Raw genomic sequence first — 72,089 nt, forward strand, 5'->3', positions numbered from 1 at the left:
TCCATTCTGTTTGCTTATATAGCAAATGGTAGCTTCCCGATCTTAGAGATTACGTGTTTTCACATAGCAATATTCTTGAGTCACTCATCTGACCCCCCCAAAACAAATACATTTAGTTAGCAAATTGACATAATACAATACTTATCATATACTCGAATGAGTGAATCCATAACACTGAATTCTGACTTTTTCCATACACTGTCCTTGTTCTGGAAACTTCAATAACCTCTGCTGAGCCCTCACCCCACCCCAACCCACTTTAACTTTTTCCATGCAACTGAATCCACCCCTACTATTTTGTTTAAAGCTTCCTACAGCCCTAGTTATGTGATTCAGCAGGTCTCTGGTCCCAGCATGATTCAGGTGGAACCCATCCCATCGAAACAGCTCCTTCTTTCCCCAATACTGATGCCAATGTCCCATAATCTTTGAGCCACACATTTATCTCTTTTAATCTTATTAACCTGTTGCGAATTTGCTCTTGGTTTAATGTGATGGTTCACAGATTATTGCACTTTTATTTCTGCTTTTAACCCCTAGCTGCTCATATTCCCTCAGTAGAACCTCTACCTATATTACTGGTACCCACGTGGATCACAACAATTGGATCTTTCCCCTCTCTCTCCAAGTTCTTCTGCAACCCAGATGAAATATCCTGAACCTGAGCACTCTTTGTGCTGGACTCCTGATCCTAGACGTCAATTTATTCTTTTGAACAAATTCTTGTAAATGAGCCCAAAAAAAAGCAAAAAAGCACCTCTTCTCCTCTGCACCAACTTCCCACACTGCCTCCAAATTCCCTGAAATATGTCCTCACTTGGGCTGTAACCCTCCTTCCTGACCATGCAAAGCTTACTCCCACCCCCATTTAAATGGAGCCGACTCATGCTAGTTAAGCTTCAATAGTAATAAACACCTATTAAGATGCTATTTCAGTCCCCATATTGACCAAAACTACTGGCTTTCAATTGAGAATTTATTGACTCATATGTTGGAGCCCTCAGGGCACATTGGTAAGGTCCCTACTGCAACAGTAGGCCACCTGCTTTAAAACAGGAAAAACAATTAAGGCCATTTCAGGCTTCGAGTGACTGCCACCCTCCCAACAAGATGCAGGAGTCAATTTGTGTTTGACATTATAGCTGACAGTCCATTCAAAATTTAGAAAAGTTTTGATGAAAGAAAACAAAGACAAAAGTAACAAGACAAAACAAAATTTTAAATATGATGATTTATTCACAATGTGTTCAAGCAATTCTAAATACTACAGATGCAGCCTCAGAAGGTGATGTAATCATGTAGACATTTCATATAATCCAATGTTATTTGACGAGTATTAGTATTTTAGGACAGAAATCTGACATTGTGCAGGAATAATTAACCAATTAAATAAACTTGTAGATCATATTTATTAAGCTTTTCTTGAGCATCTAACTACATGTGTAAAAACTCTTCCCATGAAATAGGTTTGAAATTTTAAAAATACAATAAATGATTAAACTTCAGAATATCATGATCCCAATACAATTCATATTTAGTTTAAAAAAAATTAACGGCAGCCAACAAATGCCTCATTATATCTACTCAGCGGAAATGGCTTTTCCCCAGATTTGCGGATACACGCATTGTTCTTTCGTTGTTTGAATATTGGTGAATTCAAAAATTGTGTGTCAGTATACCGGTCTCCTCTTCGTAATTTCCTGTTGATTAGAACAAATCTTTCATTAACATTTAAAGTTGGGATTAGGGAAATGGATTAAGACAAAACAGGAAGTTAAATAACAGAAGGTATCCCTAGTTAGTATTTGGAATATTTATCACTACTGTGTTTCAAGGAAATTCAAAGAAGGTTTAGGACAGAGGAAGAGGTTTTTGGAATGAATTTCACCTTCTGTGCCATATCTTGGGCACCAGTTTGATCAGTTTTGAGCCAAAATTACAAAATCTAAGAATTGGATTTCGAACATAGTTGCGCCAATCCATGGAACCAGTCTGAAGCTTATCTATCCTACATTATTTCATTTTCATCCATATGTTTATCCAATGACCATCTAAACACCCTTAAAGTTGGCAGGTCAACTACAACTTCCACGCTCCTACTACTCTGAATAAAGAAACTACCTTTAACATCTGTCCTATATCTATCACCCCTCAATTTAAAGCTATGTCCCCTCATGCTAGTCATCAACATCCGAGGAAAAAGGCTGTCAGTGTCCAACCTATCTAACTCTCTGATTATCGTGTGTCTCAATTAAGTCACCTCTCAACCTTCTCTCTAATGAAAACAGCCTTAAGACCCTCAGCCTTTCCTCATAAGACCTTCCCTCCATACCAGATAAATTGCCCCTGAACCCTTTCCAAAACTTACACATCCTTCCGACAATGCGGGGTACAAAACTATGCAATACTCCAAATGCAGCCGCACCAGAGTTTTGTACAGCTCCAGCATGACCTCATAACTCCGAAACTCAATTCCTCTACTAATAAAAGCTAACACACCATATGACCTCTTATCGACCCTATCAACCTGGGTGGCAACTTTCAGGGATCTATACACATGGACACCAAGATCTCTCTGCTCATCAACACTGTCCAGAATCTTACAATTAACCCAGTGCTCTTTATTCCTCTTGCTCCTTCCAAAGTGAATCACCTCATACTTTTCCACATTAAACTCCATTTCCCACCTCTCAGCCCAGCTCTGCAGCTTATTTATGTCCCTCTGTAACCTGAAACATCCTTCAGCACTATCTACAACTCCACCAAACTTAGTGTCATCCGCAAATTTACTAACCCATCCTTCTATGCCCTCATCCAGGTCATTTATAAAAATAACAAACAGCAGTGGACCCAAAACAGATCCTTGCGGTACACCATTATTAACTGAACTCCAGGATGAACATTTCCCTCAATTACCACAGTTTGTCATCTTGCAGCCAGCTAATTTCTGTTCCAAACCATTAAATCACCCTCAATCCCATGCCTCCATATTTTGGGCAATAACCTACCATGGGGAACCTTATCAAATGCTTTACTAAATCCACATACACCACATCAACCACTTTACCCTCATCCACCTGTTTCGTCACCTTCTCAAAGAACTGAGAAAGATGTGTGAGACATGACCTACCCTTCACAAAACCGTGTTGACTATCCCTAATCAACTTATTTCTTTCTAAATGATTATAAATTCTATTCCTGAAGGGCTTATGCCCGAAACGTCGATTCTCCTTTTCCCTGGATGCTGTCTGACCTGCTGCACTGTTCCAGCAACACATTTTCAGCTCTGATCTCCAGCATCTGCAGACCTCACTTTCTCCTATAAATCCTATCCCTTACCCAAAACCGAATCATGGCTCACTAGCCTATAATTGCCAGGATTGTCTCTATTCCCTTCTTGAACAAGGGAATGACATTTGCTATCCTCTAGAATTCTGGCACAATGACAACAAAGATCAAAGCCAAAGGATCTGCATTCTCCTCCCTGGCTTCCTAGGGAATTCTACGATAAATCCCATCTGGCCCTGGAGACTTATCTATTTTTATATTTTCCAGAATTGCTAACACCTTCATGTGAACCTTAATCCCGTCTAGTCTAGTTGCCTGTATCTCAGTATTTTCCTAGACAACACTGTCTTTTTCCAGTGTGAATATGGACGAAAAATATTTATTTAGCACTTCTCCCATTTCCTCGGACTCCACGCACATCTTCCCACTACTGTCCTTGATTGGCCCTAATCTTACTCTAGTCATTCTTTTATTCCTGACATACCTATAGAAAGCTTTAAAGTTTTCGTTGATCCTATCTGCCAACGATTTCTCATGTCCCTTCCTGGTTCTTCTTAACTCTCTCTTTAGGCCTTCACTGGCTAACTCGTAACTCTCAAGTATCCTAACTCAGCTTTCACATCTCATCCTAACATAAGCCGTCCTCTTCCTCTTGTCAAGATATTCAACTTCTTTAGTGAGCCATGGCTCCCTCGCTCGACCACTTCCTCCCCTGCCTGACTGGTACATACTTACCAAGGACACGCAGTAGCTGTTCCTTGAATAAGCTCCACATTTCAATTGTGCCCATCCCCTGCAGTTCCCTTCTCCATGATATGCATCCTAAATCTTGCCTAATCGCATGATAACTACCTTTCCCCCAGCTATAACTCTTGCCCTGCGATATATACCTATCTCTTCCCATCGCTAAAGTGAACAGAACAGAATTGTGGTCAGTATCACCAAAGTGCTCACCTACCTTCAAATCCAACACCTGGCCAGGTTCATTACCCAATCCAATGTTGCCTCACCCCTTGTTGGCCTGTCTACATACTGTGTCAGGAAATCCTCCTGCACACATTGGATAAAAACTGACTCATCTAAAGTACTCGAACTATAGCATTTCCAGTCAATATTTGGAAAGTTAAAAATCCCCCATAACTACCCTGTTACTCTCACTCCTATCAAGAATATCTTTGCTATCCTTTCCTCTACTCTCTAGAACTAACTGGAGGTGCATAGAAAACTCCAAATAGGGTGACCTCGCCTCTCCTGTTTCTACCTGAGCCCATACTATCTCAGGAGACAAGTCCTCAAACGTCCTTTCTGCCATCATAATACTGTCCTTGACTAACAATGCCACACCTCCCCCTCTTTTACCATCTTCTCTGTTCTTACTGAAATATCTAAATCCCGGAACCTGCAACAACCGTTCCTGTCCCTGCTGTATCCATGTCTTTGAAATCGATACAACATCGAAGTCCCAGGTACCAATCCATGCTGCAAGTTCACCCACCTTATTCCAGATGTTCCTGGCGTTGAAATAGACACACTTCAAACCACCTTTTAGCTTGCCGGTGCACTCTTGCAACCATATTTCTGACCCCACTACTCTCAACCTCCTGGATACTGGAACTCCCAACCCCCTGCTTAATTAGTTTAAACCCTCCCGAAAAGCATTAGCAAATATCCCCCCCCCCACCTCCCCCAGGATATTGTTACCCCTCTGGTTCAGGTGAAGACCATCCTGTTTGTAGAAGTCCCACCCGCCCCAGAATAAGCCCCAATTATCCAGGAATCCAAAACCCGCCCTCCTGCTCCATCTGTTGCCATATATTCAACTCCTCTCTCTCCCTATTCCTTGCTCGCACATGCACGGGTAACAAACTGGAGATAACAAATTTTGTTTGTTCTAGCTCTAAGCTTCCACACTAGCTCCCTGAATTTCTGCCTTAAATCCCCATCCCTTTTCCTACCTATGTCATGAGTGCTATGTGGACTATAACTTGGGGCTGCTCCTCCTCCCCCTCAGGGATCCCGAAAACATGATTTACCTTACACAGTAATGTATCCTCACACAAGGGCAATTTTACTGTTGCAGCATTGACAGAGATAAAAATGTGATAAGTGCTCAGAAAGGAAGAATGTTAAGTGTGTATGAGGAAAAGGATGGTAAAATGTGAAATAAAGTAGATAATTCCAACTGAAAAGCCTAAGACAGGTAAAATGATTTCTTAATGCTGTATTTTCTATAATGTATACGAACAAGTTCAACTCACACTGAGAGACTGGGTTCCTTGTAATTTACAGTCATGGTGCATCTCCGTTTACGAACTATTGGCGAAATTGTATTCATTCTTTCTAACAAAGCAGGACAGGACATCTTCTTTTCCTTTTTTTCAGAAGGTAGTTTTGAAAAATTGGTGACATCACAGAGACTGAAGCGAGGTTTAAAGTTCTTTCCTGTTTCAATAATATGAAAAATTAAATGGTATATCTGAGATACAATTCCTTTCTTACAAAAGAGGGAACAGTTATTGTATAGAACTACAAATAAATTGGTTGATATGTTCCCTGACTTCACACAGCTTTCTAATGGATATTTATAATTTAGCCAAACATCTTATAAAGTAAGCTGTCTTAGAATATTACTGACAATATTTTCTATTTTGTCTTAACTTGAAATTTATATTTACTAGCCTATGTATAGCAGTAAGGAGAAAATTAATAGACTTGAAATAATTTAATGCTCCAAGATCTGCTCTGAATTTTTAAAACATATTCACTTAGAGAAGTTCTACCATATAATGCACAATTACATTAGAGAATGAACATGTCCATAAACAATATCCATCAGAATTTTTTTTTTAAATCAAAGTTTAGAAGTGCAAATACTGCATTTAGCAGAAAATGCCAAAAATCAGCACCATTTGAAAGGACAGATCAATACCACCAAAAGGAATTATATTGGAAATGTTAAAATATATATATACTGATAGACATGTTCAGTTCAAGGAATTAGATTACTATGTGGGCAAATTTTAAATCTTTTATATTCAAAAGTGATCTTAATGATAAATGAAACCATATTAACCATGTCCAAAATAAATCTTAAGTGATGCTTATTGTTGGTAGAAATTATTTTTGCGCAAACTAATATGTAGCAGCTTCTGAAAATATCCATACTTGGTGTTTTAAACTTGTCTTTATTCTTCATTGTTGCATTCTTTCCTGCATTTACTTCTTGCTGTAGGAGCATACATTTCTTCAGTACTGGTTTGAGATATTCAACAGTGCTGCTTTCTTCAGAATTTTGAAAATTCTCTACGTTTTTATGTTTGATAGAAGGGCTTTCTGGTTCATTATCTGACTCAGTTTGGAACTGGAAATGCTGTGCAGCTGTTTGAGAATGTTCCAATAAATTTATTTTATCTAATGAGCAAATAAGACGTATTAACACATTAAGCATTAGAAACTAAAAAATATCTTGAGTTTGTCTTAAAAGATGTTGGGCCAAAGGGCCTGTTTCCACACTTTAAGTAATCTAATCTAATCTGAAAACTTGACATTCAGCATGCCAACAGATCACTCATTTTCTTTCTATGTTGGAAATAAAAACTTAAACAAACATTTGACTTTGACCAAAGTGTTAAATTGAACCCCTGAGAAATGAGCCACCTTTAAATATGCATTAATTTTCCAGAATCAAAGCTCACCATTTATGACCTTATTTGTAGAATGCCACCAACAGAGGTTGTGCTACAGAACTAACAAGAAGAAAGTTTGGACTAATAATCCAGAAAATCTTTTTTAAAATTGTTATGATGCAGGTGGACATTTAACACATCATGCCTGCAGAATTCTGAATGAATATGATTTATTGCCATTGTCCTGCATTTTCCTGATAACCATGTATATTATTTCCATTTAAATAGTTATCAAAGGCCCTCTTAAATTCTTCAATTGGAGTGGTCTCCATCATACTTCCAGGCAGTGCATTCCAGATTCTAACTACTCACATTCATATCTTTTACAAATTACCTTACATCTGTGTCCTTTTGTTCTCAATGCTTTAAATAAGGGGGCACAGTTTCTCCCAAGCTCCTTCATTTTGAAAGCTTTGATCAAACATCCTCTTAGCCTTTTCCTTTTCAACAAGAATCGTCCCAACTTTTCCAATATAACTTCATACGGAAGGGTCTCCACCCTGGAACCATTTGTGAAAATCTCTTGAGTTCTCTCCAATGCATTCACATTCTTCCTAAATGTATGGCATGCAGAATTATACACTTCAGCCAAGGTCTAACTAATGTCTTCTATAACTTATTCATAAACTTCTTACTCCCATACTCCATGCCCCTATTAAGAATGCTTAGGATACTGCTTGATTTATTCATTTCTTGCTCTACATGCCTTGCTAAATTTAGTGACCTATGCACACATACATCCAGGTCTTCACTACCTTTCATGACAGTGACCTTGATTTTTTATTCTGTAACTCAATGCTCTATCAAAATATATTCACCTGACATTTCTCTGCATTGCACATCGTCTGTCACTTATCTGTTAATGTTAATGTTCTTTTGTATATTAGGAAGAACAAGGGACCCAAAATTGATTCCTGGAGAATTCCACTAAAAAAAAAATCTTCCTCCAGCGTTAGAAATATCACTCAGCCAATTCTGTATTCATGTTGCTACTATGCTTCTTATTCCACGAGCTGAACTTTTCCTCACAGGTCTGTTGTGTGGCACTGTTAAAAGTCAAAAGCATTATCCTTGAACTCTGATGCATTTTCAGAAAAAAAAACACAAGTTGGTTAAACATTTTCCCATAATTAGGCTCTTCCTAATTAACCGCAAGACTTAATTCTATCCCAAAAAAAGTTTCCTGATCCCTGAAGTTGAACCAACTGATGAAATTGTTGGGCTCATCTTTACAACCTTTTTCGAACATGTCCAATTCTACAGTCCTCTGGCATAAACCAATTCTAAGGAAGATTGAAGCATTGTCAGTGCCTCTGCAATTTCCATTCACTTTCTTCAATATCCTTGAACATATTTCAAGTCCTAGTGCCTTACCAACATTCAGAAACAACTATGACGATGTCGCTCCTTTAATAAGGTTATTCTGTTTTTTTATTTTGGGAGGGGTCGTAAAGGCAGAGTTGCCAAAATGTCTCAACTGGCTATTTTAATAATGGCTAACAGATACTACCAAATCAATAATCAAAAAAGGCTTTCAGGTTTTTGTTTAGAAAATACTTGAACAATGAAAGGGGAGTGGCCAGTTCTCCCAGTTCTGGGTTTTTTCTAGTTTAGGTTAGTTTTAGCTGGGGACCCAGAACAAAAACTCCATGCTGATCCTCTCTCTGACATCTCTCTCCTGTAAGAACCTGTGTTTGAATTCACTTTTTCGCCAGGGGTTTGGTTTATGAGAAGTTGCAGGAAATTGGAACAGCTCTTTGTTAAGTTGCACTTTCACATTGGTTGGGTTTTCAAATAGTTATGTTATTCTAAATTCGGTTTTATTTTGTTTGTGTGTATTTTAAATTAAACCAGAATTTATTTAGAGTGGTTTGACCAGCTGTGTCACTCTTAGAATATTAATCTTACAGCCGCTTAAAACAACTGGAAAAGTTAGGTCCTAGGCTGCCTTCTTAAAATGAGGGTTCTGGCCTGGTCCATAATACAACCACTAATACAACCTCAAATTTTTTTTTGAATTTAACCCTGTCACCGTGGCCCAAGTAGCATCGCTTTCCTTAGTAAGGAGAGTATTCATTTAACATGTTTAAAAGTACGAGGGGGTGCACTTTGGAAGAAGTAACAAGACGAGGGAGAATACAAGGAATAGCAGGACACTAGGAAGCTGAGAAGTGAGCGATCTTCAAACCCTTTTTATTGTGAGAATGGTGGGAATGTGGAATGCACCGCCTGGTGGGAAAAAAACAAAGGAGAGTACTTGGATGAGCACTTGACATGTCATAAGCAAAAGTGAGGACTGCAGATGCTGGAAACCAGAGTTTAGATCGGAGTAATGCTGGAAAAGCACAGCAGGTCAGGCAGCATCCGAGGAGCAGGAAAATCAACGATTTGGGCAAAAGATTAGGATGAAGGGCTTTTGCCCGAAACTTTGATTTTCCTGCTCCTCAGATACTGCCTGACCTGCTGCGCTTGTCCAGCACCACTCTGATCTAAACTTGACATGTCATGACATTCAAGTCTCTGTGCCAAGTGCCAGAAAGTGGGATGAGTATAAATAAGTCAGTATAGACTCAATGGACCAAAAGGCCTCTCCTGTGCTGTACAAACTCTATAACATTAGCCACACTCCCTGCCTTCATATACCAATTCCTTTTTTTTAAAAAAGCAACCACACTCCTTTTATCCACCTTTTTACTGTTTATCCCCCAACTGTGCTCAAACCATCTCCTCTGTAGAATTAGATTTTCTTGCCAACCTTCAGTTTCAGTCCGTTTGGCCCAGTTTGGTTCTTTCCCCTTTGAACTGAACTCTCCATCAGTTAATTATTCTCTCTCGAAATTACTTTATTCCAACACACCTTTTGATACAATGATTACTGTCCCCTAAATGCTTCCTCACTGATAATTGCTTTACTTAGCCATGCTTGTTTCTAAAAAAATAGAAACATCCTGAATTTGATTTGATTTATTATTGTCACATGTACCTAGGTCTGGTGTAGTTTGGTTTTGCATGCAGTACAGGCAGATCCATACCGTACAAAGTGCATAAGGGTATTACAACAGGAATACAATGTTACAGCCTCTTTTTTGGACTGTCAGATACCAATACAGAAATTTCTGCAGAATACAAATCTAGAAAGGCTTGTCCCTCCGCTACCACGATGTCAGCAAACATTCGGGTAGTTACAATCCCCATTATAACTAACGATGATGTACGCACCTCTCTGTCATTTCATTGCAGATTGACTCTTTAAATCTTCCTATCAGTTGGTAATCTATAGGCTACATTAAGTGATTTAATTGCACCCGTTATGTTCCATATTTCTAGCCAAATCTATTCTGTTCTTCTGGGACATTCACTTTCTGAAACATTAAAATGCTTTCCTCAACTGTATAAAAGGGAGGCGATGACCCAGTTGTATTATCTATTGACTGTTAATTTAGAGACACATTTAACGTGTTGGGGACCGGGCTTCGAATCCCACCATAGCAGATTGTTGAATTTGAATTCAATAATATTTGTATTTCATCATTCATTGTCAGAAAAACCAATCTGGAAACAACCATCCATACCTGGTCTGGCCTACATGTGACTCCAGATGCAGAGCAATGTGGATGACTCTTAACTACCCTTATCCAACAAATGAATAAATTAAAATAATTTGTTTAAACTAACAATTGTTACCACCCTTCCTCCTCTTTCTTTCCCCCACCCTTTTCTGAACAAAGTTCCTTTGTGACCATAAATATTTAATACCCAGTCCTGCCCTTCCTTGAGGGATGTCTCACTTATAGTCACATCATCTACAGGTCGTACTGCTATAACACATTTAGTTGGCACGATTGACAACTGGGAACACTGTTTCTAAAGCGTGAACTATTATAACGTGTGTTATTACATTGCCAACACCAAGTTGTTTCTAAAGGATTATTTTTCTCTAATGCAAAATTGCATTAGAACATAACCATAACGTTACAGAAGAACTACCTGTACATGGCAATCTGCACTTTAATTCATGGATCTTACCAACCATACTCCATGCATTGACATGCATGCAGTGTAAGCCTGATTTAGACAGCATTTCTTTCTTCCTTTTACAAATCTACCTTGTATTTTAATGCTATCTGTTTCTCCCAGTGTTTTGAGAACCTTGGTATTACTCTCTAATAGTCTCTTGGTTTTTCACTGCATTGCAAAGTTATATGAAAGATTCCCACCATGCCCCTAAATGGAAAAAGCAGTATTAGCAAAATGCTCACAGGAACTCATTTCTGATTTTGTTCAGGTACAACTATCCTGTTTGTACAGGTGCCATCTCCCCCAAAGCCAGTCCCAATGTCTCAGGAATTCAACATCATCCTTCAAGCCATGAGTTGATCTGCCTTATCCTATTTTTGTGATCTCCACACCACTTTTGCAGGGCTAGCTTGCAAAGAAACAAGATCAGATGACAAAGACTAGTTTCCTAATACTGACATACTCTCCCTTTCCAACAGCCACAGTCTGCTACAGCACACTCAGCTAGGATGGGCAGCACATATTTTGAAGAATACTTGATGATCATGTCCAAAACAAGTTGTGCTATGGCAAGTTAATTGAAGAGAAACATTCACATGGAAGCTATAAAAGAAGTTCTTGGAAAATTGCACACAAGAGTTGCACTGTCAAACTGAGACATGAGAAAACCTCACTTCATATGGCTGAGTCTCAAAGGTATTATCTCCTCTGAACAAACTGGTGAAACTCATGTTTCCTGTTGGCAAGTCCAGACCCACGACTGCGTCCCCTGGTTTATGTTGGATGTGTTCATGCAAATCTTTTTGTGCTCAAATCAGAATGAGCATTGATCTCTGAATACATCACACTTGAAATTTAAAATTCTAACTAATGTCGTGACAGAAACTTGTGAGCAAACATTCTTTTCAAATCAGAAGGTGCACAGGTTCAAGATCCATTCCAGAAACAGTAAATATAGATCAGAGTTCTACTATTCAGCCTGACAATCAATCAGTTGGATATTTGCAGTAGTAGCGTGGATGCCTCAGTCCTAATATATTAGCTGTGGAAGCCCATAGGGTGATTATACCAGAACAATGGAAAAGTCCTATGAGCTGGAAGAAAGATTGTTATAACACAAAAGGACTAATCACATTAATTTGTAACAGTCTGCTGCTCAAATTTTAAGATCTTATTTTTCATGTTTATATCTTTAGGTGGATAAAATTATATTGAACTTGATGCTACGGCTGAAATCTCAGCATTGTTATGGTGCAGACATGAAATGACAGCTGAAAGAAAACTAGATTTGAAGAGCTCAGACAAGTTTGGAGATTTAAATCAAAAGGGAAGTCCTACTGCATTGCTAGTATGACATATTCACAACTAGGGTTATAGCAATCTCTCCAAATACTGCCCAAGGAAATGGTCTGACAATGAGGCATTTGCCATTTCTCAAGACCATAGAAGGTTCTGAAAGCAGCTAGTAAACAAGAGACAGCTTTAAATTATCATTATACTTTACTCAAAGGAAATTTTTAACATCAAGATAATTGATGTGCCTTTATCTGAAAATAACTGATGCATCCCACTATCACAAAAATGGGTTTACAGCAGAATGTTTCTTTATTTCATATATCTCTGCTGTTTATAGTCTGAGAGATGGTAGGCTGTGGCTGCAACAGCTTGAAAATAGTGAATCTGCCAGAACCAACAATAGGAACAGTAGATTTGAGGAATTATTTCTATGGGACAAAATGCCAAGATGCATGTGAAGCCTGTGCTCAGAATAAAAAGTCCAGTTTAAGAGAAATTATACATTGCCACATCTCTTTCTCTAGTTTTACTAGGGAAATCAGCAATGTAAGCCTCACAGAGAGGATGGGTCTTGAAGTCAAAGTTTCAGACTGGGAAATAAAGGAGAATCAGAATAAACACGAGATCAGAGATGTACATTACTTTGGTTCCAGAAGGATTGAAAAAATGGACAATAAACTGTGACGTAAAGATGAGTTCTTAGTTGAAGTTGAAAGTAGAATGGAGACAATTATGTTCAAAGATATAATGTTAATAGTGCTTTAAAAAAAACAGAAGTTTAAACTTTTAAAATGTAAAATCTTATTGCATGGCCTTTTCAGTTATGAAATCACACCCCATCTTATTTCCATATTAATTTTAACATTCATGCCTTTTGTAGAAGCAGCTATTCCATACTCTCAACCTATGAAAATTCATGTCTAATACAAAGGAGGAAGATGCCTAGCATCATTGAGCTCCACCCCTTTTGCATATATGTTGCATCCACGAAATTAACATTTCTAAAAGACAAAGGAGAAAATTGAATCTTAGCTTTCAATGCACTAGATTAAATGATCAGTTGATAGAAACAGAATAAATGAACATATACTGACCATACTCTGATGTTTTCAATAAGTTAGACTGTGCTATTTCATTTTGTGTGATTTCCACTCCAGGTTCTTTTTTGAGTGTTGAGTCTTTTCGGAGAATTACTGTTCTTTGGCTTGGCCTGGTTATTACAGCTGTTGGTGTTTCACTTTTAGCTTTACACGCACTCCATGATTTCTTAAGTCTTTTATCAGCAGGAGGTAGATAAAGACTATCATCCAAATCATCATCTGAATTACTCTCTGAACCAATACTGCTTTTAGTAGAGTTTATATTCTCACATGAACTTGGCTCAGGTTTTCTACGGAAAGGTGTAAGATGAATACTTTCTTCATAATCAAAATTATACGTATCACTACAATCAAGAATCATTTTTCTCTCCTTGCCAGCACTTCCGTTGCTTTGACTTCCATCTCTACTTTTTGATCTGGCTCTAGTTCTTACTGGTTTCACGTGTTTATTTAAAGACGTACTTTTATTTCTTTCCATTACCTTTCTTCTTCTTCCCCTTTGCTCCACTTCCTGTTCTAATTCTGAAATGCTCTCTGGATTTTTTGAATTAACAATTTCAATGTTCCTCACACTGCTTGCAAACTTGGTTTCAACTTTCTCAGAATCCCAGTTGTCCGACATTTGCACCTGATTTGGTTCAGTGCTTTCTATTTCAGTTCCTTGACTACAATTGAGAGAATTGGGCACATTTTCAAAAGGTTTGACATTTGTATCAAACTTGTGTTCTTCACTTGTGGAAGGTACCTCTGTACAGTTTTCAAAAGTGGTGAATAAATTGAAGGCACTAATTTGAGCATGGAAAGATGAGCTTCTCCTTCCAGATCGTCGCCTAATGGAAACCCCAGCTGGCACTGTATCCATTCTCTCAAACAATGCATCATCCAGTGGAGCAACTAAATGGGCTGAGTCTTGACTTCTCCCTTTTGAAATAGAATACAAATAAAACTTCAATGGCCATCAGCTTTTTACACCAAAAAGCTTTAAAGGCAGATCAATGCCTTATTTAAACTGTTGGAAAAAGCTATATTCCACTTATTAGAAGGCTCATAGTTCCTTGAAAATGGAATTGCAAGTAGATAGCATAGTGAAGGTGGTGTTTGGTAAGCTTGCTTTTATTAGTCAGTGAACTGAGTATAAGCATTGGGAGATCATGTTGCTGCTGTACAAGACATTGATTAGGCTACTTTTGGAATACTGCATGCAATTCTGGTCTCCTACTATAGGAAGGATGTTGTGAAACTTGAAAGGGTTCAGAAAAGACTTACAAGGATATTGCCAGGATTGGAAGATTTGAGCTATAGGAAGAGGTTGGATAGGCTGAGCCTATTTTCCCTGGAGTGTCAGAGGCTGAGGGGTGACCGTATAGAGGTTTACAAAATTTGAGGGACATGGATAGGGTAAAGAGACAAGGTCTTTCCCCTGGGCGGGAGTCCAAAACTAGAGGGCATAGGTTTAAGGTGAGAGGGGCAACGTTTTCACACAGTAGTGCATGTATGGAACAAGCTGCCCAAGGAAGTGATGGAGGCTAGTACAATTACAACATTTAAAAGATGTGTATATTAATAGGAAGGGTTTAGAGGAATATGGGCCAAATGCTGGCAAATGGAACTAGATTTATTTAGGTTATTTGGTCAGCATTGACAAATTGGATGCTGTACATCTCTAGGACTCTATAACTTTCATGCTAAGATCGATTATATAGGATGTAAGAGCTGAGCATTTAGACATAAAATGTCAAGCAGAGTCAGCATGGTTTCATGATAAAGAAATCATGCCTGACAAACTTACTATAGGAGGGAACATTCAAGATAGATAAAGAAGAAGCAGAATATGTAATACATTTGGAATTCTAAAAGGTATTTGATAAGGTACTGCACACAAGGCTATTTATTGAGGTAAGAGTCCACGGTGTTGGGTTAGTATGTCAGCATGGACAGAGTAATGACTAACTAAGACAGCTCAGAGAAAGGGGACATTTTCAAGATGGCAACCTGTACTTAGTGGAGTACCATAGGAATTAGTACTGGGGCCACAAATATACTATATAACATATTCAGATGGAAAAGTTAAGTGAATGTACTATAATCACGTGTGCAGACGCCAAACATAGGTGGGAAGACAAATAGTGAGGATGATACAAAATCTACACTTACATTAATTCACTTAATGTTTCAATTAAAGTCATACTTTTCAGGAATGCAACTACAAAGTTGAAAAAGAAATCTTCTGACCTTAAACTGGTCATTTTCTACAGACTTCCCTTTGAAACTTCCCCTCAAAATAATATTACATTTTTCATTAACAAGATGGAATAGTATTTTTTAAATTGTCTGCTTTTACAAAGGTAGAAATGGGTATGTGGTTCAAAATCAGAAAGTGTCAGAAAAACTGAGCAGTCAGGCAGCATCCAAGGAACAGGAGAATCGACGTTTCACGCATGAGCCCTTCTTCAGGAATCCTGAAGAAGGTCTCATGCCCGAAACGTCGATTCTCCTGTTCCTTGAATGCTGCTTGACCTGCTGTGCTTTTCCAGCAACACATTTTCAGCTCTGATCTCCAGCATCTGCAGTCCTCACTTTCTCCCAGAAAAACTGAGCAGGTCTGGCAACATCTAAGGAGAGCGAGCGAGAGAGAAGAGTTAACATTTCAGATCCAGTGACTTTTTTCAGAACTGAACCTGAAATGTTAACTTTGCTTTCTCTCCACAGATGTTGCCAGGTCTACTGAGTTTTTGCAACAATTTCTGATTTTGTTTCTGATTTCCAGCATCTGCAGTTCTTTGGTTATTTGTTGGATATATGGGTGGTTGAAAGCACTTATTACTTACAAGCAAAACTTAAATAAATGGTCTTACCTCTGGATATGCTTTTTAATGAAGGCTGGGACTCCACCATATTGGATAACAGTGTTCTACTCGCTTCAGCTGTAGTGATCTCAGTATTTTCAGGAGAATGAATTCTGGAGTTTTCCAAGGAAGCTTGCATCTCAGCATCCCTAAGAAAGGCAATTTTGTTTAACACAGATGTTTAATATATAATGTAATTTTGCAGCTATTTTAAATTTAGCAAAGTAACTGTAACAAAAATATTGCAGAAATCAAAGATATTTACAAAATTTCAGTTACACTTCTGCTATTATTTTTCATACAAATTATCTTATGTACAACAGAAGCCTGTATAATTCAATTGACTGGATGGCTGGTTTGCAATACTGTGATGCCACCAACAGTCATCTCTCTCTAATGAGACTGCAGCCTGGTAATTGGCAATTTTACCTTTTACTGTTGTATAGAACCTCTCAAGTGCTTTCCCAATCTTATTTGGTTCTTGTTTCTGTTTATTTAATATATTTTCCTATACTGCAACAGTGAATACTCTTGAGAAGTATGTCAAAGTCATGAAAAGTTCTATATAAATGCAATTTGAGTTTATTTCATTTTCCTAAATAAGAGTCAAAGTCAAATATTTCACTCAATTTATATGCTTGATAGATTGTTCTATGCCTTACATTTTTGCTTGAAGCTTGTGACCACAAGGATAATTTCTCAGTTTACCTTCACTAGTTTGTTCCTTGTAAGAAAAGTCTTGAATCTTATACAGTATTTTTATTCTTTGCTTTGGCTCATTATCAAAATATAAATTCTAATGAAAGTGATGACAAATAAACAAGTCTCTGTATAAAACAAAATCTTGGTCTTAAGTGGATTTCCCCATATTTCCCAACTATGGAAAACATTAAGCATTTTATGTGTTTCAATTAAATCACCTCTCAATTCTGCAAAATTATTGAGAACAGGCCCAGTTTCCTCTCTTCATAGGACAGTTCTGCGATGGTATCCCATCGATCCTGTTACATCTATCCTCAAACACTCCATCATACTGGCAGTATTAACATTATACAATCTTTTTCACAATACTGATTGATACAAATGTCACAAAGATGACCAAAAATCCAAGTTAATTACTTGGAAGGGGCAAGAGATTTCTTTAATGCTTCAAATACTAGAAATGGGGAAAAATTCTTTTGCTATGTTCACAAAAACTGCACTAGCTTAATCAGCATCTGGTGTCATTTAGTAACTTTACAACAGAAACCAAATTTTGTGCATTACTGTTTTAAAAAATTCTCAAGGTCAAGGACCAGGCTCGCAGGAAAGTAGTCTGACACAGAACAAACAGCCAAGAGGCGAGTCTGCTAGAATATAAGTGTTTTATTCCCCGCAGTGTCCCCACAACCAGTCTCGTACTTACAACGGGTCTGGCTTATACTCACTCTACATGTTACCAAAACTGGGAGCCGTCAGTTCTCGTAGAGCGGTTGCCAACAACCCACGCTCGGCGGTTAAACGTAACCCCGGAGCAGACTCTACCGAACTGGAGACTTCTCCAGCTGATATACCCTTTTCCAGATATAAACATTCATGTGAACAGCAGAGCAAGGCTAAAAAACACATTCCATTCTGGTTACATACAGATAAGAAGATTCACACGGGAAGGTGTATAACAAGATTCACACGGGACCAAGCGACACCTTCCATTTTCGGTTAGATTCACACATGTATTGGGACACAATTTTAACCCTTTCACCACATTCCACTGCTTGGCCCAATACATGTGTTGCATAATGATTCACACATGTATTGGGACATAATTTTACACCACATTCCACTGCTTGACCCAATACATGTGTTACATTATGCCCATATGTATTCTTTCTAACAAGCGCCTACGTACACGCCAAATATACAAGCAAGTCAGGACATTACAGCATGTTAAAATCACCAGGACCGCTACCAGGATCGACAAGGGTGGGAACAGGAATGTCCCCGCAGTGGAGGACATACCACTCAATATGTCCCACCAATGATGAGCTGACTCCACGTCCACTACACGGGCAGCATGTACTACCTCCTGTCCATGTATAAAGGTAGACACCGTAACCTTGGTGACATTGGTTTGATGCTTTCGTAATATCTGCTTAAGCTCCTCGGATCGGTCCAATGCCCGCTTAAACCGATCCAGGGAAATGTTCCAGGGATTCCTCAGCACTTTCCACTGCACCTTGGTAAAGTGGCGAGCACTGCTATAAGTGGTCAACAAATAGGTGTGATTCTGCCAGTGCCACTGATAGTCATTTGAGAGGCATCCCGAGAACGGTGCTGAGGGAAGCATAGGATGTGGATTATTGGTAGCCACACAGAGCGTGTGTGGCCCAATCTGCCACATCATGTCCCTTGGAGTCTCAACAGTCCATTCGCACAGGGCCGTTCCCTTAGTCAAGCAAGGGTCCCGATACCTGTCCATCAGTAGGCAAGTTTTCCCCTGATCAGTCTGTTCACAAGCGGACAGATCATAGGTAATATTGGTATCTGGGCTAAACCACTGTCCCCTTGTCTTCAGAAAATAATATCCAGAAGATGTAATCACTGGTAATACATAATATCGACAGACCGTAACAGTGTGGGTTACATTCATGGTAACAAAGTATCCGTTACACATAGTTGCGTTACACCATGTTCGCTCTGGATGGGTTATCATCCACAATTTCTCAGATACATTCCATAGTCCCCTCCACGCCTGTACATTGGGGGATGTTACCACACGCAAAAAGCGTTCTTTCTGTATTTGAGCATGCAACATTTGAATATGACAGGCAGTCCAATTTAACTGAGCCGTAATGTTCTCAAACAGTTCCTGAGTGGCGCCCCAGACATCCAGTTCCCATTGCAGAGATCGTATCATTATTTCAGCTGTCTCTCCTTGAGTCATCATTACGGATGGCATCCACCTTCCAATAGTATGTAGTCCTTGTGAGGTGGCCTGTCCCGTGTTAGATAATTTAGTACGGGTTACCTCAGAGTCAATGGCATTCGAGATACCCATAACAGTTCCTGCGCCTCCCAGCAGGGTGTCGTACCACGCTCGTCGCCGCCTCTTGGTATGACACTCGGGTATGAGGGGCAACTGTACCCGCCAATGAACATCAGTGTGCAGTACCGCCCGGGCCATCTGTTGACAAGTTGACATAATAGGGGCCAACTGTGTTCGATGCGACCGCACGCCCCCCGTGGCACCCCTCTTCGGTGCTGGCCCGCCCCGCGTGGGGTTTAATAACGCCTCAGACGGGGCGTTCGTCGAGGGCAGTACCATTATTAACCACATGAATCGATGACGATTCCGAATATCGGTGGCATTGCGCAGCCACAGATCTTCCCCCCGAGCTGTGACGCTCCAATGAGTCCCCGTTGTCCCGCATGTCTGGGTGCGTCGGTCCCACAAACACGTCTTGACTTGGGCATTTACCACCAGGGTGCAATTAGGCGGTATGAACGATATGTCATATTTTTCCCCATCCCGGCGCATGTAGCACTGTGCACACGTGTACAATTGACAGTCGCTGGTGAGAGTCAGAACAACGCACTGCTGACCGGGTTCACATGTAAAGTCGTCCTGCGTCCGTCGCTGGCTACTGGCCTCCCACCGCACCTCATGGCGGGCGACCGGTACCAGCGTCCAGGCCGTGATACCGATGCCCTGGAGTGGCCATCCGATCGCGAACATCGCCAATAGGAGTCGCAATCCCCATGACCACCCCATGTTCAAGGCGGAGGGTCAGCCTGCGGGTGCATAGCAATTACAACATTATTTAGGTCTCACGTAAGTAGCACTGGTTCGCCGGGACGTTTGCCCAGGTCGGGTCTCCGGGGTACATAATGGTGACCAGACTGTCCTTCCCCTGTGCTATGATTTCGGCCGGCCTGGGGGGGCCGGTCGTCTGGCGCACCCATACCTTGGCCCCCTTAGTGTCAGTAGACCCAAATCCCCCCGTCCCACGCTCAGTAACCGTAACGGGAGCTCCCATCTCTTCCACCGTTGTAAGGTTACATGGCTTAATGACCAATTGCGCTATTCTGTCCCCCTTCTGTATCACGTAAGGTTCAGCGGTGATGTTGACCAGGATCACCCCCAACTCCCCTTGGTAGTCTGCGTCAATTACGCCTGCCATCACATCAATCCCCTTTAGTGACAGTCCCGACCGCGGGAGGATATGCCCATAGGTTCCAGGGGGACAAATCAACCCTAACCCGGTCTTAATCACCGTAGGTTTCTGTTGGATCAAAGTCTGGGCAGTTAGTGCTCGTAGGTCCAGTCCAGCCGAAGCCGGCGTGGCCCTTACGGGAATATCAGCTTCCTCAGCGAACTTCCACATTTTAATAGGCTGAGTCTTTGGGGTATCACATACTCGTATCATCCTATTCAAGGGTGTTACCCCATTTCCTAATGGGCGGTTATTAATTTGTTTCACCACCCGAATTAGTTGCTTCCTCCAACCCGTTAAGTCATTGCAACCTCCTGCTTTTCGTAGTGAGGACTTCAGAAGCCCATTCATTCGTTCTATAAGTCCCGCAGCTTGTGGGTGATAGGGTACATGATAAACCCATTCCACGTGGTTATCGTGACACCACTGCTTTACCGCCCTTCCTATGAAATGGGAGCCATTGTCACTCTGGACCTGTATGGGCAATCCATAAAATTGTTCAATCAAATCTAAACATCGCAAGGTAGCCTGTTGATTGTTGTGACGACAGGGATGGGCTACCAAAACCCCAGACATAGTGTCCACAGCTGTACATATGTGGTTACATCCTTGTGAGGAGGGTAAGGGACCCACAAAGTCCATTTGCCAGCTCTGTCCCGGACCATCCCCCCGATGGATATGTCCCATCATGTGTTGGGGCACTCCCTGCCGCTGATGTTGACACTGCTCACACTGGTTTACTGCAGTCTTAACATCATCTACCATAAGATCTATTCCTCGGTCTCGAGCCCAGTGCAAGGTTCCTTGCACTCCCCAGTGCCCAGCCTTAAGGTGTGCCCATCTAGCTAGGTCCACTGAGGTGCCCCTTTGCACCATCATGGTTCGGACGATACCATCCACATATCGGTTATGTAGAGCTTCCACATCATTTCGAGAGGTATGGGCATCTACGTGGGTGATGTATATGACCAGGTATTGAGCTTTCTCCCATATATCCTCCCATAACTGTTTACCCCACACTTCCCTATTCTGGATCATCCACTGATTGGCCTGCCAAGTTGGCATCCATTGTGTCATGCCGTTAACCACTGACCACGAGTCAGAGAACAAACAAACTCCCATGACCCCTGCTTGCATGACTACCATATGCACTGCCTTTAATTCTGCCCACTGACTACTTTTTCCCTCCCCTAATTCTTCTAGGGTAGTGCCTTGTTTTGGGTTAAAGGCGGCAGCTTTCCATCTACGCTGTCCCGCTTTCCATTGGGCTGACCCATCTACGAACCAAGCCGTGGCTTGTTCATCCGGGGTCAGTTCATCATACCGTTTTCCCATCTTAACGGGTGATTCCTTGTATTCAATCACCTCAAACCGCTTTTCCCCTTCCTCAGGGGCCTCCGCCACTTGCTCATGTAGGACTGACACTCCTTTCTGTCCAGTCCGCACTCTCTCCGACACATACCATTTCCATTTAATGATGCTGCTCTCTTGGGCAGTTCCTATTCGGTGGGTAGTGGGGTCACTAAGTACCCACGGAAGAATAGGGATAGCTGTTCTCATGATCACTTCATGTCCAATGGTCAGGGCTTCGGTTTCCACCAAGCCCCAGTAGCATGCTAATAACTGTTTCTCAAAGGGGGTATACCGTTCCCCTGCCGGGGGTAATTTTCGGGACCAAAATCCCAGTGGCTTACGGGTTCTTTCCTGTTTTTGCCATAAGCTCCAATTGGCATAATCCCCCTGTGCTGAGACTTGCAGTTCTACAGGTCCTGACTGTATCTTTCCCAAGGATACAGCTTGCTGTATCGCTTGCTTGGCCATTTCAAATGCAGTTTGATGGACCTCCGTCCATTCGAACGCTGCCTTTTTCCTCGTAACTCGATACAAAGGTTTTAAAATTTGTCCTAAATGGGGAATATGCTGTCTCCAGAATCCGAATAACCCAATAAATTGCTGCACGTCCTTCTGGGTGTGAGGGACGGCAAAGACCTGAATCTTATTTTTAGCTTTCGCAGTGATTTCCCTTTCCCCCTTGTTCCACACGATTCCTAAGAATTTTACCGTTTGTGAGGGACCCTGGATTTTGGCTGGGTTGATCTCCCACCCATATCCTCGCATATGTTGAACCAGTTGGTCCAGCAATTCCTGAACCTGCTTCTGACTTGTCCCCTGTATCATCATATCGTCAATATAGTGCGAGATCATCACTTCGTCAGGCACTTTAAAGGCAGCCAAGTGTTCTGCAACTATCCGGTGGCAGATAGTAGGGCTATGCAGATATCCTTGGGGCAGTCGTGTGAACGTGAATTGTCTACCCTCCCAGGTGAATGCGAACTGTTCCTGCCTATCTTCGGGAATAGGAATTGTGAAGAAGGCATTAGCCAAATCAATTACTCCGTACCACACCCCTGGATGATGTTGGATTCGTCCTATAATAGTGACGGCATCCGGGACCGCTGCCGTCAAGGCCGGAGTGTGACGGTTTAGTTGCCGATAATCTACCGTCATCCGCCATGACCCATCGGCTTTATGTACGGGCCAAAAGGGGTTATTCCACGCCGTGGTGCATGTCCTAAGCACTCCCGCTTCCAAATAATCCTTAATTGTGGCGGATATTTCTTTATGTCCGCCGGGAATCCTATACTGTCTAAGACTTATTACGCGATCGGCGATCGGGATGGGGAAGGGGTCCATTTTAACCTTTCCCACTAACACCGTCCTACAGCGCAAATTCATTTTCGTGATTCCAAATTCAAACTTCCCTTGTTGGAGGTGAAGTGTTAAACCGGCCAGAATGTCCATTCCCAGGATCCATTCTCTAACCGGTGTAATGATAATTGAATAAGTTTTAATGGGCATTGTACCTATCTTTAGGGGCAATTGTACTGTTTTTCCTTCAATCAGATTACCTCCCAGCCCAACCAGCGTGACTGGGGTTCCTTTAAACTTATGGGGCGTCCCATAGATTAAGGTGGCCTCCGCCCCTGTGTCCACTAGAGCCATAACGGTTTGGACGGATTTGCGCCAATAGATAGTCAATGATACATGAGGTCGAATGTCGTCTGCTGACCATTGGCTCGTTCGTGGGCAAACCCTTGGGGCTTGGCCCGATTCCTATTGTTCCTCCCATTCATCTTCCCCAGACAGCACTGGGTAAAGACGTTTGCCTCGCCCTTCTTTGTTCTTGCCTTTCTTACTAGGTTTCCGGCCACGCCTATCCACTTTATAACACTCTCGGAGGGGAGGCCGTACCTCCTCCTCCTCCTCGTCCTCCGAGGATTCCCACCGCTGGGAAGTGGAAGTTCTACCCCTTCGAGGCTCATTAACAACCGGACCCCGTGTCTGACATTTTTGTGTTAGTAATTCCACTAGGTCTTCCATAGTGGGTCGGGACTCCGTCTCTACCCGGGACACTTTCAGTCCCTTTCGTCTGCATAAGTCTTTTAATTCCGGTGTAGGTAGGCCATCAATCTCCGATGCTGGGACCTGCGCCCGTATCAAAGCTTGCCACAAAGCACGCCGTGAGGGGCCTTGGTTACTTCCTTGATTAGGGTTTACTTTTCCCCCTGCCCGAGCCTCAGGGCGACGCCCCTCCGTGCCCCCCTGAGAAGCACGGGTTGTGGGTCCCCAATCCCCCAAACCACCCATCTCCCTCATCATACTACGGGCATCTCCTAGGGTTTCTCCCCGTCCACTCAACATTATGGTTAATAACAGTGGTTTATAATGGGGGGGGGGGCAGTCTTCACTAGATGGTCTCTAGTCTGTCTACTAACATTTGTGTTATCTACCTCGTCCAGCACTCCCAGCAACAGGGCATCCCGCACACACAAACGGGTTAGCCTCTGAACCCCTTCCTTAATCGTTGTCCAAGTTCCTTCCAAGGGGGGCCAATCGGACGGGAAGGGATACTGTTCGGCCACTGCCCTGGCATACATCCCAAATAGGGTCCCCATACTGCGATCTATTACCATATCCTTGGCTTGGTTGCGGTACCCCAGGTCTATGGCAGCATCCTTTGCTAATCCACCAAACTTGGGAGCATCCTGATAGTCTACCTGCACTTGTTGCCCCCCTTCCTCGAGGAGCCGAATTAGCCATAGCTCTAACGGCTCCCCAGGATTACGTCGGGTTTTCTGGGTGATAAACAGCACCTCATCGGTAGTGAAGTCTTCCGTTAATTCAGAGAATTCTGCGGGAGGCTGAGCCCGCGGTAATTCATGCATAATTGCCTCCCCTTGTTCATTCCGTATAGGGTTTCCTTTCTCATCTAACATTACCTCCCGTTGCACTGGGAGACGTCTCTGAACCTGCTTTCTCCTAACCACTGGTTTAGCTTGGAGTACGGGTGGGTCCTCTTCGTACTGATCATCTAAATCTCCCCAAATGTTCCCATCCCAATGATCGATATCCCACCGATCCCCGTTATTTAACTGGGCTACAAACGCCCGTACTTGTACCGGGTCCGGGGTTCGAGGGACCTTCCTTTTCTCTTTCCGTTTCTTAGCAGACAAATACATAATAGTTCGTCCTGCTAGTTCAGTTAATGCTGTCAATTCAGCTTTTAACTTCATAATTTCCTGCCTCAACATAGAGGCATCTCCCGAACTGAGTCCCTGCTCATGTTTCAGGAGGGCTAATTCTGCTTCAGCTTTTTGGCGCTTGTCTGACTGTTGTCTACAAGCCGCCGCACAGGCCCACATCCTCCGCTGTACCCCAGGCAATGGGTTCTTCGGCAGGACTGGGATCCTCTCAAGGGTGGACAGCAGCGACCCTGGGGTTCCTACGCCCTCGGCCTCCCAGTCCTCCGGTCGCCCCCCACCATTTCTCAAACAAACTGCCACCCCATGCCACGGCTCATGCCATCCCGGGACGGTCAGGACCTCCACAGTTTGTTCCTCTGGTTTCTTAGCCTTTTTCCAAAACATTGTTCTGTATCAAAATCTTTCCTCAATTGCGATTGATCCTGCCGGCTACGCCAAAATGTTTTAAAAAATTCTCAAGGTCAAGGACCAGGCTCGCAGGAAAGTAGTCTGACACAGAACAAACAGCCAAGAGGCGAGTCTGCTAGAATATAAGTGTTTTATTCCCCGCAGTGTCCCCACAACCAGTCTCGTACTTACAACGGGTCTGGCTTATACTCACTCTACATGTTACCAAAACTGGGAGCCGTCAGTTCTCGTAGAGCGGTTGCCAACAACCCACGCTCGGCGGTTAAACGTAACCCCGGAGCAGACTCTACCGAACTGGAGACTTCTCCAGCTGATATACCCTTTTCCAGATATAAACATTCATGTGAACAGCAGAGCAAGGCTAAAAAACACATTCCATTCTGGTTACATACAGATAAGAAGATTCACACGGGAAGGTGTATAACAAGATTCACACGGGACCAAGCGACACCTTCCATTTTCGGTTAGATTCACACATGTATTGGGACACAATTTTAACCCTTTCACCACAATTACTTATGGAACTCTCCTTGAAACTGTAACATGAATTGTGCAATCAAACTTTTGTTCATATCATCTTACGACTGATGAACACCACAACATTTATTTCTCCAGTGAAGATGGTTGAAATTAGCCAGAATCATTATGCATCATCTTTCAAACCAATTTCTTTATCTCAGATTAATTAAATATAAGTATTATCTTTTAATAATACTTATAAATTCAAAAATCAGTTTGTGCAAGTAAAAGGCATCACAAAAATGTATTTTGCTTTTTATTACACCGTATTCATATTTCAATGAAATAATATAAGTGGAAATGCTATCAAAACAATGACCAGACACTCCTTAAAAAAAGGGAAATAAACAGCAGTCAGTAATTCATTTCCGATTCTATTGGATCCTGATAATTGGTGCTACATGCTCAGACACAACCACAATTGTTACTATTGTTTTACTGGTCTTGTAGATTGCCAATCTTTTGTGCCTCATCTATATCTTTTAGCAAATTCATAGTAAAACTGTGATTAGACTGTAGCTAGACTGTTTGTTTCAATTGCCTTCTAATGAATTAACTTAATGGCAATGAAATCACTGTTAGATATCATGTATGAGTGTCCATATTTGATGAAAACTTGACTGTAATTGAATTATCACAAAGAGAATATTGCTTCAATATACACTGTTTCTCACTGTGGGGCAGCACGGTGGCTCAGTGGTTAGCACAGCGCCAGGGACCCAGGGTTGATTCCTACCTCAGGCGACTGTGTGAACTTTGCACATTCTCCGCGTGTCTGCGTGAGTTTCCTCCAGGTGCTCTGATTTCCTCCCACAATCCAAAGATGTGCAAGTCAGGTGAATTGGCCATGCTAAAATGCCCATAGTCTTAGGTGCATTAGTCAGGGGTAAACATAGAGTACGGGATTGGGTCTGGATGGATTACTCTTCAGAGGGTCAGCGTGAACTTGTTAGGCCAAAAGGCCTGTTTCCTTACTGTAGGGAATCTAATCTAATCTAATTTAATATCTATCAATGAATAAAATTGTAAGGCCCATTGCTCTGACATTAATTTCAGGTCAATTTTAAAAGCAACTAAAATCTCTCCAGATTGAAAAAACGCTGATATAAATCAAACTGCAATGTTAAAACTTCTTTGGAAACACCTTCCAAATGAACTACCTTTACCATCCAGAAGGATAAGGAAAGCAGATTACAAGGGAATACTCCTAACTCCAAGTCCCCTCCTGACTTGGCACATATTGCACCATTCCCTGACTGTTGCCAGGTCAAGATTCTGGAGTTTGCATTCTTGCAGCACTGGAGGTGCACCTACAGGACACAAACAGCAGTTTTTTCAAGGATGCTCACCAGCAAAGGTGAGTGTGCCTTGCCAGCAATGCTCACAGCTCCTGAAAGAATTTTGAAAAATGACAGAAGAACTTCTGTCAACACAAGCAAGAAACCTGAACTGCATGACAATAGCAGCAATTGGGAATAGCCCAAAAATCCTGCAAACTATCTGCACATGGTGACAGCTGTCCTAAGAGACTGTGAATCAGGACATTTTATTCTAGATTTCAATGACCAGATGTGGAAATGCAAAGATTACTACTGTCAATGGTGCACTGTAGCAATTACAATTACTGGTAAATCTGACAGAAATGGCAGATAAAATTCCATCAATCTAAAATCTAGTCACATTACTCTGATGGAAACATCATTTCCTGTCAGTCCATAAAATCAACACTTAACATCCATATTTGCAATGCAGAGTGTCACCAATAGCATGGGTTCAATTCCCGAATTAGTTGAGGTTACCATGGAGGCTGCTCCTTCTCAACCTCTCCTCTCACTGGAGGTGTGGTGACCCTCAGGTTACACCACCACCAGTCATATCTCTCGAATGAGAGCAGAGTCCTATGACCCAATTGGACTACAACAACTTTATGTATTCTACCTTAATTCTTTCAAGCCTGGAATTAAAAAAAAAATACTCACTGATTGAAGAGTTCAACAGGTGAAGAACACGATGGTATGCACTGTGGTAAGTCATCACCCAAGTTGCTTAGATCCTCACCTATAGAATCAGAAACGAGTTTCAAACGCTGGGAAAAAAAAATACATTTTAGTTGGGAAACCAATACTTCAAATTTTACATTTCTCACTGTGAACTATAACTTCCTGATGACTATCTGATTGACAGTTTTATCTACATGTACCAAGAATAGGCAGCAAGCGTACGAAACTTATGTTTTTAGGGTAAAATGTGAATACTTCAGAGAAAGGCCAACAGGTGTGGAGCTAAGTATATGGCCCAAAAAGGATTGACTAAAGAACTGAAACATTCAAGGACCCTGTAACTCATGTATAAAATATGAAAAAGATAACTTCATACATCCGCCAACTATATTTCTATACATTAGAAACTACAAAATTTCTGTGAATCAATTGCATAGATACCTTAAAGAACATCTAGACAAAGTCAAAAAACGCAGCATCATGACATTGCCATGAAATTCTGCAGACTAGGGAAATTAATGCTTTATCACACCAAGCCTTTATTCCAATGGAAGACACTATTTCTCGAAATAAATTCTTATCAAAAGTCCTTAGAAACATGATGTTTACCAGGAATACAAATTTGTGACAATCAAGATTTACAAGGACAGCTCTGTTGCCTATTCATGGCTCTTACTATTTGATCATATACAAAGTTACTTCGGCAAAGGGCACCTATGTCTTAAAGTGAAGATTACTGTAATAATACTGTTCACTTCACTGTTCCATGTATAATTAAGTGACAAAATAAGATCACATGTTGCTAAAACTCAACTGTTCACTTGTTGAAAACCAACTCCACAGCACAAATAAGACAAAATCATACTGTCTGCATTTCCCTGGTCGCAGCTCAAAAGATTCAGAGATTCAGGAATACATAGGTTTCCCTCATTTTGTTTGAAAAGCAAGAAAGGAAATTTCAGTCTGCATATAAATGCTATATTTACCAAGAATCAATTTTTCCAAAGACCCTCTGTGATTTATAGAGTCATAGAGATGTACAGCAAGGAAACAGACTCTTTGGTCCAACTCGTTCATGCCAATCAGATATCCTAACCTAATCTAGTCCCATTTACCAGCACTTGGTCCATATCCCTCTAAACCCTTCCTATTAATATACCCATCCAGATGCCTTTTAAATGCTGCAATTGTACCAGCCTTCACCACTTCCTCTGGCAGCTCGTTCCATACATGCACCACCCTCGGCGTGAAAAAGTTGTCCTTTAGGTCCCTTTCATATCTTTCCTCTCTCACCCTAACCCTATGCCTTCTAGTTCTGGACTCTCCCACCCCAGGGAAAAGACCTTGTCTATTTATCCTATCCATGCCCCTCATGATGTTATGAACCTCTTAAGGTCAGCCCTCAGCCTCTGAGGCTACAAAGAAAACATCCCCCGTCTATTTTGATACACAAATTGTTCAGTAATTTGGTACATTAATACCTGCACACTTAATTCAATTAATATAAATCTTGAATTTTTAATAGTGAATTCCAAGAACTTTTAAATAAAAAACAAATCATTATAAGGAAACAAGTCATAAATCTAATTTTTCTTTGTAAATAAAACTCTTCTTCAAGTGGGAGTAACATGTTAGCAATCTTTGCAGAGATCTGGAACAAATGTATTTCAATTTTTAATTGTAATTAAAAAAAACATGTTGCACATCTGTTTGTCATTGGAAAAAACCAAGATCCAGTACTAAAGAAGAAAATCGCAAGGAGATGATGGATAATAGCAATATCACATTACTAGCAATCCAGAGGCTCAGGCTTTGGTGCAGACTTCAAATTCCAACACTGAAGCTGACGGAATTTGAATTTAAGTTATAAATCTGGAATATCAGCTAGCGTCAGTAATACGGACCATGACAATTGTTCTTTAGGCAAAATATTTGCCAATTTTAACTACCTGCATGTGACTCCATATCCACAACAAGATCGACTCTTAACTGGCACTATGAAGCAGCTGAACAAGGGCCATAATCAAAGGCCAACTAATGCTGGCATTAACTAAAGCCCACATCTCATGAAAGAATGAAAAGAAGCAAAGAACGAACAAACGAAAACACATCTCAAGCGCTTTTGATTATTTTACTTAACCAGGGAAATACTTGCACTGCAAGTTCAGAATTGGTTCACTACACTGATTCCTAACATAAGGATTGTGTCTTAAAAGAATGGTTGAATGCATTGGATCTGTACTCACTGAAGTTTAGAAGTCTGAAAAGTAATCTAATTTAAACCTTTACAATTCTGAGGGAGGTGAGAATATATATTGGAAAAAAAACATGTTGCCATTTATGGGGAGATCTAGAACTAATGGTACAATGTGAAAGTAAAGGGTTTCCCATTTAAGACTGGCATGAGGAGAAATTTATTCTCTTAGAGGATTATCAGCCCTTTGAATTCTCCTCTATAGACAGCCGTGGAGGCTTGTTAAATTGAATATGTTCAAAACCGAGTTGAACAAATTTTTGATTGAAAATTAAGTCAAGGATTTTGAGAAGGCATGCAAGAAATTGGAGCTCAGCCTACAATCAGATAACCCATGAACATAGTGAAAAACAGAGCAGACCAAAGTACTGAATGGCCTTCACCTGCCCCTATTTCTTAGGTTAAAAATACTGAAAAGTGAGTCCAAAACACAGTAATCTCAACGATCGTGTCTTCAGACCATTTACCATCTGCGCAGCAAATGACCCAAGAAGCAAAACTATGGTAATATCTTTGGGGTATTTCAGGAAAGTCTCAGCACAATTTTCCTTGCTGCAAATTCCACCACCTGTTCAAATATCAAAAGTTAGCCACATGATACCATGCATCAATTTCACTTTTGCCCTTGGAAACCCTTTATGTTCATCAACATTTGCACATCTTATTGAGAAATACACATTTGGAAGAGTTTTAGAAATACTTCACCGATGAAATTGAAACAGTTTAAGGTATTGTTATGAAGGTACTTATTTAATGCATTCAATGAAAAACTAAAATTTAATGGGTTTAGTTTTGCTAATGTACCTCAAATTGCTCTGGGAAATGTTCTTCAAGTTTCCTTTTAAGCATGAGAATGTAGAACATCATTACTTGGCGTTCTCTTTTCAAGGATAGTATGACATCACATGCTTGCCTCAGTTTCTTCTTTTCTGCTTCCAGGGATAGAGCTAGGTTGTGATTGTTTGCTTGGATATTTTTTATAAAAGAGCTCTTACCTGTTGAATTTAAACAAGTAAAAAGTGAAAAGGTTTCTTTAAAACTGAACATTAAAGTTCAGTAGAAATAAAACTGCTTACTTACTCAGTACTTTGGTTTTCATTTTTGAGGTCAAGGTTTGTTTACCCCTGTTAACTTTAGTCTGATTCTGATTCCGTTTCTCTTTCATTCGCTCCTTGATAGCTTCCAGATTTTCCTGGAAAGAAATCTTCTGACCTCGTTCAATGGCCATTTTCCTTCTTTATTCTTCAACATAAAAGCGGTGAAGAAAATAGCATCTGAGTATGTGAAAGCATTAAAGAAGAAAATACCACTGTTCATGATATCCTCATTAATCCAAACCTATCTTCCTTGTTGTACTAAACACAGAAACGCTCAAACATGTTTCCTACAATTTTTTAAACTTAAATCTTAAAGTTTGGATAGTAGGGCAAAGGAATGAGAAATACATACAAATCAGAGACAGAACAGATTTCTGCTTCAAAGAGGAGATAGTGAAAGAGCTGGGGGTTCAACCTCTTTGAGCTTCATAATAAACGATATTTTCAATCAACCTATTCAGATGAGTTTTGACAACCCTCTGGAGCAGGTGGGGCTTGACCCCAGGCATTCTGGCTCAGAGTTAGAGACAGTACAATGCACCACAAAAGCCCCAATTCGTATTTAACTACTTCAGTATAATTAACTCAGTGAATCCATCCTCTTATGTGAACTTCCTGCAACTAGCATTTTACACCTGTTCACATTTTATTCCTCTTTGCATTTGTTTAAGCTCTTAAATTCTGTAATCAAGGTAGCCTCTTCTGAATTCATCAGTAGGACCTACAACTTAACCACTTTGCACCAGTGCTCACTTAAAATGGTACTTCAGAATTGTAACTCATAAAAGGATGCCTTTTGGCCATTGTGCCTGCACCAGGCCTTCAAACAAGCATTACCTACTGTCAACCTCCTGCTTTGTCCTCATATACTCATATATAATTTCTATCCAAATTATCATCCTCTTGAGTAGCTTATGTTGCATTCATGAATAGTACAACTTTAGCTTCATCAGATTTTCCAAATTCAAACCAAAATGAAAGCTGTAGTTGGGTTTGGTAGTACCTTCCTGAGAAAAGAAGAACACCATATACCCTGAGAGTTGAAATATTTTACACTGGCAAATTTCTATGCCTAAATTAAATATTAAAAATTATTTAATTTCAAAAGAAACATGCTAATCTTCTATTTACATCCAATTTGCAACCTCTTCCACTTGCCACCCACTAGATTCTAACAGATTGCCAAACCTCTGGTCTTTGACTCATTTTCACCAAGTTACTTACTGCATACCCAATGATTCTTCCTTCTCACTGAGTCCCCCTTTTTGACCAGAATACTGTACATTTTTGTTGAGCTTTATGGAATAGCACTTAAATCGCTGTCACTGCTCATCTACTGCCCAATCCTTAATCTATTTCACTAGCCTACTTTAGATAACTCTTTCTTCATACTACTCCAATTGCTTATTTAAGTTGAGAACCCAATTTGAGACTTGAGTTACTCTTCCTCAAACTAAATATTAAATTCTACAATACTGCTATCATTACTTGTTAGATCCCTAACTATGAGATCTATTACTAATCCTATCTTATTACACATTACTAGATCTGAAACAGCTTCTTTGCAGGTAGGTTGTGCAATGTACAGCTCAAAAATGATCCTTCTACAAATTCACCATCCACATTTCCCTTGCCTATCTGAAATGTCCCATCAATATGCAGATTAAAATCATCCATGACAATTATTGCCCTCTTTATAAATTCCTGACTCACATCTTGTCCTACAGAGGGTCATTTCTTTAGGGTACCTATACATGGTTCCCACCTGTGCCTTCTTTCCCTCACTATTCCCTATTCCCACACAAACTGCTTCCACATCTTGATTTATTACACTTATACAACTACTCATTGCCACACTGATACCACCTTTATTAACTCAAGCCTTTCTTTATCTTTATCTTTTTTGAAAAGTGTGGCGCTCGAAAAGCTTAGCTGGTCAGGCAGCATCCAAGAAACAGGACAGTCAACGTTTCTCCTATCTTTTTCTTTTTGTCTTTTTTGCATCAGTAACATCCAAAATCTTTAAATATCAATTGCCCAGTTGTAGCCACCATGCAACCACATTTCCATAATAGCCATCAAGTTATGTTTATTTATTTGTATTTGTACTGGCAACTGATTAATTTTGTTACAACTACTGCACACATTCAGGTAGAACCTTAAGCATTGACTTTTTACCAGCATGACTTATTCTGGTTCTAATTTCAGCTGCACTCTTCTGCTTATATTTTCTACCCTTTCCTGTCACACTCTTCATTCAATGATTCGATATCCTGCAACTCATTCCTTTTTGATATTTTACATTTTCCTTCATTTGAATCCCCTTCCCCCAAATTAATTATTTTAATGCCCGAACTACAACCTATCAAGCTATAATTCAATTTGCCAGTTCACTGGTCCCAGCATGGTTCAAATGCCCCAACAGAACAGTTTTCTTTTCCCAGTACCAGTGCCAGTGCTCACCAATTGGGAACCATTTCTCTCAAACCTACCTGAGTCACACATTTAATGCTTAGTTGTTATTTACAGCAATTTATATGTGGCTCAGGTAGTAACGTGAAGTTTATCATCTTTGTGATTATGTTTTGTAATTTGGTCCTAGTTGCTTGTAATTCTAAAGCAGAACCTTTTTCTTTATCCTTTGTCGGTACCTACATAAACCACAACCACTGGATTCTTCTCCTCTCAATCCAAGTTCCTCCCATTCCAGAACAGATGCCCTGAATAAAGGAAAAATGGAGGAAGTTGCAGCACTTTGGCCTTTTATCTCCTCCTTCCTTACTGTCCAATGCCCAAAACACATCTTCCAGGTGAAGCAGCAGTATAGTCACATTTCTTTCAATACAGTCTATGTACTGACTGCTCACAATGTGGTCTCCTTTACACTGGTGAGAAAAAACAGACTGGATGACTGCTTTGTGGAATACTTTGCTTGTTCTTTGAACTTTCGAACAATCCATCCTGCTCCCATACTAACATTTCCATCGTGGGCCTGCTATAGTGTACCAACGAAGTGCAAACTAAACAACGCCTTCATTTTCCATTTAGGGACGCAGAGAGAAAGAAAGTGAGTGCAAGAGAGCGACAGAGAAAAAAAAAGATGCTGAAAGCTGCACAGGAAGTACCAGCAATAGTAATAATTATTCTATCAAAGTCTGAAGCAAGAATTGCTTTTACATGGGTAAGCTCCACTTGGGAGTGAGAAATCATGAGTAAATATTCTCTATCATGACCAACCTCTATTTTTAAACCTTGATTGCTCAACTGCATTGTTGGAGAACATATATCATCGCATCGGAGATCAAATCAGACCAATGTAAAACGTTTTCAATGATGTTGCATATAAAACCTAACATTTAAATTTATTCAGGTTTAGAAAATTCAACTTCTATCTGATGTAATCATGGCTTTTAATGCAAAAATGAAAAATTCTGCAATAAGTGGTTAATTAGCAATAAGTGATTTGAACTAAATTTTCAAAGTAGATCAGCCAAACTGCATTCTGATTCAATGGGTCCCTCCGTACTGAGATTGTCAGAAGTTTAAGGCACATTCATGTTAAACCAGGTCCACCATAATGGTGGCAGCCAGCAGAATACCAAAGCAACCAACAACCCACAATCAGGTAAAATATTTTGAGACTAATAATTTCTGTCAATTTTATTGACTTTTTTTTGCTCATGTATATATTTTGGGTCATCACAAATAAATATGAAGTTATTACTATGAGATTTAGGGAATTAAGTTCAAAACCGCACACATCACTAACGTGTCTATGCTAAAGCATTATGCAGAGTTAGTTTTACTCAAGTAGCACATCAAATGACTAACCAATTTATCTGTTATTGTCAGTGTTGGTTGAAAGATACCAACAGAGTATCTGGCTCCTCTTCAGATAGTGATCTTTCAAATCCTTTTCATCTTGCAGGATTAGGAGGTATCAAGTGGAGCTTCTACTGTTTAACATCACCTCTGTAATGGTCCAACTCTCCTATTTCTTACATTAAGAAAAAACACTTTGCATTTATGAAGTATCTTAAGTGCCCCAGACAATCTCAAACACGAAGTTATATGGATTACCTTTGAAGTAGCCGTGTTATATAGTTACCTTACTGTATTGTCATCCTACCTTAGGGTTTAGGTTCAATGGCCATCAGCATAGAAACAGTGCTCAATGTTCAGTAACTGTCGAATGGGTACTTGAAGATTTTGGAGCAGGGACTTCTTTTCATAAGACATCAAAATATGGAATGGCACACTTGTCACAGGTGTCTGTTGTTTACAACCACAGCAAAAAGGAATGACAATATTCAATCAAGTTGAATCATTAAAATGGACAGTCTAAACAAAGAACTGTAAACCAGATTTAAAACCATACAGAAAATAAAGATTGGGAAAGAAAGATCAGATTCAGAAATTGAAAACAGATGGACAGAAAAAGTTACAAAACGTTTTTGTTCCCCCAACTGTAATTAGGTTGTAAAATAATAAAACTCCACACTTACCACAACTATTAAAAATGCACTTATTACAAGATGCACAAGCTAACTTTTTTCTGTCATGACAAGCGTCCCATAATTTCATTTGTTGTATGTAAGTGGTGAATCAATTAATAACAACTGTTTCATTACAATCCATGGAAGAGTCAGGTAAGTGACAGCATCTTTGAGATTTCCATATTTAAATAGAGATACTAGACCTGCTTTCTAATCAGCAATGAAACTGAGCCTCATCATCACAACTGAAATATGGGAGCCTTCATAAATCATGTTGAAGTTAGGCAAAAACCTAAAAATTATTTGGCTCAAAGGACGAAATGCATTCAACTGAGCGCAGATCTCCATTCATTTATTACACACTGTGGTTATTTCACACATCAGACCTGTGTTGTCTCTTCACTGTGACTTTTTAAAGCTTATTTGTATATATAAGATGAACCCCAGTTTGTACATCAACAATATTTTAGCCCAAACCCTCCATTACCTCTCTTCTGCCTCACCTGTAATTCTGTTAACATAAGAATGGGGAGGAGTAGGTAATCCAGCCCCTTAAACCTGCTCTGCTATTCAATACAAATATGGATGATCTCATCTCTGCCTCAACTCTACATTCTGCCTGCTGCCTAAAGCTTTTTAACCTACTGTTGTTACAATTGTACAAGGCATTGGAGAGATTGGATCTGGCGTACCGCATACATTTTGGCAATTCCTAATCTGTTTCAAATCTGCCCCATCTCCTTGGACTAAAACAATGACTGCTTTTTCTAAATTGCCTCATAAGGGAAACAACTGTTCTACATCTACTTTATCAATCCCCTTTAGCATCTTATATACCTCAATTAGATCTCCTCACATCCTTCTAATGATGATACGTCTAACCTGCGCAATCTCTCCCCATAAGACAAGCTTTTCATCCCTGGAATTAATCTAGTGGACCATCTCAGAACTGCCTCCAATGCAATTACATCCTTCCTCAAGAATGGGGATGCAAATGTGTGCAGCACTCTAGATGCAGTCTCTCCATTGCCTTGCACAATTGCAATAACATTTTCCTACTTCTTTACTCCATTCCTGTAGCAATAAATTCCATTTGCCTTCCTTAGTACCTGCTGTACCTACATGCTAGATACCTGTGACTCAAGAATGAGAACACCCAGATTCAAAAGAAACTTTTGGAGTTTCTCTCCATTTAGATGATAAGTTGCCTTTTTATTCTTCCGACTAAAATGGATAACCACACACTTAACCACATTAAGCTTCATTTGATAACATTTTTGCCCATTCACTGAATCTATACATGTTCATTGTAAATTTCTTATTTCTTCATTCCAATTTTGTGACCCACCAATTTTGGTGGCAGCTCCAAATCGGTTATAGTACATTGTATCACAGCATTCAAATTGGTAACAGATTGTGAATAAATAGGTCCCAGAAGACCAAACTCTGGGGTATCCATTAGTAGTAGGTGGCCAACCAGAAGACCAATTTACTCCAACTCTCTGCTTTCTGTTGTCAAGCTAATCCTCTCTAAGCCAACACATTACTCCTAACCCTGTGTGATCTTACTGTGTTCAAGATGGTGCCGGAGCACAGTGACATTTGGCAAGCTGTCTACAGCAGATCTTATACTTACATATCTTAAATCATTCTGCTCTTCTAAGCCTTAATTCTAAGTCTGTCAGAATTACGAATAATGTTCACTTAAATCTACTTTCAGGTTGAAAGATTATACAACTGACAAGGCTGAACTACCAACACTAAGGGCCTACTGGATTCCAACAAGCCTGACCTCATGGAAACCCAAAACCAAAGCTTCACCAGCATGGGTACAAGACTTGACCCAACAGTGACCCGAGATAGAGGAGGCCTGACAGAACCAACCACAAGACTCCCTAGAACGCTCAAGACCTCGCCCTGGTGCCCAGGATCTCGTTGGAAGCACACACTTTCCAGAGCAGCAGACTTCCCTCACTGATGCCCGGGATCAACTAAGAGCAGACACCTATTCAACAAACGTAGGAGAGATACTGGACTTCAGGCGGAGACTAAAACTTCAGGGTTTCAAGTACCCCTCCCCAGCACACTCATGGCAAATGTCCAGGACATGGAGAACAAAATGAACAAAGAGAACAAAGAGAACAAAGAAAATTTACAGCCCAGGAACAGCCCTTCGGCCCTCAAGCCTGAGCCGATCAGAATGTACTGTCTAAACCTGTCGATCGGTTCCTAAGCATCTGTATCCCTCTACTCCCCACCTAACTTAAAAGGAAATTGAGAGACTGCTGTGTGCTGAGTGACAGAGACATGGCTCCCTCCTGTCACACCTGACTATGCCTTACAACGTGAGGATTTCTGAGTTCAATGGATAGACCACTCAGTGTCCTCAGACAAGTCAAGGGATGTTGGGGTCTGCCTCCTAATCAACAGCTCCTGGCGCGCAGACATTGCAACCCTGGTGATTAACTGTTCCCCAGACCTAGAAAATCTTACAGTTCAGTGCCAACCCTACTATCTGCCACATGAATTCACCTCCGCTATCCTGACAGTGGTCTACATCCCCACCCATGTGGAAGTGAAGACAGAATAGCCCAAAACCATGTTCATCTTAATTGGTGCCTTTAACCAGTCCAACCTTGAGAATATGCTACCAAAATACCATCAACATGTCTCCTGTCCCACCAGAGGTCCGAACATCCTTGAAAATTGCTATACAAACAAAGACACAACCACTCCATTCCTCATCCACATTTTGGAAAATCAGATCACATTGCCGTGCTCCTCTTCCCGGTTTACAAAGCAGAAATTGAAGCATGAGGAACCAGTACAGAAAATAGTGCAGTATTGGTCTGAGGCAATGGAAGGGCATATTCAAGAATTCAACGGCCAACTTAAACAAGTATACCACTGTCACAGATGTTATCAATTTTATAGAAGTAGCATATAAAGCATCTTATCTGGATGCATCATAGTGTGGTATGGAAACTACTCTTCCCAAGACTGCAAGAAACTAGAGAGCTGTGAACACAGCCTAGTCCATCGCGCAAACCAGCCTTCCATCCATTGACTCCATCTGCACTTCCTACTGCCTCAGGAAAGCAACCAACATAACTGAAGACCCTTCCCACCTGGGTTATAGTCTCTTCTACCCTCTTCCATTAGGCAGAAGGTATAAGCATTTGAATACACATTCAAACAGATTCAAGAACAGCTTCTTCCCAGCTGTTATTAGACTTTTGAACAGACCTCAAATTCTAATTCTGATCTCTTTCTCTCTGCACTTTCTATGCAGCTGTAATACTGTATTCTGTGCTCTCTTCTGCTACCCTGATGCATTTTGTATGGTACCATTTGCCTGCATAGCATGCAAAACAACACTTTTCACTCTATCTTGATACATATGATTACAATAAATCAATTGTGTATTAACCTTACGTGTGGCACCTTATCAAACACCTTCTTGCCTCTTAAGACAATCCTTTTATTCCCATTCTTGCCATCCTGATCTTTCACACTCAGGAAAATGCTCATCCTCAATTCTGATTAACTGGCTTTTAAATGATTCCCATATGTGAGATGTAGATTTACCCTCAAAGAACCACCCAAATCTAATTTCTACAGTTCCTGCCTAATATTGTTGCATTCCCACAATTTAGCATTTTCATCTGAGGACAATGTTTATCCATCCATAACATCTTAAAACTTATGGCATTATGATCACTGTTTCCAAACACTCCCTCACAGAAATTTTCATCAGTTAGCCAGGCTCATTGACCAATATAAGGTTGAATACGGCCCCTTCCCTATCTACACATTATTTCAAAAAAACTCCTGGATCCACCAAACAAATTCCACCCCATCTAAGCCCTTGCACTAAGGGAGTCCCATTCAATTTCAGCAAAGTTTAGTAAGGCTTTCCACAGGGTCCCTCATGCGAGGCTCATCCAGAAGGTTAAGATGCATGGGATCCACAGTGACTTGGCCTTTTGGATTCAGAATGGGCTTGCCCATATAAGATAGAGGGTATTGGTGTAAGGGTCTTTCTCTGGCTGGAGGACCGTGACTAGGGGTATTTCACAGGAATCAATGCTGGGACCTCTGCTGTTTGTGATATATATGATTTGGATGAAAATGTAGATGGGTGGGTTAGTAAGTTTGCAGATGATACAAAGTTTGGTGGAATCGTGAATAGTGTGGGAAGTTATCAAAGGAGACAGTGGGATGCAGATGTGGACGGAGAAATGGCAAAAGGAGGTTAATCCAGAAAAGCGTGTGGTGCTGCACTTTGGGAGATAAAATGTTAAGAAGTACACAGTTAATGGTAGGAACCTGAACAGCACTGATGTACAGAGGGATCTTGGGATTAAAGTCCATAGCTCCCTGAAAGTGGCCACATCATTAGATAGGCTGGTAACGGTAGCTTATGGCATGCTTGTCTTTATTGTTCAGGGAAGTGATATATGAGTCAGGATGTCTTTTTTAGATTAGGTTACTTTCAGTGTGGAAACAGGCCCTTCAGCCCAACAAGTCCACACCGACCTTCCGAACAGCAACCCACCCACACCCATTCCCCTACATTTACCCCTTCACCTAACACTATGGGCAATTTAGATAGCCAATTCACCTAATCTGCACATTTTTGGACTGTGGGAGGAAACCGGTGCGCCCAGAGGAAACCCACGCAGACACGGGGAGAATGTGCAAAGTCCACACAGATAGTTGCCTGAGGCGGGAATTGAACCCGGGTCTCTGGTGCTGTGAGGCAGCAGTGCTAACCACTGTGCCGCCCCCGTGTCTTATTGCAGCTTTATAAGACTTTGTTTAGACCACACTTCGAATACTGTGTTCAATTCTGGTTCCAATTCACAGGAAGGATGTGAAGGTTTTGAAGAGGATACAGAAGAGGTTTACCATATTGCTGCCTAGATTCAACAGTATGGGCTGTCAGGAGAGGGTAGAAAAACTCCTGTTGTTTTCTCTGGAGTGGCAGAGGCTGAGGGGAGGCTTGATAGAAGTGTATAAAATTATGAGATGCATGCACAGGGTTGATGGTCTGAATCTTTTTCCCCCAAGAGTTGAAATGTCTAATATTAAGGGTCATGCATTAAAGGTGAGGGGGCAATTTAAAAAATATACAAAGAGTAGTAGGAATCTGGTACACACTGCCAGGGGGGTTTAAGGGACTTTTAGATAAGCAAATGAATTTGTAAGGACTGGAGGGATATGGACCATGGAGATGCAGATGGGGTTAGGTAAATGGCACCATGTTCACTACAACATCATAGGTTAAAGGGCTGTTTCCTGTACTGTTTCCATATCTTTCCATGATCTGCCCACGTATCTGCTCCTCTATATCCCACTGACTTTTGGGAGCCTTATACTATAACTGTGTATACTGATCTATGCTCTAAGCTCATCTGACTTATCTATTATGCATCTTGCATTAAAATAAATTTCAGACCACCAGTCCCAACATGTAAATTACCCACTACAACAGATCTGCTTACATACCTGCTCCTCTAATATTCCACTGGCCTTTGGGAAGTTTACAGTAGAATGCCATCATAATCTTTGTTGGTACCTCTTAGATTTTCTTGACTTAACCTCTACCTTCACCTCAATTACTCTACATGCTGACCTATTGTTTTCACTCTCTGTCACCAGTTTAAACCCTCACAATTGGCACTAGCAAACCTTCCTAAAAGGATATTGGTGCCTTTCCAGTTTAGGTACAACCCATCCTGCTTGTAAGGACCTCCTACCCTGGAAGAAATTCCAATTATCCAGATCTGAAGCCCTCTCTGCTATACCAGATCTTTAGGTACACATTCAATTGTATTATCTTCCTATTTCTGGCCTCACGAGCGTGTTGCGCAGGGAATACTCCCAAGATTATAACCCGAGGGGTCCTGCTTTTCAACTTTCTACCTAATTCCCATTGCAGGACCTCATCTCTCTTCCTGGCTATGTTTTTCGTACCAATATGGACCATGACCTCAGGCTGATCATCCTTCATTTTCAGAATATCCAGTTTCCACTCAGAAAAATTCTTGACCATGACACAAGTCATCACACCATTTTGGGTCTCGCTCACAGCCATAGAAACACCTGTGCCCCTGACTATACAGTTCCTGTTCACTATACTTTGACCCTCCACGTTGTACAGAACCAATCGTGGTGCCACTGATCTGGCTGCTGCTGTGGCCTTCCCAAGAGGCCATTCACCTCCCCAAAAATGTTCAAATGGTATACTTGTTTGAGAATGGAATAGCCACTTGAGACTCTCTCACTACCTCCATGCCACTTTTAGCAGTCATGCACTTATCTGGCTGAATCTTTCCAATCTATAAAACCGTGGGCCTCCTGTATGCTCCAACTGCCACTCCAACCAATTCATACAGTCCGAGAGCAGTACATGGGCAATTGTTGCAGACACAGTTGTGTGGAACAATTGACCTTGGAGTTATGGGGCAGGGTGGGTGAGATGTTCTTCAGAGGGTCAGTGCAGACTCGATGCGACTAATGGCCTCTATCTGCACTATAATGAATCCATGATTCTATTCTATGATTCACTTCACCCTAATCTCCCAGATCCCTCTCCTCAAATGCTGTTTCTTAGATGCCATCCTTGGGAACTAGATAGAATTTCAAAATAGCCATATTTCTGTCTAGCTGGTAAAACCTGAAATAGTGGATTGTGACCAATTCTCAACTCAAATCTAAGTTAATTAGAATCAGATCTGAACATTTATAAATCGACAGCATTCAGCAATTCAGCTTTGTCAACACGAAATTTCAGGAGACATTAAAAGTTATCATATCCCATGTCTGACATCCTGTATCACATCTTGCAACCCAAAATTGGAGGTGTAGTGGACAGCAAAGAAGGTTACCTCAGATTACAACAGGATCTTGATCAAATGGGCCAATGGGCTGAGGAGTGGCAGATGGAGTTTAATTCAGATAAATGCAAAGTGCTGCATTTTGGGATAGCAAATCTTAGCAGGACTTATACACTTAATGGTATGGTCTTAGAGACTGTTGCTTAATAAACAGACTTTGGAGTGCAGGTTCATAGCTCCTTGAAAGTGGAGTCACGGGTAGATAGGATAGTGAAGGCGGCAATTGGTATGATTTCTTTTATTGAGAGTATTGAGTACAGGAGTTGAGAGGTCATGTTGCAGCTGTACAGGACCTTGGTTAGGCCACTATTGGAATATTGCGTGCAATTCTGGTCTCCTTCCTATCGGAAAGATGTTGTGAAATTTGAAAGGGTTCAGAAAAGATTTACAATGATATTGCCAGAATTGGAGGATTTGAGCTAATGAGAGAGGCTGAACAGGCTGGGGCTGTTTCCCTGGAGTGTCTGAGGCTGAGGGGTGACCTTATAGAGGTTTACAAAATTATGAGGGGCATGGATAGGATAAATAGACTAAGTCGTTTCCCGGGGGGGGGGGGGGGGTCCAGAACTAGAGGGCATAGGTTTAGGGTGAGAGGAGAAAGATATATATAAAAAGACCCAACGAGCAATGTTTTCACACAGAGGGTGGTACGTGTATGGAATGAGCTGCCAGAGGAAGTGGTGGAGGCTAGTACAATTGCAACATTTAAAAGGCATTTGGATGGGTACATGAATAGGAAAGATTTGGAGGGATATGGGCCAGGTGCTAGCAGGTAGGACTAGATTGGGTTGGGATATCTGGTTGGATCGAAGGGTCTGTTTCCGTGCTGTAAATTTCTATGAACTGCCTGAGAAATTGAACGGACACTCAAGTCAAGATGAAAACATGTCAATTATTATTCATCACTTGCTATAAGAATAATTTTTTTTCATAATACACAGATTGAGTTAATTAAAAGAAGCCTGGCAGACATTTCCTTCTCATAATGTTATTAACAAGAAACAATTGACGTTTTAGTGACTGAATTCACATTTACACTGAGACAAATGCGAGAAAAGATGCTTGGAGTATAGGGACGACATGTTATAAAGGTACAAGGTACTGGTGAGACCATATCTAGAGTACCATGGGCCGTTTTGGTCCACTTAAGGAAAGATCATTTCATTGGAGGCAATTTGAAGAAGGTTGATCAGGACAATCCCTGGTACAGATAAACTGCATTATAAGCAAAAGCTAAACATGTTGAGATTCTATTCACTGGAGTTTAGAATAGGTGATCTAATTGAAACATATTGAATTCTTAAGGGACTTGACAGAGAGACTGAGATGAGGAGGAATTTCTTTTCTCAAGAGCATTGAGATTTTGTGAAACTCCTTGCCACAGCAGTCTGTAAGGGCAGAGTCCTTATATATTTAAGGCTAAGTGAGATTCAAGGGTTGGGGAAAACGACAAGAAAGTGGACATGAGAAAGGTCAGATCAACCATGAATCCTGTTGAAGGCTGAGCACACCAAGGGGCCAAATGACCTACTCCTGTTCCTATTTCTCATGGTCTTACTGCTTGATCATCAACACATCCCTTCCATCACAGTCTGCTCTTATTTCTATATAGCTATTGGAGTACCTTTCCCTCTAGCAAAGCATTCAGCCTGCTTGTTAAATTTATCAAAGCCCTCTAATAAACAAGCCACTTCCTTGCATATGAAATCTCTCTCTCTAGTTTTTCTACTACAGTGACTACACTTCAGAACTGCTCCACTGATTGAAGTGCATGGAGATGCGATGTAGATATACAAATGCCTTCCTAGTTTTACTTCAATAGTGCTCTCCATTCAGAGACATTTAAATTCTTGCAGCGCTGAAAGGCACCGGACTGCAAAGCTATTGAGATGGGGGTGTTACCGAGAATCAGAGACAAAGTACAACAGAGGGTAAAAACAATGACTGCAGATGCTGGAAACTAGATTCTGAATTAGTGATGCTGGAAGAGCACAGCAGATCAGGCAGCATCCGAGGAGCAGTAAAATCGACGTTTCGGGCAAAAGTCCTTCATCAGGAATAAAGGCAGAGAGTCTGGAGCGTGGAGAGATAAGCTGGAGGAGGGTGGGGGTGGGGAAAAAGTAGCATAGAGTACAATAGGTGAGTGGGGGAGGGGATGAAGGTAATAGGTAAAAACAATGACTGCAGATGCTGGAAACCAGATTCTGGATCAGTGGTGCTGGAAGAGCACAGCAATTCAGGCAGCATCCGAGGACAGGCAAAATCGACGTTTCGGGCAAAAGCCCTTCATCAGGAATAAAGGCAGAGAGCCTCTCCACGCTTCAGGCTCTCTGCCTTTATTCCTGATGAAGGGCTTTTGCCCGAAACGTCGATTTTGCCTGTCCTCGGATGCTGCCTGAATTGCTGTGCTCTTCCAGCACCACTGATCCAGATGAAGGTAATAGGTCAGGGAGTAGGGTGGAGTGGATAGGTGGGAAAGAAGATAGGCAGGTAGGACAATCTCCTCTAGCTTATCTCTTCCACCCTTCAGGCGCTCTGCCTTTATTCCTGATGAAGGGCTTTTGCCCGAAACATCGATTTTACTGTTCCTCGGATGCTGCCTAAAGTACAACAGAGAGGCGCTCAAAGACTTCCCCATCTTCGGCAGAGTGGACAACCTAATTTCGGCGCGATCAATCGACTCTGCCGCCACCGTTGATATTACTTGTGCAGAGAAAGAGACAGACAGACAGAGACAGCGCGAGGGCAAGCCGCTCAGGCCGGAACTGGGCTAGGGCTCTGCGTGTGACGAGGCGAAAACTGGAACATCACGGCCTACAGCCAATTAACTGACCGCTCCGAGCGCTTTCCCGGGCACGGCCACAGGGTAGTATCCCAATCCCAATCCCAATCCCAATCCCTGATTCCCTTACCCCCACCTTCGACCCCTACCTGCTCCTGGTTCCCGGCGCTCGGTTGAAAATTCTAAACAACAGATTCAAACTGCGGCACGGCCGAAGCTGATTGGCTCCCTGTGAATAGAGCACGTGACCACTAACGGGCGGAGTCCGTGACAGAGCTGTGGAGCCCCGGTGTGATCTGCCTGCTCAAAACAAAACTACCACTTTCTAGCATCGTACCACAGCCTTGCATGCAGGTGCATATCTAAATATGTCCTAAATGAGGATATCTGCTTTTTCGAACCCGCACAGGCAGTGCCGCCACCTTCTGGGTGAAAACAAAAGTTTCCTCACGTGCCCCCCTGAACCTTCCAGAAGTTAGAGGGCGTTCTGGTGTAAGGCAACTTCTGCAACTCCGCGATACGGAAAATAGCGTTGTAGAAAAGGCTCTACAAACAATCTCCATACCTATAATCGTTCAGTAGAAAGTTTGTGTTATTCGAACAGCGTCCACAATTGGTCAATCGCATTATGGACGATTCGTGTTGACGAAACGCGCATATTATCAGAACGATCAGTACTTTAAATTGCCCCGCCCCCGTCATCGAGATGTACAACACAAAAACAGACCCTTCGTCCAGCTCGTCCTTGCCGACCAGATATCCCAACCTCATCTAGTCCCGATTTGGAGGTGCCGGTGTTGGACTGGGGTGTACAAAGTTAAAAATCACACAACACCAGATTATAGTCCAACAGGTTTAATTGGAAGCACACTAGCTTTCAGAGTGCCGCTCCTTCATCCAGTCCCATTTGCCAGCACTTGGCCCATATCCCTTTAAATGTTTGCCATGCATATACACCATCCAGATGCCTGTTAACTGCTGCAATTGCACCAGCCCCTACCACTTCCTCTGGCAGCTTGTTCCATACACACACCACCCTTTGCATGAAAAAGTTGCCCCATAGGTCCCTTTTAAATCTTTTCCCTTTCACTTTAAATCTCCACCCTCTCGTTCTGGATTCCCCCACCCCAGGGAAAATACTTGGTATATTTATCCTATCCATGTCCCTCATGACTTTATAAACCTCAGCCTTCAACGCTGCAGGGAAAACAGCCCCAGCTTATTTAACCTCTCCCTGTAGCTCAAATCCTTCAACCTTGGCAACATCCTTGTAAATGTTTTCTGAACCCTTCCAAATTTCAAAATATCCTTCCGACAGGAATGAGACCAGAATTGCACACAATATTTCAAAAGTGGCCTAACCAATGTCTTGTACAGCCACAACATGACCTCCCAACTCCTGTATTCAATACTCTGACCAATAAAGGAATGCATACCAAATGCCTTCTTCACTATCCTATCTACCTGCCACTACTTTTAAGGAACTATGAACCTGCACTCCAAGGTCTGTTTGTTCAGCAACGCTCCAAGGACCTTACCATTAAGTGGATAAGTCCTGCTCTGATTTGCTTTTCCAAATGCAGCACCGCACACTTATCTAAACTACCATCCGCCACTTCTCAGCCCATTGGCCCATTTGATCAAGATCCCATTGTAATCTAAAGTAACCTTCTTCGCTGTCCACTACACATCCAATTTTGGTGACATCTGCAAGCTTACTGACTATATTTCTTATGCTCACATCCAAATCATTTATATAAATGATGAAAAGTAATGGACTCAGCACCGATCCTTGTAGTACTTCACTGGTCATAGGCCTCCAGTCTGAAAACCAACCCTCACCACCACCCTATGTCTTCTACCTTTGAGCCAGTTCTGTATCCAAATGCCTAGTTCTCCCTGTATTCCATGAGATCTAACCTTGCTAACCAGTGTCCCATGGGGAACCTTGTCGAACGCCTTACTGAAATCCATATAAGATCATGTCCACTGCTCTGCCCTTATCCATCTTCTTTGTTACTGCTTCAAAAAACTTACATCAAGTTCATAAGATATGATTGCCCATGCACGAAGCTATGCTGATGATCCCTAATCAGTCCTTGCCTTTCCAAATACACGTAAATCCTGTCCTCTCAGGGTTGCTGCTAACAACCTGCCGCACATTAAAAATCACACAATACTACCTGTTGGTCTATAACCTGGTGTTGTGTGATTTTTAACTTTGTCCACCCCAGATCAATGCTGGCACCTCCACATCATTGATTCCTACGTCAACGAGAAAAGAAATATACAGAGAAACCTCAATTATCCGAACGAGATGGGTGGGCAATATTTCATTTAGATAATTGATTATTCGGTTAATTGTTTCAATGCCTCTCCTCTGGGGCTCGGAGTTTTCTGAAGTTTCCTTTTTCCTCGCTCTGCCTGCCTTGCTCCCTCTTTCTGTTTCAGGGTTTGTTTCTGAGCAGACACACACTTGTGTGTAAGGGACCTGCAGCATTGCTGAAGCCTTCCACCGCCCCATCCGTTCAATGGGATTGACATCGCAAGCACTTGCTAAGTCCGCTTCTGTTCCGACGACTAGGCAGCAGCACACTGTGCGTGAGCCCCCGCACCCCATCTGTCAGCACCCCCGACCACCCCCACCCACCGTCCGTGCCCCACCCACCAACAGCAAGACCGCTGCTGCCTGTGGGGGGTGAGTCTCAAAATAGCGCACACACACAGATGCAGCCAAATACGTTTTGGCAAGTTCCACCTTTGCCCTGGACAGGACAGTGTGGGAGAGATTATCTGAGGAAGCGGGGGGGTTTAGGGTACACCCCCGTGTAGAACACCAGGGAAAGTGTGGGAGGAAAGAGAGAGGACAGCAGGCAGTTAGTTGGAGACGGTGCTGGGCTCCCATCGATGTCCAGGACTCTTCTAGGCAGCATTTCACTAAGCAAAATTCATTTTTAATCACTGTAAGTAAAAGACGCGACCAGTGTTGGAAACCTCTTTGATATAACATTTCTGTCAGGACCTTGATATTTTTTTCGGAAAATCTGAAATTCGGAAAATTGATATTCGGATAATCAAGTTTCCTCTGTATTTTGTCTATGCCTCTCACAATTTTATACATCGCAATCAAATCCCACAGTTTTTTTCGGGGCTCTTAGTTTTCTGAAGTTTCCTTTTACCTCGCTCTGCCTGCCTTGCTCCCTCTCTCTATCTCAGGGTTTGTTTCTGAGCAGACACACACTTGTGTGTAAGGGACCCGTAGCATTGCTGAAGCCTTCCCACGCCCCATCAGTTCAATGGGATTGACATAGCAAGCACTTGCTAAGTCTGCTCCCTGTTCCGACGACGAGGCAGCAGCACATTGTGCGTGAGGCCCCGCACCCCATCTGTCACCACCCTGCCGCCACCCTGCACCCCTGTCCACCCCCACCTACCATAGTTTTTTCAATAACACACTGGTAAATGACCTCTGCACCCTCTCTGATACAATTGTATCCCTCCTATAATGTGGTTTTCAGAACTGCAGCCAATACTCTAGCTGTAATCTAACCAACATTTTATACAGTTCCAGCCTAACTTCTCTCCTTTATTAGACGCATAGAGTTGAAGAGAAAAGTATCCTATATAACTTCTTAGCTACTTTATCTGTCCTGCTACCTTAAGTGACAGGTGGTAATGTACACTAATTTCTCTCAGATCCTTGGTGCTTCCCTGCCATTTATCATGTATTTTATCCAATTTTAATTCCATTGAACAACTCACCAGCCAATGTATATCCTCCCATAATGTAAGCCTATACTGCTCACTATTCACCATCCCACCAAATGTTCGTATCGTCTGAGAACTTGTTTAGCAAACCTCCCATATTCAAGTCTAAACCATATATATAGCAAGGGCTCAACACTGACCCTTATGGGACCCTATTGGACATAGGATTCCACTCACAAAAACAGTTAAATCATCACCCTCTATTCCTGCCATTCAGCCAATTCTGGATCTAATTAGCCAAATTTCTTTACATCTCATTGACTCTTATCTTTGCTATCTATCTCCCATGCAGAACCTTATTAAATGCATTGCTGTAGTCCAAGTAAACTATATCAAATATGTTGCCCTCATCAAAACATCAGTTTACCTGTACGAAAAATTTAATTAAATTGGACTCCCCCATCCCAGGGAAGAGACTTTGTCTATTTATTGTATCCATGGCCCCTCATGATTTTATAAACCTCTACAAGGTCCCCCCTCAGCCTCCGACGCTCCAGGGAAAACAGCCCTAGCCTATTCAACCTTTCCCTATAGCTCAAATCCTCCAACCCTGGCAACATCCTTATAAATCTTTTCTGAACTGTTTCAAGTTTCACAACATCTTTCCGATAGGAAGGAGACCAGAATTGCACGCAATATTCCAACAGTGGCCTAACCAATGTCCTGTACAGCCACAACATGACTTCCCAACTCCTGTACTCAATACTCTGATCAACAAAGGCAAGCATACCAAATGCCTTCTTCACTATTCTATCTACCTGTGACTCCACTTTCAAGGAGCTATGAACCTGCACTCCAAGGTGTCTATTCAGCAATACTCCCTAGGACCTTACTATTAAGTATATAAATCCTGCTAAGATTTGCTTTCCTAAAATGCAGCACCTCACATTTACCTAAATTAAACTCCATCTGCCACTTCTCAGCCCATTGGCCCATCTGACTAAAATCCCGTTGTAATCTAAGGTAGCCTTCTTCGCTGTCCACTACATCTCCAATTTTGGTGTCATCAGCAAACTTACTAACTGCTCTTATGCTCACATCCAAATCATTTATATAAATGATGAAAAGTAGTGGACCCAGCAGCACTCCACTGGTCACAGGCCTCCAGTCTGAAAACAACCCTCACCACCACCCTCTGTCTTCAACCTTTGAGCCAGTTCTGTATCCAAATGGCGAGTTTTCTTTAAGGATATCATAGTTTTTCTCCCTGATTTTTATCAAGCTTCCCAAAAAGGATGCTTGTATCATTCCAGTTCTGATACAACCCATCACCCCAAAAATGGTCCTAATGTCCTAGAAATATAGAGTCCTCTCTCCTGCACCATCTCTTCTGCCACACAATAATCAGGACTAATGTCCAATTTCCACATTGATTAGTACTTGGCTCCAGAGAGTAATCCACAGGTCACTATCTACTTACTGATGCAAAATATTCATTTAGTACCTCACCCAGCTCCTATGCTTCCACACAAAGACGGCTATGTTAATCTCTAAGGGGCCCTATTCTTTCCCTAGTTACTTCAATCTACTTATAGAATCTCTTTGGAGATGGGTGGCATACTAAACGAATGTCTTGTGTCAGTATTTACTGTGGAGAAGGACATGGAAGCTCGGGAACTTGGGGGAATAAATAGTGATGTCTTGAAAAGTGTTCATATTACAGAAGAAGAGATGCTGGAAGACGTAAAATGCATAAAGTTGGGTAAATCCCCTAGACCTGAACAGGTGCATCCAAGATATTTGTGGGAATCTAGAGAAGAGATTGCTTAGCCCCTTCCTGAGATATTTGTATCATTGACAACCACACGTGAGTTGCTGGAAGGCTGGAGGGTGGCTAATGTGGTGCCATTATTTGAGAAAGTCTGTAGGTAAAAGCTAGGGAACTATAGAACAAGGAGCCTTATGTCAGTGGTGGGTAAGTTTTTGGAGGGGGTTCTGAGGGACTGGATTTACATACATTTGGAAAGACAAAGACTGATTAAGATAGTCAACATGGCTTTGTGCATGGGAAATCCTGTCTTACTAACTTTATTGAATTATGAGAAGAGGTGACAAAAAAGATTGATGAAGGCAGAGCGATTGACATTTTTGATATGGACTTCAACAAAGCATTTAACAAAGTTCTGCATGATAGATTGGTTTGTGAGGTTAGATCACATGGGGTCTGGGGGAGCTAGCGAACTGGATATAAAATTGGCTTTGGTGGGTGGTGGTAGAGGTTTGCTTTTCGGTTTGGAGGCCTGTGACCAGCAGTGTGCCACAAGGATTGGTGCTGGGTCCATTATTTTGTGTCATTTATATAAATTACTTGGATGTGAATACAGGGGGTATGGTTCATATATTTGTAGATGACACCAAAATTGGCATGTAATGGACAGTGACAGGATCTTGATCAGATGGGCCAATGGGCGGAGGTGTGGCAGATGGCATTTAATTCAAATAAATGCATCTTGGCAAGGCAAACATTGGCAGGACTTATGCAGTCAATGCTAGTGCCCTAGAGAGTGTTGCCAAACAAAGGGACCAAGGAATGGCAGGTGCATAGATCATTGTAAGTGGAGTCATAAGTAGACAGGGTGGTGAAGGTGTTTGGCATATTTGCCTTTGCAGTCAGAACATTGATTATAGGAATTGGGATGTCATGTTGCGGCTGTCCAGGACATTGGTGAGGCCATTTGTAGAATACTGCATACAATTCTGGTCGCCCTTTTTTGGTAAAGATGTTGTTAAACTTGAGAGGGTGTAGAAAAGATTTGCAAGGAAGTTGCCGAGACTGAAGGGTTTGAGTTATAGGGAGAAACTGAATAGGCTGGGTTTTTTCACCTGGAGCATTGGAGGCTGAGGGATGACCTTATAGAAGTTTATAAAATAATGAAGGGCATGGATAGGGTGAATAGTCAGTGTCATTTTCCAAGGATGGTGGAGTCCAAAACAAGATGGCATAAGTTTAAGGTGAGAGGGGAAAGATTTAGAAAGGACCTTTTTTCGCACAGTGGGTAGTGCATGCACAGAACGAGCTGCCAGAGAGCTGGCGGAGGTGAGTGCGATTACAGCATTTAAAAGGCATCTGAATTGGTATATTAATAGGAAGGGTTTAGCGGGATATGAACCAAATGCTGGCAAATGGGACTAGGTTGGGGTCTGGTTGGCATGGAAGAATTGGACCAAAGTTCTGTTTCCGGGTTGTATGACTGCAAGATTCCATCTTTGGAGTTCTGTGTTTTAATCTACTTCCTAGCTTCCTAATTTCTGTTTAGAAGACCTCCCTATGTTGTTGGCACCAATATGCAATACAGTCTCTGTCTGTTTTCCCTCTGCCTTCAGAATGCCCTGCAGTCATTCAATGACATCACTGACCTTGGCATCAGGGAGGCAACATACCATTCTGGAGTCTTTTTTGCCGTCACATGTGAGAAAGTCCTTCAAACCTTCTTAAAAATTCAGACTAGCAGGTTCAAAGCACAGTGCAGCAGTTGGGTTCAACAGAGTTTAAGAAAAGTATTGAATCAAAATAGTGAGGGAGCAGAGGCAAACTATTTTGCACGTTAATCTTCAATCCAGATGATGTTAAGGTCTTTCATTCTAATTCTAAATAGTTTTTTTCGATGATTGCAGGGACTTTACTTCTCCTGCTCTACCCATTTAGCTGCATTGGCAGCACTCTGATATTTGAGTCAGAAGGATCTGGAGTTTAGATTCCTTTTCATACCTGAAGCAAAAAGTTCAAAGATGATGCTCTAGTGCAAAACATTTTAGAATGCAGTGGTTTGAATCTGATATTAAGTTAAGACTGTGTCTGCCATCTCAGGTGGATGTATAATATCCCATGGTGCCATTATAAAGAAAAGCAGGAGAGTTATCTGGTGTGCTGGCCAATATTTATCATGCAATCAACATAAGAAATATGGATCATTCAGTCTTTATCTCATTATTGTTTGTGGAGGTTTTCTGTGCACAATTGGCTATCATGAAAATGCCTCATGGTCTGTAAATTACTTTGCGACGTCCTGAGGTCATGAAAACTGCTGGTATAGAAACATACAAAATAGAAGCAGGAGTAGACAATTTGGCCCTTTGAGACTGATCAGCCGTTTGTTTTGGTCATGGTTGATGATCCAACTCAGTTGCTGTTTTACCCCATATCCTTTGATCCCTTAAGCCCCAAATGCCATATCCAACTTCTTCTTGAAATCAGAAAATGCTTTGGCCTCAACTGCTTTCTGTAGACTCTTCACAGACTCACAACTCTCTGGGTGAAGCAATTCCTCCTCATCTCAATCCTAAATGGTTTACCCCATATTCTTAGCCTGTAATCCCTACTTCTGAATACTCCACGATTGGGACATTCTTCTTGCATCCAACCTATCTAGTCCTGTTAGGATTTTATAGGTTTCTATGTGATCCCTTCTCATTCTTTTGAACTCTAGCCAGTACATTCCTGACCAATTCAACCTCTCCTCATACTTCAGTCCTACTATTCAGTCTGATGTAAACAAATTCAAGTCTTTTAATTTGAAACTTTATTCCATGTGTTGAAGAAGATTTTGTACCTAGGTACCTGGCACCTAAGATGGTGCTATGAATGCCGATATTGTAAACTTTTCACTGTACGTCTGGCTCCCTGTACTTGATCACACTTGAAAATAAAACCAAATTCTAATTCTAACAATCCTATGATTATCTGCTACTACTTTGAGGACATATTTTCCTGTATGGAATGAGAGTTGTATAGGATGTTGAAAGGGCTAATCCTGAGGCGTTCCATTAGCATCACACATGATGTTGTCATATGAAGATTTGACAGAACAGGTTTTGATCTTGAAGCAGCAAAACATAACATCAAAATCCTACTTGTGGTTTCTGCAATAATGTATATCCTATCAATATTACTTGTAATTATTTATAAACATGCATTAAACCATTTCTTGCTCAATGCAAGATTCTCATCTAATTACATCAGTAAGTGGGTTTCCTCCTACAACATTAGACCAAGCTGGCCCTGAAGATCCTTCAACATTAAAGAAGATGGTAGGAGGAAGCCAACTTTATGCTGAAGTGCAGATCAATTAACTGTACACACAACATTGCAAGCAGTGATGTGGATTTTATTTAGTTTCCTCATAGCACATATGGCAGTGATGGATGTCTGAAGATTTTTCAGCATCTGAGTCAACTTTAAGACGTTAGCTGACAGTAAGCCAGGGAAGAGCTGGCCATTTACAAAGCTTTCAGAAGAAACCTTCGCAAAGATTTAACAAGCAAGAATCTGTAATTATGGTCAAAAAAATTCATAGAATCCCTACAGTGCAGAAAGAGGCTATTCAGCCCATCAGGTTCACACCAGCCCTCCAAAGAGCATCCCACCCAAACTCAGATCCCTCCCCACTCCATTTCCATAACCCCACGGTTACTGTGGTTTATCCACCTACCCGACACATCACAGGACAATTTAGCATGGCCAAGCCACCTAACATCTTTGGACCATGGGAGGAATCCAGAGCACCTGGCAGAAACTCATGCAAACATAGGGAGAACATGCAAACTCCACACAGTCAACTAAAGCTGGATATCAAACCTGGGTCCCTCGTGCAAGCTCAGGGCGGTAACCTGGTGCACGAGTGTTGCAGCAGGAGATGTGGACTGCATCACATGATAATGGTCTGTCAGAGCAATCCCAAGTTAAGATTTGGCCTGATAGCAAATGGGCATCACAAGCTTTGAGGGTAAAGTTAAAATCCCTGATGGCCAATGGAAGACATTTGCAATGAAGCAAGGATTGGATTTGTATCTGGGTCCCTAGGACATCATCTGGGGATTAATAGTCTAGCGATAATACTACTAGTCCATCACCTATCCCAGTTGAAGATGATTGTGTCTATCTTGAGGAAGTCCAATACAAATGTCCTGAAGCTGAGATGACTGACATCCAATAACTATACTATCTTACTTTGTGCCAAGCATGATTCCAACCATTGGAGAATTTTCCCCTGATTTCCATTGACTCCAGTTTTGCTAAGGGTCCTTGATGTGACACTCCGTTGAATGCTGCCGTGAGGTGAAGGACAGTCACTCTCAGCAGGTTATCACTGAGTAAGTGCTTTTTGATAGCACTGTTGATGACACATTCCATCACTATACTGATGATCGAAAGTAAGCTCATGGGACAGTAACTGACTGGTTGCATATGTCCAGCTTTTTGTATACAGGACATATATGGGCAATTTTCTACAGTATTGTAGCAGTATTGGGACAGCACAGATCTTCAGTACTATTATCAGGTCCATATCCAGTACCTTCACCCATTTCCTGATACTGTGTAAAGTAAATCAAATTGGCTGAATACTGGCATCTGTGATGCTGGAGATATGTGGTGCAGACTGAGATAGATCAACCACTCAGCACTTCTGGCTAAATGGGCAGCACGGTGGCTCAGTGGTTAGCACTGCTGCCTCATAGCACCAGGATCCTAGGTTTGATTCCAACCTCGGGTGACTGCCTGTGTGAAGTTTGCACATTCTCCATGTGTCTGCGTGGGTTTCCTCCGGGTGCTCCAGTTTCCTCCCACAGTCCAAAGATGTGCAGGTCAGGTAAATTGGCCATACTAAATTGCCGATAGTGTTAGGTGCATTAGTCAGAGCTCATGAAATCTCATGTGATATTAGGTAAGCAAATTGAAGAGAAGCTAACCCCGATCTCTATTATGCTGTATAAGCATGAGCTGCAGCTGGGAGACCTTGGGGCAAGGTCGGATGCAGAGTCACAGTGGTAGAAGCTGAGACTGATTTCTCCAAGGATAGGATCTAGGCATTGGAGACGCCGGTCCGTAATTTGCTTGGCCAGGTCAATGATTTTGAGAACGGGGGTAGGAAGGTGGGCGACTAGTGGAATTCACTGAAGATTGGCTGCCAAAATTCCTTAACACGGAGGCTGGAATGGGAAGTCTGAAGATTGAGAGGGCTCACCATGTCACGGCATGGAGGCCAGGCCTGGACCAACGTCTTCGCCCTATCCTGGTATGGTTCCATAATTATAGAGACAAGCAGAGAATTGTGGAAGCTTCCAGAGTCTAGGGGAAGGGTCCAAAGGTCTTAGTTTACGATGGCTCTAGGATCATGTTTTTCCAGGACTTCTCAGTGGCTGTGATCCAGCAAAGGAAATCTTATGATGGCATTAAGAAAAGACTGAGGGAGCCAGTACTCTCTAAGGTGTTGGTGGTGCTTCAGATTACCTTTAATGGATCCATACATTTCTTTGGCTCATCAGAGAAGGCAAGACATTTTGTGGACAAGTTAACTCAGTCTGAACAATTCAATATGTACAAATAATAGTGTTCTTGGATATGTCTTTTTTTAAGAAAGGAAGTCATGATGAGGTTTTCTTTTCCTCACTTTTTGACAATAATCTGGGTTAAATTATGCTTGGGGATGGATGGGGCATTTACTTTTAACTTCTAAATTAAGCTATACTGGGGATGGGTGGGGTAATTACTTACTTACTATTCACTTTTAACTTCTTTGTTCACATTGTTATTCTTTTTTGTATTTCCCTTTTTTTGTCACTTGTATATGTGGTGCACCTCTCACTAGGAGGGGAGAAAATGGTTTGGATGGCTGGACGCCTATTAACAGCAAGCTTAAACCCGGTTCAGCTATTTAAATGCCCCGGTTGCTGTATTGCCAGTGGGGAAGGAAGTTGGGTTTTGGGGTGTGTACCTGTCCCCTTTGGGTGTGTGTGTGGGGGGGTGGGGGGAGGTGGGAGTGAATTCCCCTATCGAAGTGCTATTGGCACTTTATAAGTTGTTTTGTTTTTGGTTTTTGTTGTATATAGTCTTTGATAGTTGTGTAGGTTTGTTAACTGTAGTGGTTTTAGTTTGTGTAGTTTTTATGTTCTGTGGATTTTCTTTTATTAAGTCGCAGTGATTTGTAATTCGAGTTCTTCCTCTCTGGAGTCTAAATGTTATTGCAGAAAGTGATGGCTAATGACCCTTTTAAATGGTGTACCTGGAACATCAAGAGGAGTCACTCACTGATTAAGAGAAAAACGGTACTCCCGAGTCTTAGAAAATATAAGATGGATATTACTTTATTGCAGGAGATGCACTTGGATGATAGGGAACATTTGAAATTGCAACAGAATGGCTTTACCTTTCATCTTTTAATACCAGGAGCAGGGTATTGGCTGTATTGGTTAGGAGGAATCTCCCATTTAAGTTACTAGAGTGTGTCAAAGACACATACAGGAGGTCCATAATCCCTAAAGCCTTGATTAGTGGGGAAGAATATGGTATTTTAAATGTCCACTGTCCCCGACCCATCCCCGCAAATTTCTGGTAGATGCGTTCTCTAAATTGATTAGTCTTGCATCTCGGCATATCATCATAGGGAGAGACTTTAACTGTCTTATGGATCCTGCGGTAGACAGGTTGCCCAAAGGCCCCTCCAAAACCTTCTTTACAAACCAAGCAATTAGTGGATTTGTGTGTGGAGTTAGGGTTGATGGATGTCTGGAGGCGTCTCCACCCTATAGACAGGGATTTTATATTTTTTTCTAATCCGCACAGGTGCCACACTAGGATTGATTTTTTTTTACTCCTGTGGCAATCCTGGACTTGGCAGAATCTTGTATGATTGGTAATATTGCCATTTTCAATCATTCTTCAGTGTACTTGTTGGTTAAGATCAAGGACACTGTAGCAGGCCCAAGACACTGGATCCCTTTATCCTTAAGGATAGTAAGTTTGTGGAGTATTTCTCTAATGAATTCAGGGTGTTTCTAGACATGAATTCAGTTTCGGCTCGTACCCCGCCAGTTCTTTGTGATACTGCTAAAGCTTATGCTAGAGGATTAGTTATTTCCTATTCCACAAGTAGGAAGCAGCAGCAACATATGCTTGAAACATGGTTGAAGGCAGCCAAGAAGGCTTACTCTGACAGGCCCTCGTTCACTAAGCTACAGAGGATCACAATGCTTCAGTAAGCATTGAACTCCGTGCTCACACAGACAGCAAATTAGGAGCTTACTTTTGCAAAACAAAGACTGTTTGAGCATAATGACAAACCTGGCAAATACATAGCGAATCTTCCCAAGAAAAAGAAAGCCTCCCCAATACACAATGTTGATCAGGGAAGGTGCTGGAAACCTAACCTGCATTTCTAAAAAGACCAATGAGGCATTTTGGAGATTTTACTCTTAATTATGCCAGTCTGAAAGTTGTGAGGATGGGTGGGCTAGGATAAAACCTTCTTTCAAGAAACTGGAGCTTCCAGGTGTAACCCCCAAATAAGAGTCTTTTCTCCATGCCCCTTTATCAGAGCAAGAGGTGCAGGAGGCTGTGAAGCAGCGTCAGAGTGGAAAGGCGCCTTGTTTCGATGGACTTCTCAGTGAAGTTTCTAAGGACTTTATAAACATGTTGTCAGGCCCGATGCTCAATATGTTTAATGACTCATACAGCCATGATTGTCTCCCACCATCTCTAAGAGAGGCAATTATCTCCCCTATTCTTAAAAAATGGAAAGCTCCGGAGGACTGTGCTTCTTGTAGGCCCATTTCTCTTTTAAATGTTGATTTTAAAATCCTTTCCAAGACGCTCGCATTAAGGCTGGAAACTATGTTACCCTCTATTAGTAAAGAGGACCAGACGGGGTTTATAAAGGGCCACAGATCTTCCAATATGTTAAGAGGTTGCTTAATGTCATTCAAGCGTGTCAACCACAGTTTGTACAGGGATTGATCTCTCCAGATACAGAGAAGGCATTTAACTGGGTTGAATGGCCATACCTTTTTTATATTCTAGAGCAGTTTGGTTTGGGCGAAGCCTTTATAAGATGGGTAAAGGTTCCCTATAGTAACCCTCTCACCATGGTTCTCAGCAATGTTGTGCGATCAAGCAATTTTAATATCTTTAGGGGCATTGGTGAACGAGCAGCTGGCAGAGGCCATTCGTAGGGATCCTAATCTATTGGCCCCAGAAGTGGGGTCAAAATCACATAAGATTTCATTGCACGTGGATGATGTCCTCTTCTTTTTGTCCCAGGAGTTTTGGTGCCTCATTTGACACAATGTATCAATTCATTTTGCAACTTTTCGGGTTATAAGATCAATTTTGCAAAATCAGAGGTTATGCCTATGGGTGGTCTTACGAAGATACTAGGTTTTGAGGGTGAATCTCGATTCTCTTTTAAGTGGTCACAGGATGGTTTTCTTTATTTGGGTATATTCATTACTTCAGTTTTCGATCGACGAAATTTTGTTCATTTATTCGACAAAATCAAACAAGACCTTCAAAGATGGGAGGTGCTTCCGGTTTCTTGGTTAGGTCAGAACGGCTGGTTCAGCTCTTTTATCTGGCATTGTAAGTGGCCCCTTATTAAGTTAGCTAAATTGCAATTGCCTCACGGACTGAGGGGAGTGGATCTTCTGGACATTAAAAACTATCAACAAATCTCACTTTTATCTTATATGAGTGACTGGTCTTGTGGGGACCCTCTTTCAAAATGGTGAGATATTGAAACTTCTCATGCAAGGTGCCCCCTTACTAGCTTGATGGCATTGGACAAAATGAGGACAGTTAAGTAATATTGCCACAACCCAGTAGTTATTCAGACTGTTAAAGTATGGAGGGCACTGTGGCAGAGTGAAGGCAATATTGCCAAAACATCTGTTTTTATGCCTGTAGTTGGAATGCCAGGTTTTCAACTGGGAATAATGGACTCAGGGTTTAAACTTTGGGCAGCTAGGGGTGAGTCTTGTATGGGTGATTTATTTGAAGGGGGCACAATGATGTCATTTGATCAGTTAGTTCGGAAATACGAGCTATCTAGCAGGGATCTCTTTCATTTTTTTTCAAATTAGGGATCTCATTCAAAATAGGACTACACTTTTAACCGGTACCTACAAATCTGACAAAGAGAAGAGGGTGCTCACATGCTTTCTGTCAGCACTCTTTCTCACCTGTTGGGGGCATCCTTTGGACGAGATTGCACGGCTTAGCAGGAGGTGGGGTTGGGTGTTGAGATCTCCTCAGAGACATGGGACATATTTGGGGAAATGCAAGAAAGATCTCGATTTGCAATGGGACCCATGCTTTACAGTTGAAGATTCTCCACAGGATCCCCTTGGTTCCAGATCATTTATCAAAATTTAAACCAGGAGTATCTTCAACATCTCCCAAGTGCAAAGCGAGTATGGGCACTCTTACTCATTGGCTTTGATCCTGCTGCAGGCTCTGAACATACTGGAGCACTGTGGTAGGTGCAATACAGAGGATCTTGGGGACAAGGGTGCAGAATGACCTGATTTTTCTTCTTCTTGGCCTGCCCAGTGTATTCCTTGTAGATGCGCAAAAGAAAAAACTTTTCAACATCCTTACTTTTGGCACAAGAAAGAATACCCTATTAGGTTGGGCGTCTGAAAATCCTCTGAGATTGTTAGGTTGGTGTAAGATAATTATGGAGCATATTCTTTTAGATTTTCTTCCAAGTATGGTGCACCATAAAACTTAAAATTTTTATAAGACATGGTGGCCCTTTTTGGACTATCTGGGCACAGATCTGTCTGCCACACTAATCAGGGCTTTTATATAGCCGTAAGGTTTGGGTTTTACATGTCTAATACCCAAAGAGAACATATGAATATGTGTAAATTAATGGTCGAGAGCCAGTGTTATGTATAACTGAGCCATATTGTTATTATTTATTAGTTAGTTGTTAGTTATTATTTATTCGTGTATTTAGTTGTTTTTTTTATATATGGATTTATACATTTGTACACGAGTGTAGTTTGGTTTGATTTATTTTTCCTGTACTTTCTTTGTACTGTTTTGAATTATATTGTTCTGTATTTGTTGTAATATCAAAAAATATATTTTTCAATAAAAATATATTTTAAAAAAAGATCTTTTAATAGCAGAATTTGATTCACCTTACGAGCTGTAATTTCATGTTTGCTGCCACTGGGTGGTGATGAAACACCTTATCATTTCTTTTGACCAGTTTATTTACTCCTTGTTCTGAAAATTCACTTTTCAATTTACAGCTCTGTTACTTCTCCCTCCACTGACCCCAAATATGTTTTATCTGACATGTTGCCCCTTTCATACCTTGGCTTTCTGGCTTGCTGTCTTCTGTTCCACTGTGTCTCCTCTAGTGTTGACCTTTAGCCTCACACGGCGCCAAGAAAACTCATTTTTGTTCTTATATCCCATTAGAAATCTGGGGTAAGATTCCTTAAAGGACTTTTGTCAGGGAAGGTACTGTTACTTAACTAACTTTCCAAATTAATTATTTCTTTTTAAAAAGTCATACAAAAGCCCACTTAGGAAATCTTTCTCCCATATTTCAGAGACCAGTTTACACATAAAGGCAGAAAAAAGCATATAATCTCTAAGAAAGTATTCAATGTTACCCTTGACATTGTGGCAAATTTCTATTTTTAGGATAGTAAAAATGTAATTCCCCAAGTCAGATGCTGGGAGGGGAACTGAAAGCTTGCATTCCCTGTTTCTACCTTTATCACCCATAGTTTCCTTTGTCATGTTCTTCCCTTTCTTTTGTAGTATCTTCTACATCAAGCATCTATTCATTTCCACCCTTTTCCATTTCCAACTCCAAAAATCTAATCCTACAACTTCTCACGTTTTTTTCCCTCCCTGCTGCCATCTTCCACACCAAGTATCTTTCTTCCAAATTAAATTAATTTAATTTTCAGTTAAAATTAATCCTGAAGAAACTTTATTGAGGAATTGAAAGAAATGAGGGTTCGTAGGGTTATGAAGGGAATTACAGTAATGTTTCAGCACCTATGCTGTGAAACAACTAAAAGTTTTTTTTATATTTGATTAGAAACTATCTTTGCTTTTGCATTGAAGACCAATACAATAATAATTGATTGCTGAACACAATTTTTAGTAGGTTAAATGTCCCACAAATTTAACTTTAGTGGGTTTTAAGACATGTTTTAGGGTAAGTACAGAGTGAAATCTATAAGTTATGTGCACAGACTTGCCTGACGTAGAGATTTTTGTGCAAATATCCTATGTTCAAAATAGTAATTGCATGCACTGCAAAAATGTACCCAACAATCTTTAAGGACCAAGGGAGATTATGATCAGTCCCAATCAGGGGCAAAAATCTCCCACCCATCCTGACCTTTCGTAAGACTCACCTCACTTACCTGTCCCTCTTGCAGGTGAAACAAAGCTAGGTGGAGGGACAGGTAGTGTTGAAGAAGCGGGGAGGCTGCAGCAGGATTTGGACAGGCTAGGAGAAGGTGGGAGATGGAATACAGTATAGGAAAATGGGTGATGAACTTTGATAGGAAGAAGGTCCTCGGGAATGTTGCTGAACAAAGAAACCTTGGAGTGCAGGTTCATAGCTCCTTGATAGTGGAGTCTCAGGTAGACAGGATAGTGAAGAAGGCGTTTGGTATGCTTTCGTTTGTTGGTCAGAGTATTGAGTACAGGGGTTGGTATGACTCTATAAGAGAGTTGTAAATTATTTTCTAAATGGGAAAAAGCTTTGGAAATCTGAAGCTCAAAAAGACTTAGGAGTCCAAGTTCAGGATTCTCTTAAAGTTACCATGCAAGTTTGCTTGGCAGTTAGGAAGGCAAAAGCAATTTTAGCATTCATTTTGGATGGGCTCGAATACCAGAGCAGGATTGTACTGATGCAGCTGTATAAGGCTTTGGTCAGACTGCATTTGGAATATTGTGAGCAGTTTTGGGATGTGCTGGCATTGGAGGAGTTCCAATGGAGGCTCACAAGAATGACCCTAGTGATGAAGGGCTTGTCATAGGAGCAGCAGTTGAGGACTCTAGATCTGTATTTGATGGAGTTTAGAAGGATTAGTGGTGGTGGTGGTGGGGTGGGGGGTAGATGTGGTGGATCTCATTGAATCTTATAGAATACTGAAATGGGAGAGAGTGAGAACTGTAGATGCTGGAGATCAGAGTTGAAGAGTGTGGTGTTGATGAAGCGCTTCTGCTTGAAATGTTGATCCTCCTGCTTCTTGGATGCTACCTGACTGGCTGTGCTTTTCCAGGCCATGCTCTTCAACACAGAATACTGATGTGGTCTGATTAGAGCCAATGTGGAGTAGATGTTTCTACCAATAGGAGAGACTAGGATCCGAGAGCACAGCCTCAGAGTAAAAGAGACAACCCCTTAAGAATTAAGATGAGGAAGAATTTATTCAGGCAGAGTGGTTAATCAAAAGAACTCATTGCCACTAAAGGGTGTGGAGATAAAATCATGCATGTCTTTAAGACAAAGACAGTTAGGTTCATGATTAGTAAGGGGATCAAGGATAATGGGGAGAAGGCAGGCGAATAAGATTGAGAAATATATTAATCATGATTGAATGGCAGAGCAGACTCAATGTGCCAAATGGCCTACTTCTGATCCTATATGTATGATCCCTTTCCCTAGCATGATATTTACCTGGTTCCACACCTACCTGACATCCTACTGCTACCCATTTGGCAGCCTTCCCACCTGATACCCTACCCTCAAGGCTCTCCAACTCCATTCTTAACGTACTTATCTATCATTTCACAGCAGCTGGCAAAGTCTTTGACAGGAGAAACTGAGGACTGCAGAGGCTGGAGATCATTGTCGAAGAATGTGGTGCTGGAAAAGCACAGCCACTCAGGCCGCATCTTCGGGGCAGGAGAATTGATGTTTCGGGCATAAGCCCTTCATCAGGAATGAGGCTTGTGGGCCTAGGGGGCTGAGAGATAAATGGGAGTGTGGGGCTGGGGTGAAGGTAACTGGGAATGTGATAGGTGAATGAAGGTGGGGGTGAAAATTATTGGTCAGAGAGGAGGGTGGAACAGATAGGTGGGAAGAAAGATGGACAGGTGGGACAATTCAAAAGGGCAGTACCGAGGTGGAAAGTTGGAACTGGGATAAGATGGGGGGGAGGGGAAATGAGGAAACTGGTGAAGTCCACATCAATCTCGTGTGGTTGGAGGGGCCAAGTGGAAGATGAGGTGTTCTTCCTCCAGGCATCCGGTTGTTAAGGTTTGGCGATGGCAGAGGCCCAAAACCTGCATATCCTTGGCGGAGTGGGAGTTAAAGTTTCAGAGAACATCTCAAACAACCCCACTGCCCTGTGGCTAAACACTTTAATTCCCCCTCCCACTCTGCCAAGGATATGCAGGTCCTGGGTCCCCTCCATTGCCAAACCCTATCCACCCAATCCCTGGAGGAAGAATGCCTCACCTTCCACCTTGGGACTCTCCAAACACATGGGATCAGTTTCCTCATTTCCCATCCCCCATCCTTATCCCAGTTCCAAACTTCCAACTCGGCACTGCCCACTTGAACTGTCCCAGCTGTCCACCTTCCTTTCCACCTATCTGCATCACCCTCCTCTCCGACCAATAACATTCACCCCCACTTTCATCCACCTACCTTCCCCCCAGCCCCACCCCCCGTCCCATTCATCTCTCAGACCACTTGGCCCACAAGCCTCATTCCTCATGAGGGCTTATGTCCGAAATGTCGATTCACCTGCTCCTTGGATGCTGCCTGACCGGCTGTGTTTTTCCAGCACCACACTTTTCATCACTGTCTTTGATGCTGAACATTAAAATTTCAGAATACGGCATCTTAATATGACAAAGCCTTCTGCTGACTGTTCTGTGCCAAGAGGAAGCTGTTGGAGTATAAATATGCACCACATTTCAGAAGGGGTTATGATCAGAATCTCCTGTCAGAAATTTAATTGTGTTAAAAAAATTTGGAGTGGTATTCTGCCATTCTTGACAAAATCTCGCCCATTATTACAAGGAGATCAAAGCTGCCAATCTGGATTGGAACATGTAAAATTCATATGAGTGGAGATAAGAAATGGCAAAAGGAAGAAGACACTGGTAGAAGTAATCTATAGACCCCTTAACAGTTGCTGTACTGTAAATCAGGAAATAACTCAGGAGATAATGAGGCCCATCCCTAACTGTTCAAACCTGTTCTAGGTGGGCTTTCTGTTTGAACTGCTGCAACAGAATTGCTCTCATGATAGAGTTAAAATAAACTATTCCAAGAATGCAAATATAAAAACAAAATACTTCTGACAATGGACTTCTGAAATAAACACAGAGTGGAAAACTTCAGCAGATCTGCAGAGTAAATGTTTAAGATCCAATTACTCTTTTTAGGCATTCCAGAATTTCAATCCAATAATAATGAAAGAACAGTAGTGCATATACAAATTATAATGGTTCCTTGAAGGGGATATTGAGGTGATGAAGCTCCCTTGATGTTTCTGTTCTTTTGCTTCTTGTTGCAGAGGCTGCCAGTCTGGAAGTGCTCTTTAAGCAAGGGTGATGGGTTTCTGCTTTGCATCTTGTATATAGCACAGAGACCACAATACTGGTGGACTTTCTGAATTCAAAAGGCCAGTTGATGAAGTATGAAACTAGTTCCAATCTTTACAAATGTTTGAAGGCATTTCTTTAGTTTTACATATTACAAACATGCATTTTCTTGCCCAACAAAAATTTTGGTCTATTTACAAAAGCACATGTGTCCCAAAACATACAGATAGTTAAACACAATCAATATATAATGAACAGAAAACTTTATTTCTCTCTAAACAAAAATAGAGCCTACATACACAAAAATAAATTACAAAAATAAAACAACAAAAACCTCCATAAAGCAATACACTGCAACATGCCCCTCTTCTGGGACACCTAATAATTTCTTTCTTTCCATAAAGCAGTCAGATGGTATTATACATCCATCTATTTAAATTTTGGCAGTGTTTGCTGAAACGGATAACGGTAGGCAACTACGTATGCATGTCCATTCACCAATGTCAAGCATTGACACCATTATATACTTTGTATGTGACATCACACAGAAATGCATTACTGCACATGTGCAAGGAAGCATGTGCAATTTTGGATTGGGATCCAACTGGGGCGAGAAAGGAGGGGATGACCAGGTGTTGCATCACAAAGCCCTAGTTAACTGATATCATTGGGAATTTGAGGAAGCCTCTCAAATTTTCATACCGAGCACAAACAAAAATGATTGTGGTTGTTAGAGGCCAATCTTCTGAGACATTGTTGCAGGTATTCTCTCATGGTACTGTCCTGGGCCCAAATATCTATAGCTGCTTCATCAATGACCACAGCACCACCAATAAGTCAGAAATGGGGATGTCACTTATTGATTGCACAATAAGCTGTACCCTTTCCAGCTCCTCAGATAATCAAGCAGTTTCTCCTCAAATGCAGCAAGACCTCGGCAAAGTGTTTAAAAACTTTACTTTAACTGAAGCAACATGTAGTACGTCTGCAAAATAAGGGCATGTTGTTTAAGTATAGTTCTACTTGTTTATAGGAATTGATAAAGGAACTATAAGATGCAATATTCTATTGATGTGTTTTTTTTAGTCACCAGATAGCTATTCATTGGGACGTATCTGAAATATCTAATGCAACAATGCAATAGATACTTATGATCATTAATAGACAAACAAATTTTCAAACTTTGTATCCAATCAAACAAAATGTCTTGACTACCAACTGTCACTCATGCTAATCTCACGCTTGCTTGAACAACTAAAAGAAAGGAAATAAAGTTTTATCTTTTTGATTCACTATGACAGATCAATTGGCATTTGAGGCATTCAGTATTAGAGATTGGAAGAATTTCAGTAATTGCAATTATACAAATGTTTTCAGCTTTCATTGACTACCAAAATGTTAAATGCACCTTTTCAATAATTGTGAATTTCAACATACTTGAATTTCAAATGTAGAATAATTCCAATTTTAACCAAAATCAATCTGAAGATCTGTATAGATCTGCAGGAAATCAATGAAAATTAGAGCTTTTTGAATTTTTGCAAAACACCTCAGCACACTGCAGATTGATTTCCAATAGAACCTATATTTATTTAAAATTGTGTATGGGACCTTCAACTCCTGTTCACCAAATATATACCAGGTTTATGTGCAAAATAGCCAAAGTGATAGAAAGAAAAATTTTAAAAGTATGTGATTCACTAACTCAGCTAAAACATCCAAGATCAAAAAATGAGATGTGGTACTTGCTTTGCAAAGGCATGCCATTTATTTCAAGAATGATTAATTTCAAGGCTTCCATGATCCCATTTAGCAGAATAGATGTTCAACAACAAGAAATTCATTGTACTTCGAAATTGTTGTCAAGCAAGCTAATCCACCTTTGTCTCCAATAAAGAAGACATGTTACTGTTTTACGCAAATCTACTAGAACACCCTAAATATTCTCCATTAGGAAACTTGAAAAGCACAATATTGAATATTGCAATATAAATAGTTATAGCAATATTGCATTTACAAAATTGATGCATATGCAAACTCTGAACTTAGAAGTATCTGGATGACTAGTTAAACTGCCAAGGCATGGTATGCTATGGACCAAGTGCGGGTTAATAGGATTAATATAGTTTGGTATTTGTTCATCGGCAGAGACATGGTGGGCAAAAGAGTCTGTTTCTATGTTTTTGACTCTATGATTCTATATACTGAAGATAACTATGACATTGTTCAGAATAGAGGCAGCCAGTTAGGTAATTGATAAGGGAAATTTTCAGCATGTGTGAACTTAAAAAAAGAAATTGTTTTAAAGAGAATGCACAATGTATTTTGAGTTTTTTGTACAGTAGGTCCTGTATGTCTCAATGCTGTCAACCATTACTCATAAAAGCAAGGAGTCATACAATCATACAGATGTACAGCATGAAAAGAGACACTTTGGTCCAAATCATCCATGCCGACCAGATAGCCCATATAAATCTAGTACCATTTGCCAACATTTGGCCCATTTGCCTTCCTATTCATAGAGTCATAGAGATGTACAGTATGGAAACAGACCCTACGATCCAACTTGTCTATACCAACCAGATACCTTAAACTAATCTAATCCTATTTGCCAGCACTTGCTCCATATCCCTCTAAACCCTTCCTATTCATATACCCATCTAGGTGCCTCTTAAATGTTGTAATTGTACCAGCTTCCACTACTTCGTCTGGCAGATCATTCTATCCATGCACCACCTTCTGCATGAAAAAGTTGCCCATTAGGTCACTTTTAAATCTTTCCCTTCTCACCCTAAACCTATGCCCTCTAGTTCTGGACTCCTTCGCCCCAGAGAAAAGACCTTGTCTATTACCCTATCCATGCCCTACATGATTTTATAAACCTCTATAACATCATTCCTCAGCCTCTGACGCTCCAGGGAAAATGGCCCTAATTTAGTCAGTCTCCACCTTTGCTGAAAACCTCCCATCCTGGCAACAGCCTTGTAAATCTTTTCTGAACCTTTATAAGTTTCACAACATCCTTCTGATGGGAGGGAGCTCAGAATTGCCACAACATGGCCTATCAACTCTTATATTCGATGCTCTGACCAATGAAGGAAAGAATACCAAATGCCTTCTTCTCTATCCTATCTGTTCTCTACCCATTCAGATGCCTTTTAAATGTTGTAATTGTACCAGCCTCCACAACCTCCTCTGGCATCTCATGCCATACATGTACCACTCTCTGCGTGAAAATGTTGCCCCGTTATATTTTATATCTTTCCTCTTGCACCTTAAACCTATTCCCTCTAGGTTTGTACACCCCCACATCAGGGAAAAGACCGTGGCTATTCACTCTATCCGTGCCCCTCATGCCCCTCAGCTTTCGATGCACCAGAGAAAATAGCCCCACCATATTCAGCCTCTGGCTATAGCTCATACTCTCCAACCTTAGCACTATCCTTTTTGGAATCCTTTCAAGTTTTACAATAACCTTCTGGTAGGAAGGTGACCAGAATTGCATGCACTACTCCAAAAGTGGCCAAAACAATGTCCTCTACAGCCAGAACATGACCTCCCAACTCCTATACTCCATGCACTGACCAATTAAGGCGAGTATACCAACACCTTCTCACTATCCTATCTGCCTGCAACTCCACTTTCAAGGAGCTATGAGCCTGCACTCCAAGATCCCTTTGTTCAGTAACACTCCCCAGGACCTTACCATTAAGTGTAAAAGTCCTGGTCTGATTTGCCTTTCCAAAATACAGCACCTTGCATTTATCTAAATTAAATTCCATCTGCTACTCCTCAACCCATTGGCCTATCTGATCAAGATAGAACATAGAACTAGAACTTTACAACGCAATACAGCCTCTTTGGCCCTCGATGTTGCGCCGAGCTGCAAAATTAATCTGATGCTCATCTAACCTACACCGTTCCATTAATATCTATATGTATGTCCAATGCCTGTTTAAATAACCTTAATGTCGACGCGTCTACTACCATTGCAGGCAGGCCATTCCACACCTCAACTACTCTCAGAGTAAAGAAACTACCCCCAATATCTGTCCTAAATCTATCACCCCTCAATTTAAAGCTATGTCCCCTCGTGTTAGCCTTCACTATCAGAGGAAAAAAGCTCTCACTGTCCACCCTATCTAACCCTCTGATTATCTTATATGTCTCGATTAAGTCACCTCTCAACTTTCTTCTCTCTAACAAAAAAAGCCTCAGTTCCCTCAGCCTTTTCTCGTAAGACCATCCTTCCATACCAGGCAACATCCTAGTAAATCTCCTCTGAACCCTATCCAAAGCTTCCACATACTTCCTGTAATGTGGTGACCAGAACTGCACGTGATACTCCAGGTGCGACCTTACCAGTGTCTTGTACTGGTTGATCCCATTGTATTCTGACTTAACCTTCTCCTCTGCAACTCCAGTGCATCACTGTGGACTTCACCAGTTTCCTCATTTCCTCTCCCCCACCTTACCTCAGTTCCAACCTTCCAGCTCAGCCCTGTCCTCATGACCTGTCCTACCTGCCAATCTCCCTTCCCACCTATCTGCTCCACCCTCCACTCTGACCTATCACCTCCATCCCCACCCCCATTCACCTGTTGTACTCTTTGCTACCTTCTCCCCAGCCCCACCCCACTCCCATTTATCTCTCCACCCTGGAGGTTCCCTGCATCTATTCCTGATGAAGGGTTTTTGCCCAAAACATTGATTTTCCAACTCCTTGGATGCTGTCTGACCTGCTGTGCTTTTCCAGCACCACTCTAATCTACACTCTGATTTCCAGCATCTGCAGTCCTCACTTTTGCCGAGTAACTTTCTTCACTGTCCACTACACCTCCAATTTTACTGTCATCTGCAAACTTAGTAACTATACCTCCTATGTTCACATCCAACTCATTTTTATAAATGATAAAAAGCAGTGGATCCTGCACCAATCATGGGGCGCACCACTGGTCACAGGCTTCCAGTCTGAAAAGCAACCCTCCACCACCACCCTCTGTCTTCTACCTTTGAACCGGTTCTATATTCAAATAGCTAGATCTCTCCGTATTCTGTGTGATCTAGACCATGGACACTACCATGAGGAACCTTGTCTAACACCTTACTGAAGTCCTTATAGATCACATTCACCACTCTACCTTCATCAATCCTCTTCGTTACTTCCTAAAGAAACTCAATCAAGATAGTGAGGTATGATTTCCCACACCAAAGGCCATGTTGATGATCCCTAATCAGTCCTTATCTTTCTAAATGCACATAAATCCTGTACCTCAGGATTCCCTCCAACAACTTTCCCACTACCGATGTCAGGCTCAGTGGTCTATATTTCCCTGGCTTTTTTTTAACCATCTTTCTTAAAAGTGGCACAATGTTAGACAATCTCCAGTCTTCACCTGTGGTATTGGTAATATAAATATCTCAGCAAGGGGCCCAACAATCTCTTCTCCTGTTTCCCACAGAGAAGTAAGGTACACCTGATCACGTCCCGAGATTTATGCACCTTTATGCATTTTAAGACATCCAACACCTCCTCCTCTGTCATATGGACATTTTTCAAGATGTCACTATTTATTTCCCCCAATTCTATATCTTCCATGTCCTTCTCCACTGTGAACGTTGATGCAAAATACTCATTTAATATCTCACCCATCTCCTGCTGTTCCACACATAGGCAGCCTCACTGATCTTTCAGGGTCCCTATTCTCTCTCCAGTTACCCTTTTGTCCTTAAAGTGTGTGCAAAATCCAGTTGAATACTCCTTAATCCTATTTGCCAAAGCATGTCCCATTTTTGATCTCCTGATTTCCCTCTTAAGTATATGCTTACTGCCTTTATACTCTTCCAGGGATTCATTTGATCACTCCTGTCCACACTTGACACATGCTTCCTTCTTTTGCTTGACCAAAACCTCGATTTCTCTCATCATCCAGCATTCCCTACATCTATCAGCCTTGCCCTTCACCCTAACAGGAAAATATTGTCTCTGGACTCTTATTTCCTCAAGGAACTGATGAAGAATTTATACAAGGCATTGATTAAGCTGAACTAAGAATAATGTATGTAATTCTGAATACCTTATTATAGGAAGGATATTATAGCCATAGAAAGAGTAAATAATACCAAGGATTAAAACAATGAACAATGATCGAATGAAAATTGTTGTCTTTATTAGTATGAAAATAGAAATGTTCAAAAATCCACTTCTCCAGTCACAGCACTCTGTGACTCCAGTCCTCCCCAAAATCTGACTGCAAAGTGATGCTGTATGAGATCATTTAGTTCCTGCCTTCCCTGACAGCCAAACTGTATAATACCTTTCAATGTATTTTGTAAGAAAATACACATGACACTAAATAAATCAAACTGCTGCAGTGCACTAGTTTACACCTACAGCTTACTAGTTACATTTAAATGAAGCTAATTTGTCTAAGGCTTTCAGATGGTATGGCCATTGCTGTATTTTTCTTTGTCGCAAATTGAATTTCTCAGCAATTTTACTTATGTATTCCTAAGTCACATTCCTAAGTCTGATGATCAATACCAACTCTTCAAATCTTTGACAGTGACATCCCTGA

At 41.3% G+C, this 72,089-nt stretch overlaps 1 protein-coding gene across 5 annotated transcripts; it reads right to left on the bottom strand.

Annotated features, from left to right (window-relative positions):
• Positions 1 to 1,390: 1,390 nt before the first annotated feature.
• LOC122549944 (shugoshin 1-like) lies at positions 1,391 to 45,687 on the bottom strand. Of its 5 annotated transcripts, none has more exons than XM_087987302.1 (11): positions 45,578 to 45,687; positions 35,378 to 35,520; positions 35,080 to 35,245; positions 31,232 to 31,393; positions 30,956 to 31,146; positions 27,877 to 27,983; positions 16,243 to 16,382; positions 13,382 to 14,308; positions 6,454 to 6,666; positions 5,547 to 5,730; positions 1,391 to 1,700 (listed from the first exon to the last, which is right to left on the bottom strand). In XM_087987302.1, the coding sequence occupies exons 4-11, from the start codon at positions 31,377 to 31,379 to the stop codon at positions 1,550 to 1,552; spliced, it is 2,061 nt and encodes a 686-aa protein (XP_087843428.1). In that variant the 5' UTR covers positions 31,380 to 31,393; positions 35,080 to 35,245; positions 35,378 to 35,520; positions 45,578 to 45,687; the 3' UTR covers positions 1,391 to 1,549. The 5 variants fall into 5 exon arrangements, with proteins under 5 accessions (XP_087843428.1, XP_087843425.1, XP_087843426.1 ...); XM_087987299.1 differs by having other exon boundaries at positions 6,454 to 6,699; XM_087987300.1 differs by having other exon boundaries at positions 6,454 to 6,699; positions 35,357 to 35,520.
• Between the last annotated feature and the right edge of the window lie 26,402 nt (positions 45,688 to 72,089).

This window comes from Chiloscyllium plagiosum, unplaced genomic scaffold, assembly GCF_037043375.1.
Source record: "Chiloscyllium plagiosum isolate Xiang-an unplaced genomic scaffold, Cpla_swu_hap1 HiC_scaffold_5, whole genome shotgun sequence".
NCBI lineage: Eukaryota > Metazoa > Chordata > Chondrichthyes > Orectolobiformes > Hemiscylliidae > Chiloscyllium > Chiloscyllium plagiosum.

Coding starts and splice junctions, on each gene's coding strand:
- LOC122549944 (XM_087987301.1), bottom strand. CDS start 31,379: ATGGCCATTGAACGAGGTCAGAAGATTTCTTTCCAGGAAAATCTGGAA. Junction 31,147..31,231: donor AATGAAAACCAAAGTACTGA/GTAAGTAAGCAG, acceptor TAAATTCAACAG/GTAAGAGCTCTTTTATAAAA. Junction 1,701..5,546: donor AAGGAACCCAGTCTCTCAGT/GTGAGTTGAACT, acceptor TCTAATCAACAG/GAAATTACGAAGAGGAGACC.